The sequence below is a fragment of the Caretta caretta genome, chromosome 13 (assembly GCF_965140235.1).
Source record: "Caretta caretta isolate rCarCar2 chromosome 13, rCarCar1.hap1, whole genome shotgun sequence".
Classification (NCBI taxonomy): Eukaryota; Metazoa; Chordata; order Testudines; family Cheloniidae; genus Caretta; species Caretta caretta.
Window position 1 is genome coordinate 34139170 of NC_134218.1, and position 60138 is coordinate 34199307.

Below are 60138 nucleotides of genomic sequence, written 5' to 3' on the forward strand. Positions count from 1 at the left end.
GTGTGAAAAATCGGGACACGGTTTTTGGTGGGGTGGGGGAATAGTTGAGTATATTAGACAAAGCCCCTAATATCGGAATGGTCCCAAGAATATTGGGATGTCTGGTCAACCGAGAGTGGTGCCATGTGAGCACTGACAAACCAACATGTATGTATGTGTCTTATAAATTCTATCTATCTATCTATCTATCTATCTATCCCCATATACCCCATATACCCCATCTATTTATCTTAACCTATTATGTATTAATCTGTCCATCACCACAAGCTATTGTATATTCATCTATCTAGTTATGTCAACCCTCTCATCACAAGCTATTGTATGTATTGTATGTATTGTAGATAAATCTAGCTAGCTAGCTCGATCATCATTATCTACCGTCTATCTACTTATGTGTCTAATAATCATCACATACTATCTATCTAGGCATCTAGGACCATTTTACCAAATTCATTATTCCATGGCCAGAGCTACATTCACAAAAGGACTTGGCTCCTAGTGGCCATATTACATACCAGAAGCCCAGCATCAGGCCCCACTGGGAGTCACCAAACCCCCACTCAGCTGTCGCTGAATCCTGTAGATGCCTTATCTCAGTCAACACCCATGTTTTGGCAGTAAGAGTTCCCTTGGTGCCTCTGGACATGCACACGGCTGCCCTGCTCTAGGTATACAGATGCCTAAGCCCCACAGCAATGCACGAACTGCGGGAAGACAGGTGTTCCTCCACATAGCTCACCTGTGGGGCCTACCACTGTGGGCTGTAGAGCTGGGGGACTAGATCCCGGGTCTGTGATCTCAGAGGGGAGTGCTGCAGCCATCAGGCTTCTCACCCTTGCTCTCTCTCTCTCTCTCAAAGCCGCCATAACAATTACACTTTCCCACTGCCCAGTGACGAGAGCCCTCTCCTCAGAGATAGCAGATGCCTCTTCAAATCCCTTCTCCCCCTGAGGCAGCCAGGGAACTTGACCTGAGGTCTCCTCCATCCCAAGTGAGTACGCTGACTACTGGGCTAACAGTTCTGAGGGAAGCCATCTTCCTCCTTCTCGCACCATGGCTCAGGCTCCACAGGTAAGGTAGGAAGAGGAACGCCTGTCTTTCCCGAGTAGGGAATCACTCTGGGTCTTAGGGCCCTGGACACTGAGATGGCGGCTGCAGTGCACATGCCCTGAGGCAGAAACATAGACACCCAGGGAAATTTCACTAAAACAACTTTGGTGCTGAGGGAGTTTAGGCACTACAGGGTTCTCTGGCAGCTGAGCAAGAATTTTGTGACCCCAGGAGTGCCTAAATCTGTGACTCAGGCACCTACAGGGGCAGTTAGGTACTTAAATCGCTTTGTGAATCTAACACTGGGAAACTAACTCCTCCCTGCTGCACTTAGGTTCTAAGTGGTCACAGTGAACAGCCTCTTGGGAAATATGCAAGTCAGAGCCAGGCACAGATTTTCTGTCCTTCATTATCAGGAGCCAAACAGAGATGTGGTTTTAAAACTCCTTGGTGGAGGAGGACACAATCTGCCGGATCTCATTCAAAATCTTCTCCTTGTTGTTGGACACATTCATCTTTGCTCTTTTGAGGAGTTCTTTGACATCATCCTCTGAGTAATGTCTAGTAAAGGTGGTAAACTTGTCTCTGAAGTCCTTTATTTTACCTAGGAAAAAAACAGGTGGGTAATGTCAAATAGAGGGAAACAGTGGTACTGCTTTTACACTTTTACTGCTCCCAGGAGCATAGAATCCAGGTACCTAAAGAGGAAGGGGAACACCATGGCCAACTTCTGAGGTTTTCTTAGAATCACAGAAATGTGGGGCTGAAAGGGACCTTGAAACATCACTAAGTCCAATTTCCTGTGCTGAGGCAGGACCAAGTGAACCTAGAACATCCGTGACATATGTTTATCCAAGCTGTTCCTAAAATCTTCAGATGAGGATTCCACTACGTCCCATGGAAGTCTATTCCAGAGTGAAACTACCCTGAGAGTTAGGAAGTTTTTCTTAGTTTTTTTCCCCCAACAAAAAATAACATGTGACCAGATGACTAGCAACATAAACAATAAAGGGGAAGGGATGAAGATCTGAATAAGTAAAGAACATTTCACAGATTTTCTGACCAATTTAATGAATTCAAATCAGCAAGGCCTGATGCTATTTACCGACGGTACTGAAGGAATTAGCTGAAGAAATCTTGGAGTCACTGGCAATAATAATTATGAACTCATGGATGACAGGAGAGGTCCTGGAAGACTGGAGAAGAGCTCATCTTTAAAAGGGGGGGAAAGGGGAGCCAGGGAACTTGGGAACCTACTAGAACAATGTTTAAAACATTAAATTTGCAAATACCTGGAGAACAAAGAGGTGATCATTAGCAGCCTGCATGGATTGGCATAGAACAAATCATGCTAAACCAGCTTGATTTCCTTCTTTGACAGGGTAACTGATTTGGTTGATAGGGCGAATGAAGTGGACATAATATAGCTGGACATCAGCAAGGATTTTGACACAATCCCACATGACATTCTGATAAGTAAGCTGGAGAAATGCGGACTTGGTAGAACTACCATTAAACAGATATATAATTGGTTAAACAACCTCAAACAAAGAGTAACTATTAATGGAATGATGTCAGATTGGAGGAGGTCTCAGGTGGGGTTCCACAGGGATCTGTGCTGTGTTCAGTCTTGTTTAACATCTTTATTAATGACCTGGATGTAGGAATAGAGAATATACTTATCAAGTTTGCAGATGACACAAAGCTAGAGTGGTTGCCAACACTTTGGAGGATAGAGCTAAAATTCAAAGGGATCTTGATAACTTGGAGCATTGGGCTATAGACAACAAAATGAAATTCAACAAAGACAAATGTAAATTTCTGCACTGAGAGAAGAAAAACCAAATGCACAAATACAGAATAGGGGGTAACTGGCCTGGCAGCAGCGCTGCTGAGAAGGATCTGAAAGTTGTGGTGGATCACAACCTCAATATGAGTCAGCAATGCGATGCTGTTGCAAAGAAAGCAAATGCAATTTTAGGCTGTGTTAACAAAGACATGGTATGGAAGTCACGAGAGGTGATACAGGTGATACAGGGCAACTGTAGTCAGTGCTGGTTAGACCTGAGCTCGAGTACTGTGTCTAATTTTGGTCACTAACGTATGGAAAGGATATACAGAAGTTGGAAAGGCTCCAGAGGTGAGTGACAAAGATGTTCAAAGGGATGAAATGCTAGCCCTATGAGCAAAGGCTGAAGGAACTGGGTATGTTCAGTTTGGAAAAGAGAAGATTAAGTGGGGCATGATAGCTGTCTTCAAATACTTAAAAGACTGCCATAAAAAAGACCGAGAAAGTTTTTCTCTCGTGCCATAGAGGGCAGGATAAGAGGCAATGGGTTCAAACTACAGCAGAGCAGATTTAGATTAAATCTCTGGAAAAAAAATCCAAACTGTAAAAATGGTAGGACAATGGAACAAACTGCTTAGGGAGGTCGTGGAATCTCCTTTACTGGAGGTTTTCAAAAGGAGGCTGGGTAGCCATCTGTCTGGGATGGTTTAGACAGAACAAATCCTGCATCTTGGCTGAGGGTTAGACTAGATGACCCTTGCGGTCCCTTCTAACCTTATCGTTCTATGAATCTAATAGTGAACCTAAATCTCCCATGCTCCATATTAAGCCTATGACTTTTTGTCCTATTTTCAATGGACATTGAGAATCATTGATCTCATCCGCTTTATAAAGCCCTTAACATACTTAAGAGGGAGGGATAGCTCAGTGATTTGAGCATTAGTCTGTTAAACCCAGGGTTGTGAGTTCAATCATTGAGGGGACCATTTAGCGATCTGGGGCAAAAATTCAGGATTGGTCCTGCTTTGAGCAGGGGGTTGGACTAGATGACCTCCTGAGGTCCCTTCCAATCCTGGTATTCTATGAGTCTATATTTGAAGATTGTTACCAGGATTAGGTGAGGATCACAGCTGTTATTTATATTTTCAAAAGTAAGTTTCCAGTCCTTAGGTTTCAGAGTAAAACCTGCAAATGTGACACTGATGCACTTTAAAGGCTTAGAAACCAGCAAACAAATACAAATAACCAAATGCTTATTGTTTTAACAATGTCATGATTTTAAGCCCATCTCATGCTTTTAAGGGAGCTTATCTAGCTAGATAGCTAGATAGCTAGGGTGTATGGGGATAGCCTATCTAGCTATCTATATACACTGATGTGATGGACTGTGTAGCTCAGACAGGCCCTGAAAGGGTTAATGTGTGCCAATTATGTTCCCTGGCTACACCTGGAGGGAGAACCAGACTTAGCTGAAGGTGAGTCCCAGCTGGGGAGGGAGCTGGGTGGGCTCCATGAAGGCAGGAGTTTCAGAGAAGGAGGAGGCTGCAAGGAGGACCTCTCTCTGGGTTAGGGAGTGGAGAGACATGGAAGAGAGTTGGCTTCGGGGATGGTCTCCTGAGTATCGAAATCTGGCAAGAAGCAGTGAGAGAAAGCATCCATTGGAACAGAGCAGGCTGCAGTACTAAGCCCTGATAAAAGGGCAGGAACTGGAGAACCAGGGAAAGAGCTCTGGGAATTGCTCAGCAGAGGAACAAAGCAGCAGGGATGGATGAGAGGCCAAGCCTGAGGAGAGTAGTAATTGGCTTGAGTTTATCCTTTTAGCTCGGGATTTGTGTTAGGGGGTTCCAGGGGAGAGCCCTGGCCCTGAAAGAAGGCTGAACCTACAGAGGTTGTGGAGGGAGAAGGCCTGTAAAAGGAGTGGACCTTCACTGTTGTTTATAGGGCCCCTGGACTGGAACCCGGTGGAGTGCGAGGGCCAGGGTTCCCTTACCAGCTACAGGAGAAAGTGGCATGAAGTCCTTAAGAAGGGGACAAGGATGACTGGAAGCCATGGGGCAAGGTGGTACAACATCCCTAGGACCTAGAGTTGGTGCCAGAGACCTGCTATAAGGATACTGGACTTTTATTTGTGGGAAACTGGTACACCAGAATGGGTGGATTTACATTGTGATCTGGCCTGAGGGCTGAGTCCTGGGAAAAGGCGGTCCACCAGAGAACAGCGGAACTCAGGGGCTGGGTTACGGAGAGTCATGGCGCCTAATTTTAGACCCCTGGAAAATCACTGGGATTCACAAAGGCTGAGTTAGGTGCCCAGGCTCCCTGTGCAATGAAAGAAGAGAGACAGGCTCCTGGGAAAGTGATCCACAAACACCAGTATGCTAGGCTGGGAACCACCTACGCTAGCCCGTGGGAGATGCCCAGGAGAGGGATGTGTGCTAACCGCTGAGGGAGTTCAGCACCCAAGTCCAGGCTAGAGGGAGGTGCCTGTCTCTGCTTGGGGTTCTCATCTGTGATGACAGACACTCTATAGCCTGGTGGTTACAGCACTTACACGGGCTGTGGGGGGCCCGGCCTCCATTCCCCCTGTTCCGCTGACTCTCCAATTCTTTATCCAAAGTAGAACAGATACAATAGGAGATACTGAGGGAGTCCCACATCAGCATATCCCCTTGCCCAGTGGTTTTGGCCTTTGCCTAAGAGACGGCACATCCCTCTTCAAATCCCTTCTCCTCCCTCAGGCTGAGGGGGAACTTGACCTGCCCCCCCATCCCAGGTGAGTGCCATAACCTCTGGGCTAAAAGTTATGAGGGAGGGCCTCCCTCCCTGCATTTGTCTGAGCGCACGTGTGGGGCCTGATCCTGCAGGCCATGCCTCAGCATGACTGCCACAGCCAAGTGAGGCAGAGAAACACCTCTCTTCATGTATCTGGAAGCCTAGGATGGGGCAGCAGTGGACATGCCCAGAGACGGAAACTCAGGCACCGAGAGAACTTTTCTGAAAATCATAGGCCCTGAGCAAGTGTAGATTCCTATAGAGTCTGGTGGCAGCTGAGCAAGGGTTTTGTGATTCCCAGTGAGGCCTGGTTCTAACATTTAGGTGGCTAAACTGGCAATGAGGCACCGAAGTCTGTTTGCGAATCTAGCCCATAGAGTTTTAGAAGAGTGGTGCACAATTAAGTTACCTGGACAATTTATGGTGTTGAAGAGTGGGAAGTGCATGACAGTGGGAACATCCTTTCCTCTGAAGATGTAGCAATCGGAGGGGTGATCTGGGTCCTTAATCTCTTCTGGATCTATCTCGGGAAATGGGATGTGATTTGTCTTACAATAAATGGCAGTTTTCTTGATGGTCTGGGAAAGAGGGAAAAGTAATTTTAAAAGAAATAAATAAAAAATGACCATCCCATTAATAAAATGTGATGTCACTAATATGGCCAGGCTAGAGAGTTAAAAATATCCCTCACCTACAGTATACAAACATTCCAAGGAGCCTCTAAAGAACTGACTAATCGAGGGCCTCCATGGAAACCAGACATGATCCTGTTGCCTTATCTGTGTAGCAGGAATCTTTGCATAACAATGCATATACTGTGGCTGAGGTTTTCAAAAGCTCCTAAGGGATGTGGATGCCCATAAAAATTAATCCCTTAGGTCCCTTAACCTCAGCCCAACGTAATAAACAGAAATCAAAACCCAGACTTTCAGCTCCAAAAGCACAAGTTTGATTTTTGTTTTGTCTTTTACAAATTCATCTATAGAAAAACTTGTCTTTGATGTAAACAAAGTAGCAAAGCGTTACAGTAGCTGCGGCCACTAGAGGGAGACAATATCACCTATGGAGCCCTGGTGATATGGGAGGCTGAGGTTAGCGAGTTTGCAGAGTTCTAACTGACTTACTGGAACTTAGTTCACATTTCTACTGACCCCGTCTTCTCCTGCTAGAGCGCTCTTGGCTCTGTACGTGCTAACAGAAATGAAAAGTGGTCAAACCTAATGACTGTCATTTAGCCTGTCAGATAGGACTGTGATACACACACGGGCACATCTGTGGAGTAAGCAGCTGCCATTTTTACACAGAGTAAAACTGAATTTCAAGTTTTCCTCTTCTTCCATGACATCCACAGGGAAAGAGAGGTCACGACTGGCCACGTGCCCACACCCCAATCCCAAGCGACCTTGCAGGGAATAAGGTAAATATTCCCAGTGGATCCTATACATCCACACATCTCAAATTGTGATCCCCACAGCACCTTCAGGGAATCCAAATTACTGCTGCTAACAACCGTGTAACCTCACTGGGTCATGGGCCAAGTCCTGGGTATTTCTGCAGTGCTTGATCCTGACGGGGGCGTTGGGAGATATCACAATGAATAACAGAAGTTACCTCGAAAGGATCCCTGGCGCTGAAGTCGAAGGAGAGGATCAGTTGCACTTTCCTCTGTGGGCGCAGAACGAGGGGGTAGGCAGAATTTATGGCAATGCCGGCATCAATCAAGTAGATTAATTTGTCGTTGGTCAAACCAGTGGATTGGGCATCATGACCTGCGAAAGTGCACCCAAGTATTGTTTTAGGCTGTGATTTTTCCAGCGGGTCACAATGAGTGAGGAGCCCAAATCCCCCTGAATTCCATGTGCATTTTCAAAGGTGCCTCAACTGGCAGATAAACTCCTAGTGGGATTTCCTAAGGCACCTAAAGCAAGTTAAGCACTGTCAGGAGAAGGGAGATGCAGCTAGCCTAATTATGTGCTAGCTTAACCCCCCACAGTCTAACGAGCACAGCTGGGCCCCAGCTGAGCTGCCTGATTAGCCCAAACACCCAACTGGCTGTGGGGTGGGGCTGTGGGGAGCTGCAAACTTGCTCTTATGACCAGTGACAGGGCTCTGGCTGCTCAAAGAATTCACCCATGGCTGGGAGAGCTCCTGCTCCTGCCCTGTGCCCAGCCTTGGACCCACCTTGTCTTGCGCCAATAACCGTCTCTGATTCCTGGCCTCTGACTCTGCCTTTGACCCTCGGCAGCGGCCACTGGCCTTTGACTCTGGTACCTACCCTCGGCTCCAATTCCTGGCTACTGATGCCTGCTGTCATCACTCAGCATGACTCCTGCTCTAACCAGTAGGCACGACAACCCCCATTCTGGTCACTGACAGGCACCTAATTCCATTTGAAACTAGTGGGAGTTAGATGCCTACCCTGCTTCGGTGCTTCTGCAGTCACCACAAGGGGCCAGACTTGCAAAGGTGGGTTGGTGCCTAAAGATAGAGAGAGAGGCCCAGTGGGTATTCAAAGTGCCCAGGGCCCAGATTGATAAAGGTATTTAGGCACTTCTGACCTCAGTGCCTAACAGATTTAGGAGTCCAATCTCAATGTTTAGGAGAGAAAATCTCATTGGCAGTCCGTAATCCTAAATCAGTTTTGTGTTGCAATGCTGACCACATCAACGCATAAATACCTTTGACAATCTGGGCCTAGATGTCTCAATCCTATTAACCACAGATGTCTATCGGTATCTTTAGACACTAAAACCTTGCCCTGAGCCTCCTTGAAAAACCTCAGCTCTAATTTTGAGAAATTAGCATCTAAACCAGCTCAGTGACACATGGGCATGATCTATAAACACATATTTGAGCCAGCATTTGGTAAGTCTCCGTTTTACGAGAATCCCGGCTGTGTTATAAAGAAGTCCTGACTCAGGGCAAATTCTGAATCATATTAATACCGAGAACATTTACTGTTTGCTTTGACACTAGCTCACAACAGAGTGGGGCAAACACAGCAACAACGCACTGACAATCATCTGTCCAAACAAAAGCCCCACAGTGCCTTCGGGTTTCATGTGGGTTTCCCTTTTATTTACTTTCCATGAACACTCAAAAAGGCAATTGGAGCTGGTCAAAAAAATGAAGAATATCTGCTTCTCCCCCCTCACACCCCAAAAAGCATTGGAATTTCAAAATTGTTTCATTCCACAGGGATGGAAGCTGACTCATTTTCTGTTTTTCATGAACAACAGAGATTTTAATCCAATAATTTCCCCGAAAAAACTGAGTTTTTTCTGTGAAAAAGTTGATTTTAGAAAATGGCCATTTTCCACTCAGAATGAAAATATCACTTGATAAATGTTGACCAGCTGTAAAGAATACCTCTTGCCTTAATGATGATTGGGGATGCCTTGCAATCTGAGTCTCATAAAACCTTGTAAAATACATTGCCACACCAGCTCTCAAACAGTGGTGAGTGGATAATGCAAAACAAACCAAAACAAATATTCAGAAAAGTTTGTTGGAACAAAAAGCAGAAATTCCATTTTTACTGCTGCTTTTATTCTCTCTTGTGCACAAGAATTTTCATAGGTTTGTGATAATTCTCATAGTCCTCAACATCCTCCCTCTGGGGTCTTGAGAAAGTCATTTCTCATTTTTGCACCTCAGATCTCCATCAGTTACATGCGAATAACAGTTCTCTGCCTTGCAGGAAATTCTCAGCTGTCACCAGGCACTCAGGTAATATGGCAATGTGGAGGCCAATAAACAGGTTACTAGATACAGAATTTGTGATAAATTTCATGACACTATCTTTAAAGCTTTGTGGGCTATAAGACAGCTGTCCCCTCCCCCCCCCCCCGCCCCAATCCCTTCCCCACTGCTGCCCCTTCCCCACCCCCACCCTCTGCTGTCCCTAGTGCCCATTATACAGTATAGTCGCCCCTTCAAGCTGGGAATGGGCGACAGGGGATGGATCACTTGATGATTACCTGTTCTGCTCATTACCTCTGAAGCACCTGGCATTGGCCATTTTCAGAAGACAAGATACTGGGCTAGATCTGTCTGACCCAGTGTGGCCATTCTTATGTTCTCACCCCCTGCTGCCCCCTGCGACCCATTACACAGCATAGCTACTTTTTTCCTGTCTCTCACCCTCTGCTGCCTTCTTTTGCCCATTATACAATGTGGCTGCCTTTTTCCCATTGCTTTCTGTTTAAGCTATTCTCTGTCAAAACAGAACCTTGAAAAACAGGGAAATTCATACTGCAGAGGTAGAAACAAAAGTGGAAAGTGCAATTCAAATGGATTTTGCTTACTACTTTTGTACAGAAAGTTGTTGGTGCACCCCCATATCCAGTAGAGGAGACAGGTTATGGTTTTCCTTAACAATTGGCATGAACATCCTATTAGGCAAAAAAAAAAATCAGAATAAAAATCAAAGCTGAAAATAAGTACAAAGAAATAGCTAGAAGTCTATAGACTGAATTCCTTTTTTCTTCTCGGTTGCTAGTAGGTGTGAGTAGGGGCAGAGACAGGTATTTGTTGATCCACAGGCACTCAGGTAGCATAGTGCCCCTTGCAGAGCAATTGCAATAAACACAGAGGTTATTCTGCTTCGGGGCTACTGGACTCAGCCTGTCTGATTGTTTAGCTCCCAGACTGACTGACAGACACTGCGCCGGCAGGATGCAGGGACTCCTACTTGTGCAGCCCCCTCTGACAATGGATGTTTCTTTGCATTTTCACAGGCATAACTGAGGACCAGTTTTGGTGTGACAGGACTTGGAATGGGGATGGGGTTTGAGGAGAGAGTGGTGGGTCAGGAGTGAAAGGGCAGGCCAGAAGACTGCATGAGATCAGGGGGAACCCACAACTCCAGGGTCTTTATACAGAGAAATTTGAAATGTTGGGGTTTGTTCTAAATCAAGAACAAAATGGATTAACTGATGGAAAATATTCTCTTTTAGAAATAACTTTTACTTTGGTTTTACCAGACCTAGAACACCTGACATTGTGCTTCTTACTATGCTTGTAAAAAAATTAAATAAATAAAAAAATTGTACTGTCAACAATCCTGTTGCTCGTTAATAAAAAATTAGTAACTAAATTTACTTTCTCCAAAGGTAAGTTTAGCCTTTGTTTACTCAACGACATCTAAGGCTGCTAGATACTTAACTGCCACACACCTTCTATATGGTATTACTTCAGGATAAGTTCTAAATGGCCTTGTGTTCTCTTAAATTACAGCAAAGTCCCTCAGGGCCAGATTTAAAAAAAATATTTAAGCACCTAGTGGGATTTTGAAATCAGTGGAGGTTAGGTGCCTAGATGCTTTCAAAAATCCCATTCCAGGTTTAAATCTTTTACCCATATGGCCTGAAACTTACAAGCATTCTTATTCAGCATCTCTGTATCTTTTGTGGGATTCCTTATTTCTTAACTATTATTAGTCTTGGAAGGATTAGATTTTGATCAGTAAATGTCAATTTCATAGGACACTCACATGGGAAAAATAATTCCCGTCTATATGATCTATGATAACAGAAATTTACCGAGAGGCAAAGCATGAAAAATGCTGCTTGAGAACTCATCTGAGTTTGATTTAACTATATTTACTTTATATATTTTGACAAGTGATGTTGACAATTTGTATTTTAATGGTTATAAAGCTTGAACTTTTTGAATGTCAGTGTTAGGAGACACATTCCCATAGACTTTCAATAGGATTTTGGTGGCAAAAGGACCCTAGGGCCTTACATAAGAACATATGAATGGCCAGGGGGAATGAACAGAACAGGTCAATTTATTGACTGATCTATCCCCTGTCGTCCAGTCCCAGCTTCTATTAGTCAGAGCTTTAGGGACACCCAGATCATTGGACTGTATTCCTGACCATCTTGGCTAATAGCCATTGATGGACCTAGCCTCCATGAACTGTTCTAATTCTTTTTTTAACCCGATTACACTTTTGGCCTTTACAACCCTGGCAATGAGTTCCACAGATTGACTGTGCATTGTCTGAAGAAATATTTCCTTGTGTTGGTTTTAAACTTATTGCCAATTAATTTCATTGGTTCATGTGCTATGTGAAATGGTAAATAACACTTCCCTATTCATATTCTCCCACACAATTTATGATTTTAATAGATCTCTGTCATATCTCCCCTCAGTCGTCTCTTTTTCAAGAGAAACAGTCCCTTTCTTTTTAATCTTTCTTCATACAGAAGCTGTTCCATCCCCCTAATTATTTCTGTTGCCCTTTTCTGACCCTTTTCCAATTCTAATATACCTTTTCTGAGATGGGGAAACCAGAGCTGCACGCAGTATTGAAGATGTGGGCGTACCATGGATTTATATAGAGGCAATATGATATTTTCTGTCTTATTATCTATCCCTTTCCTAATGATTCCCAACATTCTGTTAGCTTTTTTGACTGCAGCTGCACATTGAGTGGATGTTTTCTGTCAACTATCCACAATGACTCCAAGATCTGTTTCTTGAGTGGTAACAGCTAATTTAGACCAGATCATATAGAGTTGGGATAATGTTTTCCAATGTGCATTACTTTGCATTTATCAACATTGAATTTCATCTGTAATTTTCTTGCCCTGTCACTCGGTTTTATAAGGTCCCTTTGTAACTCTTCCCAGTCTGATTTGGACTTAACTATCTTGAGTAGTTTTGTATCATCTGCAAGTTTTCCTTTCTCCAGATCATTTATGAATATGTTGAACAGCCCTGGTCCCAGCACAGATCCCTGGGGCACCGCACTATTTACCTCTCTCCATTGTGAAAAGTGACCATTTATTCCTAGTCTTTGATTCCTAACCTTTAACCAGATACTGGTTATCATAACTTTTTGTTTTTCCCTCTTAATATGAGGGGGGAAATAGAAGAAAGAGATGACACACTTGATGAATTATGGAGGGAAATAGTTAAATGACAAATTTTCTTCCTTTTAGGGCACATCTGGTTCTTTGCTCCCACATCTGGGGCAATAATTTGGAAAGTCAATGGGCGCGATGGCTTTGAAAAATCCTGTCTAACTGAGAAAAGTTTCTATAAAATTTGCCTCCAAGTTCCTTTTCAAAAATCCAGATGAGTTCAGCGAACACCACCATTCTTTCTTCGCAGCTCTTCAAATCCCTGGTCTCACTCACTTCACAGCACTTCAGGTAGGAATTGTTGCAGTTCTCCTCTGCATAAATAATGGACAAAATGAGGTTAGATTTGGGACAACAATGGAAGGCTCATTAGATATGTTTAGGGTTTCAGGGACGTTCAATGGGGGCTAAGGCAGTTTTGGTGCCCAGGTCCATTGAAAAGCAATAGTATTTGGGGTCCTAATTCCCTCAGGCCCTTTTGAAAACTTCAGCCTGTGTGTATTGGAACAGCCCTGGGGATTTGTGAAAATATTGGGAAATACATGGATGTTGTCATGGAAATGAGCACGCCACAATTCATTCACAGCAATTCATGAGAGCTGGCATTACCGAAGGCACCAAAGGACGTAGACTTTGGACCCCATTTGGAAATCCAATTCTAAATGATTAGACACAGGGAGAGGCGGTAAATTTAGTCCTGCTGGTCCACTTGCCTTTCAGGAATTCCTTCAGATGCCTGAAGATTCCCTCGCAGTCTTCCCCAGCTGAGGCATGAACATGAAACTCCTGGAGGAGGAGGGGGACACCCTGACAGTGTTCACTAGTGTAATCAGTACCTGGGGAGGAAAGAGAACATAATGTGCCCAGAAGGCAGCTGTCTATCCTGTGAGGCCCTGGGGGTGAAGAGACAAAAGACTCATGTTCCCAGTGCCCAAAATCTCCTGAGAGCAGGGATGCAACAGCCAGTGTAGGGTCAGACACCTGGCTGCTGAATCTGTCTCTACCTGGTGTCCTAGAATGTCAGGCCCCATGTCAGTAGAAGGAGGAGTGCAATGGTTAGAACTTACCTCCCAGTGGCACCTGGCTTACGGTGTGAGCTACCTGGGGCTGATGAGGGTTTCTCACAATTTTATTTTATTTATTTATTTATTTAATGAAAAATGGATGTTCAACCAAATTGGCAACTGGTTTGTGGTTTGAGCTGCTTAGTGCTCACTAAGCTCTGAGGAGGTCATTTGGGCCTTCTGGGACAAATGCACCCACCACTACCAAGCATCATCCTGTCTGGTCCTGGACCTACAGCTCTAAAGAAAAGTTCACCCCCATCTGTCAGGCAGTGGAGGTGGAGAAGTAACTACAGCCACGCTGCCAAACCTGCAGTCACTGGACTCTCCAGAGGTTCAAACAGAAGTGTAGGGGGAAATTCCCCCCATGGTCAAGTGTTAGCTGGTTTGGGGTTTCATGCTGACTAAGCTCTGAGGAGGCAATTTGTGCCGACTGGGATAAGTCCACCTACCAATGACAGGCATAGAAACTGGCAGTCCTTGTAGATCTCCTATAAGAAGCAAACAAACAGCCCATTAGTACTGTAGAAATTCCCATCTCCCTGACTACCACCTCACACACCCTCCAGCCCATCAAAAATTCAGGCATCCTCACCTGTCCACCTGATTAGTTAAGCACCCTGTTTGGCCCCTCCTCTTAGCTCTCCCTTGCATCAAGTTTTAAGGTCAGGCTTGACAAAGCCTTGGCTGGGATGATTTAGTTGGGATTGGTCCTGCTCTGGGCAGGGGGTTGGACTAGATGGCCTCCAGAGGTCTCTTCCAACTCTGTTATTCTATGATTCTATGATTCTAACTTTAAATTTCTCTTCCTCGCCCATAACGCCACTCTGGCCAACTCCTAGAAGAGTTTCAGGATCCCAGTTTCAGAAACCCCATGTGGAGTTGGGTTGCAATAGTGGATGGAGCCCATAAGAAGTCACAACTCAGACTACTCTGCCAGTCCTGCAGTTGCTGGATCTCGCTAGTGAACGGTTATTCCCCATTCATGTTCCAGTGCTCTCTGCTTTAGGGTATAGCTGCTTGGGGCTGGTGCATGCTAAGGAGACACCCAAAGCCCCCTATGGATCAATGGACACCTCTTCTGGACACTTGGTGCATCTAAGGAACTGTCTTCCATTGGATACAGCAAACGGTTTGCAGGGTAGAAGTTAATAAATTGAACTTTGGGATTAGGGGGGCTGGTTATGAGGGCTGGGAAGGAAACCTGTATGTCATGACTTCACAGTAGACCTGGTTTCAAATTTCCTAACAGCATATTATGCATCAGAAATGGCCATATAGTCAAAATTTAAACTTTCCATGGAAACATTGATTTTCACAAACTGGAACATATCAATTTTGGAACATATTGCTTTTGATGACATTTCTTTTTGGTGAAAAGAGAATTGAAACAAAGTGTTTTGATTTAGCCCCCAATATTTATTTTATACAAAATATAAAGTCACATTTTTAAAAAGTCTAAATCACAACAAACCATACCCACTTTATCAAAAGGGAGAGCTTTGATTGACCTGTAAAGATTCTTTTCCAAACATTTTGAAATTGTTTGGTTTCATTCTGATTAGATTTTGAAAAGTCAGAATTTTCCTTCTGCAGAAGATTCAACCAGCTGGACTTCACAGGGACACCTTTTAAATGCCTTCTGCTTCCAGACCTCCCACTGTGGGGAGATCAGAAAAACACTTGGGCTCTTTTCCTAGCTCCCCTCTGATTCCCTGTCTGGCCTTGGGGTAGTCATTTAGGGCCAGATTTTTAGAAGTATCTAGGCACCTAATGATATTTTCAGAAGTACTTAACTGCCTCAAAATCATTGATTTCAAAGGTAGATAATCACCTAGATGCTTTAGAAAATCTCATTTGGTGCCTAAATATCTTTAAAAAACTGGACTCTAGGCTGAGATTTACTACAAATACTAAGGGAGTTAGGTACCCATAGAAGTCAGTGGCATTTGGGCACCTAACTCTCTTGATCTTCTTTGAAAATCTCAGCCAAATGACTTAAGATGAAGACTTTCAAAGGCACCAATGGGAATTGGACACTTGGCCAGGATTTTTAAGGTATTGATTTGCCTAAATTTGAAAATAGGTGCCTAGTGTGATTTAAAATGTTTTTAACTTGCATTAAAATTCATTCTTGTTGGCAGTATTGTTATATCCAGGATATGAGAGAGACAAGGTGGGTGAGGTAGTATCTGAAGGAGAGTAGGTCTCTTTCATTACAATTCATAACTTCTCAGGCCAGAAGTGTCATTGTGATAGTCTATTTTGACCTCCCGTATAACATAGGCCATAAAAGAACTTCTGGACACATCTGGGATTTGCTCCCCATGTAGCTAGTTATAGATATTTATAATAATATGACAAGATTCAATGGCTGGACATAGAAGCTAGACAAATTCACAGTGGAAATAAGGAAAACATTTTTTTTTTTAACAATGAGAGTAATTAACCACTGGAAAAACTTAGAAAGGGTCATGGTGGATTTTACATCTCTGGCAATTTTTAAATCAAGAGTGGATGTTTTTTTTTCTAAAAAGAACGGCTCTAGTAATTATTTGGGGGAAGGTCTTTGGTGTTTGTTTTACTGGAGGTTTGATTTAGTTGGGGATTGGTCCTGCTTTGAGGGTTGGACTAGATAACCTCCTGAAGTCCCTTCTAACCCTGATATTCTATGAGGTCGTACTACATGGTCTCAATGGTCCCTTTCTTGCCTTGTAATCTATTACTCTCTTGTGGATAGTTATTTCTGCCCTTTTTGGTTTAGCATATATCTCACTGGGAGTGGTTTAAGCTAATGTGAGAAAGCCATGCTTACATTTGAACAAGAGTGTCCACATGAGGGTTATTCTGGTATACCTATACCTGGATAACTGGTAAAATTCCCCATGTAGCAAAGGTCACATATGAGCTTTCAGGGTGATTTTGTTCTGGGCAAGCGTTTGTCAAACAGAGACTATCAGTGTTAACATTCATTGAGACCCATGAAAATCACATATGTCATTAATGGAAATGGCCTGATTCCCCTCTGGCTCAATCTATGCTTATAGGGCATGCCTGTGTTCTTCTCGGGAGTGAAAAAACACACACACGTGGCTATGCCAACTCCACTCCGCCCCCCAAAAACTCAGTATAGCTATGAAGATGGAAGAGTGCTTCTGTCAATATAGCTAATGTTGTTAGGGGAACTAGTGGTTATATACCACCAGAAAAACTCCTTCTGTCAGTGCAGTCATAGCCTCTCCCAGTGGTACAGATCAGAAATAGCTCTCTTCATGTCAATGGAGTCATGTCAAGATAAACCCAGGGCGAGTTTAAAAAAAAACAAAAAAACACGGCCCATGGTTCCAGGAATTTAATAACCCACCTGCTTCACCTACTGCACAGCAATGTTCTCTTAGTTTTCGGAATATTTCCTTAAGAAAGTCTCAGCAATGGAAAACAGAACACAAGCATTATGAGTGAGATCTCACAGCTAAGGACACTAACCATATAATCTAGGAAATCACATTTGGGTCACGAAATTTAAAAATTAGTCATTGTTTTCTTTAAGGTTTAGGTGCTCTTCGATCTAGGCATCAGGGACCTGATTTTGATATGATTTGCACTGGTGTAACTCAGAAGGAGAGTGGGTAAGAAAACTGAATTTCTAACCTGTGGAATTTGTTTTCATCTCAAATTGGTTCAAAAAAGTCAAAACATCAAAATATCTTGGAGAAATGAAATTGTAAAATATTTCCATTTAGAATTGCCAAAATGACCTTACTAAAATGTTTTCTTTCAACAGTGAATCATTATATGGGAAAAGAAAATGGTATAAATATATAATATAAAATATAATGTGATATTTTTAGCTACTTAGCTAAAAAATAAATAAAAGTTGAAACCAAATGAAAAGATAAAGTTGAATAAAACGATAAAGTCAAAACAAAATACTCCATTTTGGTTTTTGTAGCATTTTGAAAATTTTCCATCAAATATTATATCAGAATTGACACATTCCCACATTTTTTTTTTGATTGGCGGAAAACTGTTTAGACAAAATGTTTGATGTGGCTCTATTCAGAAGTAACTCCACTGACTTCACTGGCATTATTCCTGATTTATGGTAGTGTAAATGAAGACAATTTCTCACTGTGGGGTTAAACCAGTGTAAAACAAACCTGAAACTACAATCAAGGCTTAGAATTTATCATTATCTAGGTTTTATAATCTAGACATTGTCTGATAACTATTGTTTTCAAATCACCACCACAAATCTTGAGGCCAGTCTTTGAGTGTTTGCTTCCCTTTAAAATCATCAGTAACCAATCATCTAGTTTTGGATTTCCTCGACACCTCCATACAATGAGTTGGATGTCACTTACACTGGTATGAAGTGGAGGTAATTCCACCACTGACTAATCATTTGCTCCTGATTTATGCAGGTGTAAGTGAGGCCAGAATTTGCCCCAAAGGCTAAATCTTTGCAAAATGAGATTGAAGTTTGAAATCAGGATTTAATCTAAACTGAGAGTTTCAAAAATGCCTAAAGGAGTTGAATTTCATAATGTCATGGATTTGTAGAGTTTGAGACCAAGAGGCCACTAAATTTCACATAGATGTCACTGGCTGAGCCCAGTGACCTCAGTTAAACTAAGTCACTGTTCAGGAGACTGAACTGTTGGTGTGTCACAGGTAGAGAACAGGAAAGACTGAAGGGCACCTGAGGCAGAGGTCCTGGCAATGGCAGGGAATGACTAGGTGAGACATGCCCATATAATCTCAGCAAGAGACCTGCACCTCATGTTGCTGAGAAATGTTAAGAAAACCCCATGGTTCCTGCCAATGTAAGCTGGGGGAAAATTCTTTCCTGACCCCAAATCTGGTGATCAGTTGAACCCTGAACATGACTCACCAACCAGTCATCTGGAAAGAGGATTCTCAGTACCACATCAGAACACTGGCCTACCCCAGCTGTATCCCATCTCTAGCGGTTGGAAAATAAAATAAAGTAAAATAAAATAAAATAAATAAAAACAGATTACAATTGTACATCAGGGAAGAAATTCCTTCCTGATTGCTGCCAGTGACTGGCTGAAGCTCTGAAGCATGAGATTAGATTATGCCCAACTCTTATTAACATTAATGGAAATTAGCATCCAAATCCCCTCATCAGTTAAGAAAATCTCAGCCCTAGATATAATAATCTGGAAATTATCTGGAATGCTGGAGATTATGAAAGGCACAAAATGAGAGTTTGGTGCTCGGTCTCCCTCATCCTTGAAAATCCAACCCATCCACAAATGGCAGACATCCACGGGCTACTTTAGGATACTGCTAAAACAGTGACTGTTTGACACATGACAGTGTCACTGTGATAAACAGTAGGGTATTGGAATCATTGCTACAGAATGGTGCCGTAGCTCCTCCATTGGGGATCTGTTCCGATTCCACTGACGACTCGACCCTACCTTCAACACACAGAAATGTCAGTACCTATTAAATATTCCTTGTTTGCGTCCATGCTTCCAAGGGCACTTCCCCATAAACCTGAAAACAAGAAGGAAAAGACCTTATTTACCACAGTGGAGCTAAGGCAGCATCAAGGACTTTCCCTTTAATACGACGTAAGGAGTTGCCTGGGCAGGAGCCCCATTAGCAGAAAAGTCAAGGGGGCACTGGCAGGCCAATCTCTCATGGGTTATGTGCTTTTGCAACTTGGTTCACACATTGATTCATAACTGAAAAGTTTATTGTAAGTAGAGGTGGTCAAAAAATATTCCAATGTAATATTCTTTGCATCAGCAAATAAACTCTTTTGTCAAAATTTGAACTTTCCATGGAAATTTGTTGATTTTTGACAACATTTCATTTTAAAAATAAATGTGAAATGAATCAGGTTGACCTTATAGGAGCAGAAAGTTTCAATTTTTCATTTTGAAATGACCTTTCATTTCCAAATTGATTGGACTGTATAATACAGTGTAAATGAAACTATAACAGACAACATTTGAAGAGTAGAAATAGGAAGGCAACATTTCGATTTTATCAAAATGGAAATCATTTTGTGGGAAAGGTTTAAATTATGTGTTTTATTTTTGATTTGGGATACAAACTAATGTCCAAATTTCCTGCGGAATGGCAATACCAAATTTCAATCAATCCTAATAATGAGTATTGGTATTTGTAATATCATAATGCCTAGGTGACCTAGCCATGAAGAAGGACCCCATTGTGCTAAGTGCTGGACAGACACGAGACAGAAAGACAGTCCCTGCCCAGAGCATTTGATAACTTTTGGAACATTCCTGCCCAGTAGTGAGTTGAGAGCTAGGTGAGGGCAGGGCAGCCTCAGGAGGCAGTGGTTGTCTTCTCAGTGGGTGTGTTAAATTTATTTGTTATGTTTGCAATCCTGCTGGGTTTACTGTTATTCCAGGATCATAGAACTGTAGGGCTGGAAGGAACCTTGAGCTGTCATCTAGTCCATCCTCCCTCACTAAGGCATGACCAAGTAAAGCTAGACCATCCCTGACAGATGTTTGTCCAACTTCTTTAAAACCTTCAGTGCTGGGGGCTCCACAAACTCCCTTGGAAGCCTGTTCCAGAGCTTAACTACCCTTAAAGTTACAATGTTTGTTTGTTTGTTTGTTTTCTAAGGATAATTAATCACTGGATTTGTCTTACATTAGGAGATGCATATTGAAGTAATGGCAAAGCTACCCAGAGCCTAGGATGGGCTGTGTTTGATTGGTATAGTACAAATTTGAATTAATTAATTAATGAAGCTGCAATTTTCGAAGGGAATAAGGGAGTTAGACCCCCAGGATGGGATTTTCAAAAGTACCTAACTGATTTAGGAGCACAAATCACCCATTGACTTCAAATGATCCTTATGATCCTAAAGCACTTACGCCCTTTCAGCAAATCACAGCTCCAAAACCCATGGAATTCTCCTGGGAATTGGGTACATAATTACCCTTTATAAATATCTCCCCCCCCCTGCCCCCCGCCACACACACATACACTTACCTAACCCTTTTAGACCCTTTGGAAATTCCCAATCCAAATAAATAAATATAAAATATAAAAGGCCAAGACATGCAAATACCGGATATTAACTAATAGGAAGGTGAAAGTTCCTCTCTAGGATTTTCAAAGGACACTGTAGGAGTTAGGTGCCCAAACCCTACTGGAATTCAATGCAAAAATGGACTTCCTAACTTCCCTAGGCGCCTCAGAAAATCACAGCACTAATGACAGAGCAGTAGCATAGACATAGGAAACCTGACTTCTATTCCTTTACCTCCCATTCCCAACCTTTATGATCTTAGAGAAGCCATTTTCCAATGACTCAGTCTCCTTCTTTGTAAAATGGGTATGTTGATGCTCACCAAACTTTTGAAAACCGTGTTTAGATCGGTGGATAGGATCGCTATCTATACAAAAGCTAACCATGTTTCAGGAGGAGGCAATTGGGTTGAAGAAAGGATGAGATGGAGGCTAAGGGTGAGCAAAGGGGGTTACATGTGAGTGAATGTCATGAGTGAGGTGGAAATCGGGGTGAGGGTACAGAAGGAAGATTGAGTTGTGGGAGGGAAGAAAAGCTGGGTAGATACAAGCAGCTGGGAAGAGAGCTCTGAGACTGGGATGAGACCTACAGGGTTGAGTGACTGGAAACTTGAGTTTCCTTGAGTGACCTCAGTCCCTGGAAAAATCATGGAGCAGGTCCTCAAAGAATCAATCCTGAAGCACTTGCATGAGAGGAAAGTGATCAGGAACAGCCAGCATGGATTCACCAAGGGAAGGTCATGCCTGACTAATCTAATCGCCTTTTATGATGAGATTACTGGTTCTGTGGATGAAGGGAAAGCAGTGGATGTATTGTTTCTTGACTTTAGCAAAGCTTTTGACACGGTCTCCCACAGTATTCTTGTCAGCAAGTTAAGGAAGTATGGGCTGGAAGAATGCATATAAAATGGGTAGAAAGCTGGCTAGATTGTCGGGCTCAACGGGTAGTTATCAATGGCTCCATGTCTAGTTGGCAGCCGGTATCAAGTGGAGTGCCCCAAGGGTCGGTCCTGGGGCCGGTTTTGTTCAATATCTTCATAAATGATCTGGAGGATGGTGTGGATTGCACTCTCAGCAAATTTGCGGATGATACTAAACTGGGAGGAGTGGTAGATACGCTGGAGGGGAGGGATAGGATACAGAAGGACCTAGACAAATTGGAGGATTGGGCCAAAAGAAATCTGATGAGGTTCAATAAGGATAAGTGCAGGGTCCTGCACTTAGGACGGAAGAACCCAATGCACAGCTACAGACTAGGGACCGAATGGCTAGGAAGCAGTTCTGCGGAAAAGGACCTAGGGGTGACAGTGGACGAGAAGCTGGATATGAGTCAGCAGTGTGCCCTTGTTGCCAAGAAGGCCAATGGCATTTTGGGATGTATAAGTAGGGGCATAGCGAGCAGATCGAGGGACGTGATCGTTCCCCTCTATTCGACATTGGTGAGGCCTCATCTAGAGTACTGTGTCCAGTTTTGGGCCCCACACTTCAAGAAGGATGTGGATAAATTGGAGAGAGTCCAGCGAAGGGCAACAAAAATGATTAGGGGTCTGGAACACATGAGTTATGAGGAGAGGCTGAGGGAGCTGGGATTGTTTAGCCTGCAGAAGAGAAGAATGAGGGGGGATTTGATAGCTGCTTTCAACTACCTGAAAGGGGGTTCCAAAGAGGATGGCTCTAGACTGTTCTCAATGGTAGCAGATGACAGAACGAGGAGTAATGGTCTCAAGTTGCAGTGGGGGAGGTTTAGATTGGATATTAGGAAAAACTTTTTCACTAAGAGGGTGGTGAAACACTGGAATGCGTTACCTACGGAGGTGGTAGAATCTCCTTCCTTAGAGGTTTTTAAGGTCAGGCTTGACAAAGCCCTGGCTGGGATGATTTAACTGGGATTTGGTCCTGCTTCGAGCAGGGGGTTGGACTAGATGACCTTCTGGGGTCCCTTCCAACCCTTATATTCTATATTCTATGAAACATTCCAAGCTGGTCTATAATATGATGCATTAGAACAACATGGTGGACCTGCAATATCTATCTATCTATCTATCTATCTATCTATCTCCATACACCCCTCTATCTATCTATCAGCAAGGAATAAATGGGCTCTCCCCTGGCAGCTAGTGATAAGATGGGGGGAAAAGGCTCCAGGACCAGACTGTATTTGCATGAACACACCTAATCTGCAGAGGCATCCTGCCCAAGTGACCAGTTTTGTCTGGCATTGGGTTACAAATCACTTCAGTATTGAATGCAGGGATCATGAAATGTTGTTATCCTTATTATATGAGTAAAGGGCAGCAGAACTGTGCTTACCCTGCCCTTATTGGGGTGGGGGGGTCAAGCCCAAATGAACTGAACTGTACTTGCTAAGCAGTGGGTTCTGATGCCAGATCCCAGTGGGGAGAGAGTGGGGGAGGGGAACAAGTGGTTCTGCCGAGAGGGATGGGCTCTGTCTAAGAGTCATAAGCACCATTTGACCTGCTCCTATCCCCTGTTTAAATGTAGAGCTAATTAGGCTCAGTTGAGAGCTTATTGTTTTGGCAAGTGACCACTAGAGCTAAATCACGGATAATCAGGCCTAAGTGCTCAGCCTTAGAGTTGATGCGGGACAGTGTTCGGGGGAAGAGACGGCCCAGTCTGCACTAGCAGGGGGCTTCCCCCACTAGCGGCTGAAGTCACTGAGAGCTGGGTGGAACCCCAAGAGACTGACTCGCAGAGGCCACAGTGGGGAGGCAGGGGACAGCAGGAGGCGAGGGCACAGGGCCATTGGTGACAGAGCAGACAACAGCGCGGTGCAATGAACTGTGGCATGACGAATGACAGCAGCGACACAGAGTGAACCACAGCAACTGTGAGCCAGTTGCAGTGATAGCATCAGGTGAGTCATTGCTCCACATTCCCCACCCCGGACCCTCCCCGGCTGGGATGTGAGTTCACCTGAACAGACCTCTGAACTCTGGGTCTCCACTGACCAAGGACAGCAGCTGTGAGTGCAGTGGAAGGAGAGGGCAGTGGTGTGTTAAAGGGACATCTGTTTGTTGGACTTTCACATGGCAAGGTGAGAAACGGAGGCCCAGGACACTGCCCAACATACTCTGGAGCGGGAGTTTTGCTCGAAGTCGGATGTGTTCAAATCACGGTGGTGGTGTTTTCCCAAATTAATGCTGGGCTCCTTGCCCCTTTTACTAAAAGTTTTCTCTGCTAGATACAGGCTCAGTGCCGGCGGGAGGGAAAGTTTTGCCTCTTAGAAGCACCCAGCAGTGGTGTGTAATTTGCCCAGATTGCTGGGTGGGGCTGGTTTCTGTGTTATATTGTTAAGAGGGACCCCTGGATATTGAAGCCAGCCCTTGCTGCTGCTGACTCCACCTGGCAGAAGGGTTACATATCTATTGATCAGCTAAGAATAAGGGGCTTCAATGCTTACCTTGCAGGTAGCAGATATTTTTCTCTTCCCTCTTTTCTGTCAGCTTTCCACCTTCGAATTTGCTTCCCAGGTATTTTGTGTCCACAAATGCCTCCAGACCAGGAAAGCCAGCTTCATGGGGGGTGAATTCGAACCAGGTCCCTGTGAAATATAGATAATTTCTTGTTGTCCCTTTCTTGGCTGATGGCAATAATTTCTCAATTCCCATCCCCTCAATTTGTTTGCTCCACCAGTGAATCCCACCTAATTTTTCAGTCTGTTCCTTCCCCCATGGTCATTTTCATGCCATTTTCTATGGTGACCTCCTTCATCTGGTGTTTCCCTCCTAAGCCAGCATCTGCTGTCCTTGGATACCCCAGAATTCCTCTTGTGGTGGTCACAACCCCTATCCACCCACCCTCCACCCATCCATCCCTAACTCAAACCCAAAGGTATAAAGAAAAAATGAGTCAAATTTAAAAGTGATACATTTAACTGTAGAGCTAATTAAAAAGGAAAACCATTTCACAACAACATTTTCTGAAGTTTTCCAAGTTCTTTTCATTTTCAAAACTGATCCTTTTTACAATTCATTGAGAAATCTATCACAAACTTATATGATAGACATTTGTATTGAAAACGTTTTCAAAGTCACTACTGAAACAATTATGGGATTTTTTCATTTATTGACAAACCTGGGTTTTTTTGAAAAATGAAGAACATCAATAACTATTTTGGTAAAGTCATTGATAAAAAAATTGATTGAAAATGAGAGAGAAAGAGAGAGATTTGACAGGTTTATGCAAAACAATTTTTTTTCTTTTACCTGGACTGTTTTCACCTGCTTTATCCATTTGGTTTGCTTCTATTGCTGCATAGATGGGGTAAGGATTTTTCCCATTTCTAGAGGCATCGTCATGTTCAGATAACTTGGTTTTATCATACTGGAAAGGTAAGAATTGATTAGTGCAGAAAGACACAAGTTTGGTCATGTTCCCAGCAATTCGTCCCTGACTAATTAGTTCAGGCTAGGAATTACAAAGACCCTTTTTGTTGAGACCATCATCATCTTTGTCATTGTTCCCTCATTCTAGTGTGCACTGTATGGACAAACAGAGTATTTACTGTCCATGGTGGAGACTTTCAAATGGGACTAAGGGAATTAGGCCCAGATTTTCAAAAATATTTAGGCACTTAAAGATGCAGATTGGCACATAAAGGACTTTTCAAAAGCACCTAAGCAAGGTAAGAGCCTTAGGATATAGCTATCCTGGAGAAGAAAGGTCAGATTACCAGCTCAAGGAGACGGTAAGAATATCGGTGTAGCTGCAGCAGCAGAAGCAGAGGGAGGGGCTAACCCCACTGGGTTCGTACCTAGGGTCTCCATCAGAATTTATGTGGGTGAGTCTCCTCCAGCTGGGAATTACACTTCCAGCTCCAGTGGCGACAGAGCCTGAGATCCATCAAAATGAATAGCAATTAGGGAGGAGTAAAGCCAGGCAAAAAAAAAATTATGAAAAAAATTCATTTTCAGAGCATTGAAATTATTTGTGAATTCACGTCAAATGTGGTGAATTCTTTCATCTGAGAATAAATTGTGAAAAAGTTTAAATTATTTATTTCAGCTACATTGAAGTGAAACATTTCAACTTTTTTGTTTTGAAATGGTATTTCCTCTGAAAATTTAGCTAAATTAAAAAAAAAGTTAAAAAGCAAACCCAAGAGCTTCAAAAATGACCTGAAACCTACCAAAAATAGTTTTGGATTGAATAATCTTTTAGAAAAAAACATCTAATAATTATTTTAAGATGGTCAGCAATGAAGAATCTACTGCAACCCTTGGTAAGTTGTTCCAATAGTTAATTACTCTCACTGTCAAAAATGTACACCTTCTTTCCAGTCTGAATGTCTCTAACGTCAACTTCCAGCCATTGGATCGGGTTAGACCTTTTCTCTAATAGATTGAAGAACCCATTATTAAAAATTAAAGACTGTGATTGAGACTTTGATGCCTTCAATTTTGGGATCAGATGCTCAGTTGAGATTTTCAAAACAACCTAAGGGATTTGGAGGCCACATTCCCACTAGTTTTAATGGAAAAGGGGTATCCAAATCCCTTAAACAGCTTTGAAGGCTTCACTTTAGAAATGTTCAGATACCACAGTGATCTTTGAGAGCTCATGGTAAGAGGCTGAGTTTTATAAAGTTGCCAAAGGGTTTAGATAGCTTTAAAATATTAGCAGGAGTCAATATCCTTCCACTCTTTTGCTCCTGAATCCCAAGTACTGCGGAGACAGACAGAGAGAGAGAGAGAGAGAGAGGAATATATTAAGTAAATCCAGTGATTTTTCAGTGGAACCACTCTGGATTTACACAGCAACCCACCTGCTTCAGTGTTTCACAGACAAAGAAAGAGGCCCAGACATCAGTCAGAGAGAAGAGTTCATCTTCAGCTGCGTGTGTTGCAATATTAAACTCCTCTTGAATACCAATTGAAGGTTTGGAAAGTGTATCACACAGGCGTTCTTCCAAGATCTGCACTTTCTCTGTCCAGTCCTTCTCTTGGTAGAGGAAAGACATGCACCTTTTCATGAACCAGAAAAGATACGGCTGAGACTGAGGGAATAGGATGGGAAATTCCCCCTCCCCGTTTTAATCTTCATACCTTTTATTTTTCATGCAGGGGATTCTAATCATCCTGACATTGTAACAAATGTGTGACTTAACAAGGACTTCATCCATGACTGTCTGTCACCATGGCCACTGGGAAATGTATGGCAATAACAGGGATAGAACTAAGATCTCCTGCAAAAAGCCAAGGCCCCTGCTGCTCTGAGCTATGGAGAAACTCCATTAGTTGCTTCTCTAGGACCTATGATGCATGCTAAGCAATTCTGACTCTTCCCAACAGAGGGCAGTGGTGAGCACACTAATCCGGCTATTATAAGTATGACCAGCCCCCAGGGCCCTTCTTGAGACAATACGGAAACTACATTGGCAATACAGGGTGTATGACATGGGGAGAAGCAATTAAGATTTCACCCAGTAGAGGGAAATGGTAGCACACACACACACTGCCAATTTCCCTAGGCCACCCACGCTCACCCATCTCATTTTCTGACCCCCTCACTCACCCCGATGGGGTGACTCTCAGAATGAGGTGCTATGCAGCAGGCACAGAGACTGATTCTGGGCCTGGGTGATCAGCCAGAAGTGTCCAAAGATTTTCCTTTCCCATCTCTTTCTCCATGGACAACTTCACTCTCCTTCCTTCTTCCCAAGCCCCAGTACTGGAGACTCGTTTGACTCTTCCCTCTGTGTATTCACCACCTCTTGGTAAACCCCAATGAACCGCAAACACTTAACAACCCCCACAGATTGCCCTTTTCTCACTGTTCCCACTGCTGGAAGCCTGTCCTCTGTCACCTTGGTTGCTGTAAACATCACTTCTCTTGTCTCCACTGAGCCTCACTTCTCCAGCTCTTGAGTCTGCCCAGAATGTCCCTTCTAACCATATCATCCAGCACCTTGGGTCCCCAGCATCAGATCTCCATGCCTGGCCAGAAGGCAGATGTCCAGTGAGCAGGCACTGGGTTAAGGCTCAAGACACCTATGTTCTAGCCCCAGTTCTACCACTGACCTGCTGGGTGACCTTGCATGTGTAACTTCACCTCTGTTTCATTTTGCACCCATTTTCTGTCATGTCTACTGAAAGGTGGGATTTCCAAAAGTGACTTAGGAGCACAAATCTCATTGCAAGTCAAGGGGTGAGTCATTTAGGGTGTCTCTGCGCTGCACTCAGAGGTGTGACAGCAGCATGTGTAGACAGACCTGCGCTAGCTTTGATCAAGCTAGCTCGAGTGTCAATTGCAGTGAAGATGCAGCAGCATGGATGTCAACTGCGGGTGAGCTGCATGAGAATGAACTCAGGGTCGAAAACAGGCTGGTACAGCCCATGTTGTAGCACCAGATCTTCACGGCTATTGGTTCCCAAGCTAGCAAGATTAAAGCTAGCTCAGGTATGTCTATGCCTGTTACATCATGCCCCCTGATTGCAGTTTAGGCATACGCCTAGGTGCTTCTGAAAATCTCACTCATAATGCCTTGAAAATGTACAGAGCTAATTAATAATAAGAATGCCCAGTGACCAGTTTTGTGCAGGAAAACTGGTACATTCTCACTTCTGACATGCGCCTACCAAGTGGAACCCGATACCCCACACAGGTACATGACAGCATCCAACAGGCCCTGCTTCTTCAGCTCCACCAAGGTTCCCTCAAGGGCTATCATGGCCCGCAGACCTCCGCCCGATCCTAGGACAGCGATATTGGGCATGTTATCCTGGAGGAGGGAAGAGAGGGAATGACAAATGAACTAGGAATGCTCAGTGGTCTCTGCTATGCAGCTCTTGGTACTGGTCCATTCAAGAAATTCACAGAGAAAGCCTCAAGTTCCAAGACTTGTTTGCCTGATGTTAGGAAGCATTCCTTATCAGGTGCCCAATGACCTGTGTCCCATCCTGAGTCAAGAGCAAATGCATCTTATCCTGCATTTTCAGCCATAATCACACAGGGGTAGTCCAGTATCCCTTAGGGCTCTTTGAACCTCTGGGCCTTTGTGCTTAAAATCCTATGTACCAACATACAGACGAGGACCAGAATTTTCAAAGGGATGCAGTTAAGGGCCTAGAGGGCATTCCAAAAGCTCCTAAGCAATTTAGGTGCCTAACTCCCTTTGATTTCCATTGGACTTGAAATATGGCTCAAACTTACTAGTGCTCTTTACTGTGTTCCATTTTCATGCCCCTTACTCTTCATGATTCACGGGAGTGAGTTTGTTTGAACAAATGTGTGTAATGTAGAAGGACTAGTCTTTGTGTCCAAAAAATAACGTATGAAATACAGCTGCTTAAGAAATTATTTTTATTCCTAGACAAATTTGCTTTCTTTTTTTGAGGGACCAAATTGTTCATCAAAAATTTAAGGGGTGGAGTCTGTCCAAAACATGAAAACCCGCAAAATGATCCCCCCCCCCATCACCTGTCTCCTCCCCAATACATTTTTAGGTTCTCTTTATTTCAAAAACATTTGAATTTTTTTTGTCAAAAATGGACATTTCTGTTTTCACAAAATAGCAATTTTTCATTCAAAATGCGTTCAATGTAAAAAGTCAGCCCAGTGTAGTACTAATGCACTAACAAGATTAGTGACAAGTGAGTCACCAATGGAGACTGAACCTTGAGCACCAAAAAACCCAGGTCACTCTCCCTAGTGCTGAAGGAAGAATATTGTGAGGAGGAAGCAGTGGAGGACTCTTAGGCTGATATTTGCAAAGCCCTCAGAGGGGAGATGTGCTCAAATATGTCAGGTCCACAGGAGCTCGAATCCCTCCAAGGACCATCACTTTTCAATGATGAGTAACGATCCTGGGATGTTCCTCACGTTTCTCCACCATGGCATTTAACAGAGTAACCACAGGGGGTGGGAAGCAGTGGTTGGCTTTTACCCTCTGTGTGGTTCAATCATCAGAGGGGGCTGTGATACATGTAGAAGTATGTTATATAGTCACTATTCATTATTGCCATTAGTAATAAGTCAGACAAGTTATCAATAGCTCACCCAAATCTCTGTCCCTCTAAGGCTATCCATGCTCTACAGTGACAGCTCTAATGTCCCCTTCCCATCTGTTCTCTGCTTCAGGCTCTGTCTGGCTTCAAAACCACAGTGCTGTATACACACACACTGCAAAGGGTCTTTAGTAAGCACTGATTGAATTCACATGAGCATGGAGCCATCTAGAGGTTAGCCCCAGAAAGCCCATTACTGAATTCTAAGCCCGTTACTGCATTACTCCTTTCGCTGAAGGGGTAGGAGCTTCTGCTTTTAGCATTGAAGGCCCCCAAATTTGAGCCCTGCCAAAGGACATAAGGTCTGTATGTCTGTGTCCATGGGTTGCCCCCTGGTGCTTTGGGAATGTTGCGTTGCAAGGGGAACATCTCCATGGGGCTGGATTTTGGAGGTATTTCCTCCCACTGTATGAGGCATCTCAGTCACCATCCACATGGCTAACATGCTAGATTGTTCTCCTTAGCGCTCTGGGGCATGATTGCCGCCCCCAGACACACACCTCATCACAGGCAATGCAGAGACTCTCAAGGCACTTCAGGACTTTTGCCTTTCTGTTACTAGTAGCTTCTTTCTCACCACCCGAGAGCTCCTGTCCATCACCCTGCCAAAAATAAAAGGCCAATAAAATATCTCATCTCTTTAAAGGCTGTGAGGGAGTGGATGTGGGGTATGGGTGCAGCTACCAGAAGTACCTCAGAGATTCACTCTTTATATTTGTATCATGGCTGTACCTAGAAACCTCAGCCAAGTTTGGGGAGGCAGATATTTCAGTTCACTGGAAGTTATGAGAAATTGCGTGGGGGGAGAATCAGTTTGGATTGAATCCAAAAATTGCAAAAAAGCTTTGTCAAATTGAAAGAAATCTACTCTGGGTCAAACAAGACAAGTTTCTGCATGAGAAATTGTCAAGGTTCCTCCCCCACTCTGAACTCTAGGGTACAGATGTGGGGACCTGCATGAAAACCTCCTAAGCTTACTTTTACCAGCTTAGGTTAAAACTTCCCCAAGGTACAAATTAATTTTATCCTTTGTCCTTGGAATATCCACTGCCACCACCAAACTCTAACTGGGTTTACTAGGAAACGTAGTTTGGACACGTCTTTCCCCCCAAAATCCTCCCAACCCTTGCACCCCACTTCCTGGGAAAGGTTTGGTAAAAGTCCTCACCAATTTGCATAGGTGACCACAGACCCAAACCCTTGGATCTGAGAACAATGAAAAAGCATTCAGTTTTCTTACAAGAAGACTTTTAATAGAAATAGAAGTAAATAGAAGTAAAGGAATCACCTCTGTAAAATCAGGATGGTAGATACCTTACAGGGTAATTAGATTCAAAACATAGAGAATCCCTCTAGGCAAAACCTTAAGTTACAAAAAAGACACACCGACAGGAATATTCATTCTATTCAGCACAGCTATTTTCTCAGCCATTTAAAGAAATCATAATCTAACACACACCTAGCTAGATTACTTACTAAAAGTTCTAAGACTCCATTCCTTTTCAATCCCCAGCAAAAGCAGTATACCGACAGACACAGACCCTTTGTTTTTCTCCCTCCTCCCAGCTTTTGAAAGTATCTTGTTTCCTCATTGGTCATTTTGGTCAGGTGCCAGCGAGGTTACCTTTAGGTTCTTTACCCTTTACAGGTGAGAGGATTTTTCCTCTGGCCAGGAGGGATTTTAAAGGGGTTTATCCTTCCCTTTATATTTATGACAGAAATAATTTACCTTTCTCAGCTGAGACCTCTCCATAGCTTCTTCCAGATTTTCCTGGAGAGCTCTTGGTGATGTGGAATGCTTCCTTCAGAGACAAATGGACTCTTTGGGGAGTGCCTAGATGGGAGGACCAAGTCAACCTCTGACAGCCGTTTTCTTCTTTCTATGGCTGTTTCAGAGAAAAGGAACAATTGCAAAGGAGCATAAGGGAGTTAGGAGCCCAAATCCTACTGAATCTCAATCTGGAAATGTAAAAGAAAATAAGCTAACATCGAGCTTGGTTAGTTTAGAGGTTCCACTTTCCAAACATAAATAAGAAGAGACAAAAGTGGTTGGTGTTGTATCAGGTTCAGATTTAAAACAACCCCCTAGTAGTAACATTTCTCTCCTGCTACAAAAGAAAGTGATGATGGCTCAAGTTCCCAAGCCTAATCTTCTGATAAAGTTAGTTATAACCAAATAAATGGAAATAACTGTTCTTTCCCCTTCAAAGATACTTTCCCCTGTATTTATAATGTTTCATTCAGTAATAAATATGTCTGTTTGCCTGGGTTTGGAATTAAAATCTGGTTATGGAATCTTAATTCATTTTTGTTAATTCACAACATATGCTGGCTGGGGTTGACATAGTAGTAGGTGTATTTGCAATGTTATATTACTACACACACAGCTCTTATCACAAGGTGCATACCGGGGTGCATAAAAACAATGCCAGGCACAGCACAGTATAACATACACATTACTGTGGCTCACTATTAAAATGTTTTTTTAAAGCCTCCCTGAGCTGTATAGCTCCCCGCTGAGCTCTTCTTATAGCCCTGGTTTGTGGCTACTCAAAATCAGCAGACAGCTGTTCCACCTCTACCCTCCACCCCAGTGGAAACTTTTACCCTGGGGGGAGTGGGAAGCGAAATCAGACTTCAGCCCTGACCCCATTGCAGTCACAACTCCAAGTCTACCCAAGTGTAAATGAAAGTGGGATTTTGCCCCCTATGTCCCCTAACCATAACTCTTAGCCATAACACTGAACCCTACTGATTTAAATGGAGTTATTCCAGGCAAATAACAAATACACACACAGACACACAATGGGAAATTAGAACAAGCAATGAATGTCAAGTTACTGACAAATAACCAACACATGAAGAATTTTCTTATCTCTGCCACATTCCGGGCCTGCTGAAAGCCCCACTGTTCAAAGCTACAAAACCCGGAAGGGAAGACAGCCGACAGAAAAAACCACCCAGGGAAGCTACAAATCATCGTGGAGGGGGCCGTAAGACTGAGTAACTTTTGAACTGTACTCTCGTGTGGGGGGAGTTTGACTGTGTCTTAACTGCGTCTGTAGGGGCACAGGGGGTGTGGCACGGAGCTGCCCCCCGATCCATCGGTGCCCCCTCCCCCAAAACTACTACAACCATCACGGCCCGCCCGTCGTCCGTCCCTGCTGGCAACTTGCCATCTGCCTCTGGATTTAGCTGCTTGCTCTGATTCTGCCTTCCGGACCAGACACAACAGCCGACCAAATGAGACTCTTTGGACAACCGCGCATGGGTCCACGCCCCCCCCCCCCCCCCGGACTGTTCACCCCACAGTTTGCCCCTATTACCTGACCCCAACTCCTGTTTCCTCCCCCGTCCAGTCCGACCCATTTGGCCCACCCCCCTGCCTGCAGCCCAGCAGGGAGAAGTGGTTAATCTGCTTCCCCCTCCTCCCTCCTCCTTCTGGTGCCTCCCTGTCTCTCCCTGCTCACAATGGCGGGGAATGAGAGGGGCGAGGCCCCTCTAAGAACCTCAGCTGCCCCTCCCCCAGCTACCCCCCTCCCCAACCCCCAAACCCCCCCCACCACTGCTGCCAAAACACCTGCCATCGCCCCCGCTGGGGCATTGGCAGCAGAAGGCACCGGGGTGACTACTGCCGCTGCTACGCCCACCGCCCCCCCAGATTCTAGGAGAGCCCCCCCGGTTAGCCGGAAAGGCCAGGGTGCGAAGAAGGGAAAGGGCCCCGCTACAACCACCAGGCCCTCCATGGCAGGGGCTGCCCCCACTGCTGTGGCCTCGTCATCGACCATGGCGTCCCTCCCCGCTGTTCCCTCCACCAGCTCTGCGAGCGTCCCTCCACCGGTCCCCAGGGCGTGTGCCCGGGCGGTAGCAGCCCACCCCCACCTGCCGCCTCGTCATCTCGCCCACCCACCGCCTCCGCTACCATCAATAGCTGCCGGGGCCCCTTTCCCACAATGACCAGGAAGCACGGCGTCCGTTGCTTCCTGGTGCCCGCCTCGCCCCACGTGGAGACCTACGTGCAGGCGTTGACGAGGGTGGTAGGACCCACGACTATTCTGGCAGCCTCCAAAATATACGGGAAGGTCGTCTTTTTCTTAGCATCGGAGGCTGTCGCCCAGGAGGCGGTGGAGAAGGGCCTGGCGGTGGGGGGGGGTGTTTGTCCCCCTGGAACCGCTAGAGGACCTGGGCGTTCGCCTAGTCCTGACCTCCGTCCCTCCTTTTCTACCCAATGCCGCCCTGTTATCTGCTCTCTCCACCCTGGGGAAACCCATTTCTGTCATCAGCCCTCTCCCGTTGGGCTGCAGGGACCCCACCCTCTGTCATGTCCTTTCGTTCTGCCGGCAAGTGCAGCTTCTACCGCCGCCGGCGGCGCGTGACGGAGAGGCGCTCGAGGGGTCCTTCCTAGTCCCCTATCAGGGAGCCCGATATCGGGTCTACTATTCCACAGGAAAGGCCCGGTGCTACCTCGGCCGATCATCGGGGCATGTCCAAAGAGACTGCCCCTTGGCCCGGTGGGGAGGGGCACCCGAGACCTCCGAGACCCGGCAGGACATCGGCTCCGTCGTTGCCGATGGCCCTGGCCACCCGGCACCTGAAACCTCCTGCTCGATCCACCGCTGATCCCGCCTAGGCCCAAGAGACACCTCCCCTACAACACCCAGACAAGCGAGGGAGCCCCGCCCTTGCTGTTAACAATCCAGCAGAGCCTATGGAAGAGGGTGCAGAAAAGATATTACCGGGCATAGGAGAGGGCCACCCCAAAGGAGAACCCCCCCTCATGCTGCCTCACCGTTACCCCCCCAAGCCCCTGAACCATCATCTCTGCCCCCCGACATGACCCCTGCTAACCAGCCCCCAGACAATGCTATAGAGGACTGGACCCTAGTCCAGGGAAAGTGAGGCAAGCGGAAGGCTCGAGCTCCGCTGCACCCATCTGGTGTGGAGGCCCCCCGGAAGACCAGGAAGGGAGGCACTGATACTGAGCCTTCCGCTATGCCCACGAGTGAGATCCATCTGCCGGTGTCGGGAGGGGAAGACACAATAGCACTGGAAGGTAGGATCTCCCCTCCACGGGAGACCCTCCCCTCCGAGACCCCTGAGGAAGCCCCTTCTGCCCGAATATCAGCCGAACCCCCCAACATGACCTTTCAGCTGCTTGCCTCCCGAAGCCCAGAGGCTCGCCTCTGCCCCTGCCCTCACCCCTGTCCCTGCCCAATCCACCTCCTCCTGCAATGCTATTGCCGCCCCTGGGGTTATTTCTTTCCCGTTTTTTGCGGATTCCCCCCAAGGAGTAGCCTTTGCATTTTCCTGCCACGACCCATTAGGAGCTGCAATTTTCCCTCCGCCATCCCCTTCTACCCGAAGGCTTGAGATGGATCTAATAACTTTAGCCTGTCAGACGCCCCGTCAGTGGTCCGCACCCTGCCTGCCCGCCTCAGCGGACCATGAGGCTGCACCAAGAGCCGCACCAGGGAATAACCCAGAAATCGCAACCCCAACCCCCCATGAGCTGCGAAAAGCGTTGTGGGAGTTTTTAGAAGACATCCGTGGTTCCCGCAACAGGGTACAGCTAGCTCTCCATCTATGGGGGGACTTTGATCAAATCCTCCAGGCCACAAGGCCCCTTATAAAGGAGGGTAGAGGGAAAGGAAGGCGCGGTGCCGCGGCCTACGGGCGGGCCCGCAGCTTCCGTGACAACTTACTCACTTACGGGATGGGTCACGGATTGTTGCGCAACCCGCTGGGGGCCGCGAACACCCCCGCCAACAAGGAACCCCCAGGCTCCCAGCCCTCCGCATGACGCCTCTCATTATTGCAACTTTGAACACCAGGGGCTGTAGGATGGCTCTCTGCAGGTCCCAGGTGCTCTCTTACCTTCGGGAAGGGAGGTACTCTGTAGTTTTCCTGCAAGAGACCCATACGGATCCGACCGCCGAGGACAGCTGGTGTCTGGAGTGGAGGGACGGGGTCTACTTTAGCCACTTCACGATTCGACAAGCTGGAGTGGCGAACCTGTTCTCCCCCAACCTACGGCCCGAGGTGCTAGGGGTCACTGAGGCCATGCTGGGCCACCTGCTGCATCTCCGAGTCCGTATGGAGGGGCTCGTGGTCAACCTCGTTAACATCTATGCCCCGACAACGAGCCCGAAGCGGCCGCAATTCTATCAGCGGGTGTCCGACTTCCTCAGCACCCTAGATTCTCACGAGTGCCTAGTCCTGGGAGGGAACTTTAAAATCACCCTCAAAGAACAGGACCGCTCAGGGGCCGAGCTGAGCCCGGCCACTGCGAACATTCTCCGAGAAATAGTCAAACATCACTCCCTAGTGGGCGTCTGGCGTGACCACCACCTAGATGACACTTCCACGTTCACCTTTGTCCGGGTGGAGGCCCATCGGTCACACCACTCTCGGTTGGACCGTATTTATTTATCCCATTTCCATCTTTCACAAGCCCACTCCTCCAACATTTGGCCGGCCCCATTTTCCGACCATCATCTAGCCACCATAACAGCCTCCCTCCATGCAGAGAGGCCGGGGCCGGCCTATTGGCACTTTAACAACAGCCTGTTGGAGGATGAGGGCTTTGTGACGTCCTTCCGGGAGTTTTGGCTGGCCTGGCGAGAGCAGCGGCGTGCCTTTCCCTCGGCACGGCGATGGTGGGATCTAGGGAAGGTGCGCGCCAGGCTCTTCTGCCGTGACTACACTCACTCGGGGCACCAGCCGACGGCGAAATGCGGCGATAGAGCAGTTGGAACGGGAGGTCTTAGAGATGGAGAGGCATCTGGCCACCAGCCCCGAGGACCCGTTCCTCTGCGGAGCGTGCTGAGAGAAGCGGAAGGAGCTCCGGGCCCTCGAGGACCATTGGGCCCAAGGTGCCTTTGTTCGATCCCGCATCCGCCTCCTTCGGGAGATGGATCGCGGCTCCCGTTTCTTCTATGCCCTGGAGAAAGCAAGGGGGGCCAAGAAACACGTCACCTGTCTTCTAGCAGAAGACGGCACCCCCCTCACGGATCCGGTGGAGATGTGTGGGAGGGCCTGCGACTTCTACACAAGCCTTTTCTCCCCGGATCCGACCGATCCTGGCGCTTGCAGGGTGCTCTGGGAAGAAGTCCCCATGGTCAGCGTGGGCGACCAAGACCGACTAGAGCTGTCTCTCACCCTGGCCGAGTTCTCGGAAGCCCTCCATCGCATGCCCACCAATAAATCTCCGGACATGGATGGGCTGGCCGTGGAGTTCTACCGCACATTCTGGGACATCCTTGGCCCAGACCTCGCCACTGTCTGGGCCGAGTCTTTGCAGGGCGGGGTCCTCCCTCTTTCGTGCAGGCGAGCGGTGCTCGCCTTGTTGCCGAAGAAGGGGGACCTCCGCGATTTACGAAACTGGCATCTCATCTCGCTCCTTAGCACGGACTACAAAATCGTAGCGAAAGCAATCTCGCTGCGGCTAGGGTCCGTGATGGCGGACGTGATCCACCCAGACCAAACCTATACTGTCCCGGACCGCAGCATTTTTGACAACTTATTTCTAGTCCGAGACCTTTTGGAACTCGGGCGTAGAGATGGTCTGTCATTCGCCCTCCTGTCTCTTGATCAGGAGAAGGCATTCGATAGAGTGGACCATGGGTACCTCCTGGGCACTCTGCAGGCATTTGGATTCGGACCTCAGTTTGTGAGTTTTCTCCAGGTGCTGTGCGCTTCCGCGTAGTGTCTGGTTAGGCTCAACTGGACCGTGACCGAACCGGTCAGCTTCGGGCAAGGAGTACAGCAAGGGTGCCCCCTCTCGGACCAGCTGTACGCTCTGGCGATCAAGCCCTTCCTCTGTCTCCTCCGAAGGAGGTTGACAGGGTTGGTACTACGGGAGCCGGAGCTGCGGCTGGTCCTGTCGGCGTACGCCGATGATGTGCTCCTCGTGGTCCAGGACCCAGGCGACTTGGCGCGGGTGGAGGCTTGCCAGGCCATCTATTCATCAGCCTCCTCCGCCCGGGTCAACTGGGTCAAGAGCTCTGGCTTGGCGGTGGGGGACTGGCGGCAGGTGAGCTACCTCCCACCCGCGCTTCAGACCATCCGGTGGAGCGCGGGTCCACTGCTCTACCTAGGCGTTTACCTTTCTGCCACGCACCCTTCTCTGCCAGAGAACTGGCAAAATTTAGAAGGCGGGGTGATAGAGCGGCTCCAGAAATGGACGAGGCTACTCCGATGTCTCTCCCTCCGAGGGAGAGCACTGGTGCTTAACCAACTAGTCCTGTCCACGCTCTGGTACCGGCTCAACACCCTGGCCCTGGCCCCGCGTTTCCTGACCAACCTCCGGACATCGATTCTAGAGTTCTTTCGGTCAGGAATGCACTGGGCCCCTGTTGGGGTTCTTCATCTACCCCTGAAGGAAGGAGGGCAGGGCCTGAAGTGTCTGCACACTCAGGTCCGTGTCTTCTGCCTCCAGGCCCTGCAGAGGCTCCTTTATAGTGCAGGTAGTTTGAAGTGGAGCATACTGGCGCACGCCTTGCTGCACCGCTTCCAAGGGCTCTGATACGACCGGCAGCTCTTTTATCTCTGTCCGAGAGGTTTTCCGCGAGACCTCTCCGGGCTGCCGGTCTTCTACCAGGACCGTCTCCAGACCTGGAAACTGTTTTCAATGACCAGGTCCGTGGCGGCCACCGTGGGAGCAGATCTCCTCACGGAGCCCCTGCTACACAACCCCCAGCTCCGTGTGCAGGTGGTGGAGTCCCGCTCGGTGCGCCAGAGTTTGGTCCTGGCAGAAGTCACGAGAGTCGGAGACCTCCTGGACTACGACTGGGGAGACTGGCTGGATCCCCTGACGCTCGCTCGGCGCATGGGGCTCTCCAGACCTCGCACCCCCCGGCGCGTACTTCAGGAGGTGAAGGCCGCCTTGATGCCCACTGCTCAGGATTACCTCAACCAAGCCCTGCACAAGGGCCCGCCGGACCTTTCAATTGGGCCCCTACCCCATAGATCCCAACAAACCCCTCACCCTTTCACTGCGAGCCGTCTGCATGAACTGCAGCCAGTAAGCTTCCAAATTTCGCCACGGAAACATCTATACACACTCACGCTTCACACCCTTCATGCCCACACCCTGGTGTCCCGCCCTGATACAAAGTGGCGGGACCTCCTGCCACCTTTGGAGGGTGAGCAGCCCCGGTGGGCCAGCCTGTATTCCACCTTGTTCCCGAGGCCTGTCGGGGACATTAGTTGGCGGCTCCTTCACGGAGCTGTGAGCACGGGCGTGTTTTTGACGTGGTTCACCCCCATCCCAGATACTTGCCCTTTTTGCAATGTGAGGGAAACCCTGGCGCACATATATGTAGAGTGTGCCAGTCTGCAGCCACTTTTCCGGCTCCTCACGAATATTTTATTATGCTTTTGGCTACACTTTTCCCCTCACCTTTTTATCTACACATTCCCCATCCTTGGCCCCACAAAGTCACGGGATCTCCTGGTTAACCTCCTCCTAGCCCTAGCTAAAACAGCCATCTATAAAACCAGAGAGGGGAGGCTGGCCAATGAAGCGTCCTGCGACTGTAGGGCCGTTTTCCGATCCTCAGTACATTCACGTATCCGGGCGGAGTTCCTCTGGGCGGCGTCCACCGACTCCCTTGACACTTTCGAGGAGCAGTGGCCGCTGTCCAGGGTTCTCTGCTCGGTGACCCCGTCCAGTTCCCTCCGTCTGACCCTTTGATTGAGGGGAAGAGCGAGAGACCCCAGCCCCAGCCGTTGCCGCTGTGGATACCATCATTACTGTCACTTAGGAGGGGTCCTATCACATGTGGGTGTACTTCCCCCCCACCCCCAAACCGCCCACCCCACAGCCGTGCCCATCTTGTCGGGCACTCTCAGGAGAGGAATAATCGGTGACACTGGGTGTGGCACTAGGTAACTCGAGGGGGTGGAAGACCATGAGTGTCGAGGAAGCCCCCCCGCTCTGGGCCCAGACTAGCCTGAACACTTCTCCCTCCTGAAGGCTGCTGTGTTATACCTTGTGTTTGCTTTTGTTTTGTTGCATAGTTTTGCTTTATCCTTTTTGGTGATTCTTTGTAAGTGTTACACAAATAAAACTCTTTTCTGCTTCAAAAAAAAAATACACTCTCCTGCTGCCCTCTGGCCATGCTGTATCACACTAGGCACAGAGATGTGGGATGGCTAATGCAACATCACTCACGGTGCGTCTACACTGCAGAGTCCACCATGGTTCTGACACTTGTTTATCAACAAACCTGTTGCCATGCACAGGGGCATGTTAATGTAGATGGAATATGTGGGCTCAGCCAGTCAGAGGTGCTAACACAATCCTCTCACTGTCCAACAAGCGGGGACTGGGGAGACCCAGATAACAAGAGGCTGAGTGTCAGACTTGATGGCTACCAGCAGAGATGGAGGCGGGGGGTGAACCAAGGGCTGGGCTAGCAGGGGTCAGAGGTTCAGAAGGGTCAGGGCAGTGTCAGAGCTGGGGATGGGGAAAGCTCAGGACTGGGCGAGCCAGGAGTGAGTGGCACCGGCAGAGCTGTTTGAAGCCAACACTTTTCCTTTTCCTTTTCCTCCCAGTTCTGAGGAATTCTTGTGACTGGCTTTGTTTACTGACTGTATACCCCTGGCTCCCTGCCCAGTTGGGCTCCATTTCAGCCACAGTCTGCAGGGGAGGAGTAGCTGGAGGAAACATTGACAAATAACCTCTGGAAGCCCCGACAGCAAAGGAGGGAGAGAGGCCAGATGAGCAGGGGAAAAGCCATCCCGCTGAGCTGGTTAATGGCCCGGGAGAGGGCAGGATGAGGTCTAGGGGCTTGGGAGGTGGAAAGGCATAAGGGGCTGAGGCTGATGGAGAACCAGGGGACAGGGCAGGGAGTGAGCCCCAGGGTCTGGGGAGAAGGGAAGAGGGAGACCTCGGGAGCCAGGGTGGGAATTAGAGGGAAGGATGAAGTGCTCCCAGAGGTCTGGAATTAAGGGGATTTATGCTGTGGGACAGCCCCAGGGGTTTCTGCTACGCCTCACTTGAAAGTTCACCAGACTCTCCTGACACGACACACACCCCCAAAGCCTCACAGAGCCACTGGTGACAGCTAGACAGGAAAAGTCCTTGAACCAATTCCCCATCCCATGAGCACAATTGCCAATTATCATGCGGTAAATAAGCACCCTGACTTTCACAGTAAGCCAAAAATCAAGCTAACCCCATTTCAAAACAAGGCTAAAACAAGGTAAAACAACCCCAACACTCTGTGTGACTAGATCCCCCCGGCGTGCAGTCTGGGACTGTGGTGGGCCAGCTGTGCACCCCTAACTCTCTCCCCCCTTACTCCTGCTTGCCGGGAGCCAATCAAAAGGAAAAAAAGAAGAAGAAGCAACAGCTACTACAAGCTACAAGCCAAAAAAGCAACAAGCAACAAGGCAAAAACAGGACAACGGCCTCCCATGTCTTATATCAAACACTCCTGGTAATCCACCCCAGAAGATATTAGCGTTTCTCATGGCTGCATCACTTTACTGACTCATTCGCTTTGTGATCCACAATAACCCCAGATCCTTTTCAGCTATGCCACCACCTCGCTAGTTATATCCCATTTTGCAGTTGTGCTTTTGATCTTTCCTTCCTAAGGGCATGTCTACACTGGCACCTCACAGTGCTGCAACTGTCTCGCTCAGAGGTGTGAAAAAACACCCCTCTGAGCTCTGAAAGTTTCAGCGCTGTAACATGCCAGTGTAGACAGTGCACCAGCACTGGGCTACGCCCCTCAAGGAGGTGGGTTTTTTAGAGCGTTGGACTCTTGTTTAGAACTCTCTCCCAGTGCTATGCCACGACTACACAAGCCATGTAAAAGCGCTGCTGCGGCAGTTCTTTGAAGTTGCTAATGAAGATGTGAAGCACTTTGCACTTGTCTTTACGGAATTTCACCTTCCTGAATTCAGACCAATTCTCCTATTGATCAAGGTTGTTTTGAATTCTCACCCTGTCCTCCAAAGCACTTCTGTGACATTATCTAATTAAACTATACTCATGAAAATCATTATTGCTACCACTGTTATAGAATTGCAACAAATCTCACACAAAGTATGACACATGGCCAGAAAGGGTTCAGCAGCTTGCAGGCTGATTGGGTCAGAGTCAACCATTAGAGAGAGGTGAGAACAGTAAATGGTAATTAAGGTCCATTCCTTGCTAGATAGGCTAGAACTTTGAAATGCAAGCCTGTCGTGCTAGAGAATTGAAGGTGATACTAATTGTATGTGTTAATATTAGCTTCTTAAATGTTAGCCATGTACACAGACAGTTCCTGTCTGTCACTATAGCTATTGATTTAGAGATCAAAAGTAATATTTAGATGAATCTTGGGTGAAATACTGTCATTGTCTATATGTCTTTTTAAAGTTTGTGATAAACTGCTTCATAGGCTCCAACGGGTTCTCAACCCCCCTGCCCCCACCCCGACTATGCCCCCGTCCCGCCCCATCCTGCCCCTGCCCCGCCCCATTCCAACCCCTTCCCCAAAGTCCCCGCCCCAACTCCGCCCCCTACAGCACATCCCCACAAACATACACTCATCCCTTCTGCATTTGCAGTAACGCATTTTATTGCAGGAAATAGGATGGGAATCCACCACAGCAAGAGGTACCATGGCTCAGCCTGAGACAATCATTTCCCCACATCACCCTTAGGAACGCAGAAAGACACTAGGGGCAGCAGAGGGCGGGGGTCGGGGAAGGGGCGGCTATCCTGTATAATGGGCACTAGGGGGCAGCAGAGGGTGGGTCTGGGAAAGGGGCGGCTATACTGTGTAATGGCACTGGGGGCAACAGCATATGAGAGTCGGGGAAGGGGCAGCTATGCTGTATAAACACACTATATGTATGAAGAAATACTTCTTTTTTTTGTTTGAAACCTGCTGCCTATTAATTTCATTTGGTGACCCCTTTGTTCTTGTGTTTGGAGAAGGAGTAAATAACACTTCCTTATTTACTTTCCCCTCACCATTCATGACTGTAGAGACCTCTATCATATTGCCCCATAGTCACCTCTTTTCCAAGCTGAGCAGTCCCAGTTTTATTAATCTCTCCTCAAACAGAAGCTGTTCCATACCCCTAATCATTTTTGTTGCCCTTCTCTTACCTTTTTCAATCACTGTGGGAGAGAGATAGGCATCAACATACTCATTTAACGTGTGGGGAAACTCAGGGTGGGTGACTTGAACCATGGTCACACAGCCAGGACCCCACCGCAGGAAAGCTGATAACGTTACAATAGCTACATCCAACCCACTAGAGCCCTTCCCAGGGCTGGGAATAGAAGCCAGGAATCCTGACACACACATACACCCCCTCCCGCTTTAACCACTAGACCATAATTTGGAATTAGCAATGACAATTTCCTTTATCTCTTTACGTAGGAATTTATATGCTCCCCCATCCCATGACCATAGTATCTTAGCAGCATCAATACCTTTAATGTATGTGTCTTCATGGAATATCAGGGTTGGAAGGGACCTCAGGAGGTCATCTAGTCCAGCCCCCTGCTCAAAGCAGGACCAATCCCCAACTAAATCATCCCAGCCACGGCCTTGTCAAGCCTGACCTTCCCAGCACCCCTGTTCACAACCAGCCCTAAAGGACTTGCCCCAGGTCCCACAGGTCTCTGGCAGAACTGGAAACTGAACCAGGCTGTCTTAAGTCCCAACCACAGGACCGTCCTACCTCATCAAACTATTCCCTGAGCTCAGTGTGGGGCAGAACACTTGCTCCTATTGCTACCTGTGTGTTGCCTCGTGCTCTCAGTGCAATCTCTGAAAAAAAACCACATAGAAATCAGAAATGTCAGGCTAGAAGGGACCTCAGGAATGGCCATCGAATTTACCCCCCTGCACTGAGGCAGGAGTAAGCACCCCTAGATCATCCCTGACAAGTGTTTGTCTAACCTGCTCTTAAAAATCCTCCAGGGGTGGGGATTCCAAAACCTCTTTGGTAACCTTCTAATAAAGCACCCTATGGTAAAACTACAACAAATCTAAACTCAGTGAGGCTGGCTTTTGAACCTCCCTCACTCCTCGTGCATGGAACTCCCATTAAAGCAAGGACCTGTACATCAGACAGAAAACAGCTCCTCCGCTTGAGATTTCCAAAGGCAGTTAGAGGAGTTAGACAGCCACTTCTCCTTGAGAACCAACCCAAAGGGACACGCCAATCTAACTATTTTTTCCTCCGAGGAAATGTCTCTGAGCTTCCGCTGTTAACAAGGACAAGTGCAGAGTCCTACACTTAGGACGGAAGAATCCCAAGCACCGCTAGAGGCTGGGGATCGACTGGCTAAGTGGCCGTTCTGCAGAAAAGGACCTGGGGATTACAGTGGATGAGAAACTGGATATTAGTCAACAGTGTCCCCTTGTTGCCAAGAAGGCTAACAGCATATTGAGCTGCATTAGAAGGAGCATAGCCAGCAGTTCGAGGGAAGTGATTATTCCCCTCTATTCAGCACTGGTGAGGCCACATCTGGAGTACTGTGTCCAGTTTTGGGGCCCCCACAACAGAAAGGATGTGGACAAATTGGAAAGAGTCCAGTGGAGGGTGACGAAAATGATTAGAGAGCTGGGGCACATGACTTATGAGGAGAGGCCGAGGAAACTGGACTTATTTAGTCTGCAGAAGAGAAGAGTCGGGGGGATTTGATAGGCGCCTTCAACTACCTGAAGGGGGGTTCCAAAGAATCATAGAATCATAGAATATAAGGGTTGGAAGGGACCCCAGAAGGTCATCTAGTCCAAACCCCTGCTCGAAGCAGGACCAATTCCCAATTAAATCATCCCAGCCAGGGCTTTGTCAAGCCTGACCTTAAAAACCTCTAAGGAAGGAGATTCTACCACCTCCCTAGGTAACGCATTCCAGTGTTTCACCACCCTCTTAGTGAAAAAGTTTTTCCTAATATCCAATCTAAACCTCCCCCACTGCAGCTTGAGACCATTACTCCTCGTTCTGTCATCTGCTACCATTGAGAACAGTCTAGAGCCATCCTCTTTGGAACCCCCTTTCAGGTAGTTGAAAGCAGCTATCAAATCCCCCCTCATTCTTCTCTTCTGCAGGCTAAACAATCCCAGCTCCCTCAGCCTCTCCTCATAACTCATGTGTTCCAGACCCCTAATCATTTTTGTTGCCCTTCGCTGGACTCTCTCCAATTTATCCACATCCTTCTTGAAGTGTGGGGCCCAAAACTGGACACAGTACTCCAGATGAGGCCTCACCAATGTCGAATAGAGAGGAACGATCACGTCCCTCGATCTGCTCGCTATGCCTCTACTTATACATCCCAAAATGCCATTGGCCTTCTTGGCAACAAGGGCACACTGCTGACTCATATCCAGCTTCTCGTCCACTGTCACCCCTAGGTCCTTTTCCGCAGAACTGCTGCCTAGCCATTCGGTCCCTAGTCTGTAGCTGTGCATTGGGTTCTTCCGTCCTAAGTGCAGGACCCTGCACTTATCCTTATTGAACCTCATCAGATTTCTTTTGGCCCAATCCTCCAATTTGTCTAGGTCCTTCTGTATCCTATCCCTCCCCTCCAGCGTATCTACCACTCCTCCCAGTTTAGTATCATCCGCAAATTTGCTGAGAGTGCAATCCACACCATCCTCCAGATCATTTATGAAGATATTGAACAAAACCGGCCCCAGGACCGACCCTTGGGGCACTCCACTTGATACCGGCTGCCAACTAGACATGGAGCCATTGATAACTACCTGTTGAGCCCGACAATCTAGCCAGCTTTCTACCCACCTTATAGTGCATTCTTCCAGCCCATACTTCCTTAACTTGCTGACAAGAATACTGTGGGAGACCGTGTCAAAAGCTTTGCTAAAGTCAAGAAACAATACATCCACTGCTTTCCCTTCATCCACAGAACCAGTAATCTCATCATAAAAGGCGATTAGATTAGTCAGGCATGACCTTCCCTTGGTGAATCCATGCTGGCTGTTCCTGATCACTTTCCTCTCATGCAAGTGCTTCAGGATTGAGGATGGAGAGAGGATGGAGAGAGGATGGAGCCAGGCTGTTCTCAGTGGTGGCAGACAACACAACAAGGAGTAATGGTCTCAGATTGCAGTGGGGGAGGTCTAGGTTGGATATTAGAAAAAAACTATTTCCCTGGGAGGATGGTGAAGCACTCTAATGGCTTACCTAAGGAGGTAGTGGAATCTCTGTCTGTAGAGGTTTTTAAGGCCCAGCTTGACAAAGCCCTGGCTGGGATGATTTAGTTGGGGTTGGTCCTGCTTTAAGGAGGGGGTTGAACTAGATGACCTCCTGAGGTCTTTTCCAACCGTAATCTTCTATGATTCTAGGATGAGCCCTCCAGGGCAGGGGAAGAGAGCTGAAACACTCTGGTTCTATCCACAAACAAGTCCTTAGCCAGCCAGGAGAACGGTGCCTTTTTCAGAGTTAGACCCCAGAATCTGAGCTGGCTTGGCTTCTAAACAAACATGATTAGGGAAGAGCTAGCAGTAGAAAGGGACTGCGCTCACCCCATTTAATGTGAAACTTCTTCGGCATGGCATGGGGTGAAAAGCAGGGCAGAATTTTTGGCGCTACCTTTGACTAGCAGGGACAATCCTTTGTGCTGGAATTGGCCTGAGACCAGAAGCTTGCATTTAGCTTCTTTCCTACTTTCAGCCAGGAATCACTCATAGCTGAGATATAGAGTAGGTGGATTTTTATATCAATACAAGGGACACATGATATTTCTTCTTTCCCTTCTGCTACCATTTCATCTTCCATCTCCTTTTCTTTTTCTTCCTTTGATGATGATGAAGCTCTGGGGTTCAATGCAAATAGGTCACTGGTGAGACTGTTAAAGGGATATTGTGTACATTGGTGGTCTCCACACCTCAAAAAGGGCATTGAAAACTTGGAGATTGTTCAGGAAAGAGCCACCAAAAATATCTGAAGTCTGGAAAACCTGTCTTGCAGTTAGCCACTAAGTAAACTTAACCTGTTCAGCTTATCCTCGAGAAGGGTAAGAGGTGACTTGCTCATGGGTTCCATGCAATGGCAGTTTCTCATAGTAGAGGGCTGTTTAGCAGACAAAGATCCAATGGCTGTAAGTTGAAGCTAGATTCATTCAGGGTAGAAATAAGGCGCAAGTTTTAAACAGGGAGGGTGTCAAGGTTCCTCCCCCACTCTGAACTCTAGGGTACAGATGTGGGGACCTGCATGAAAAAAACCCCTAAGCTTATCTTTACCAGCTTAGGTCAAAACTTCCCCAAGGTACAAAATATTACACCCGTTATCCTTGGAATGGCCGCTACCACCACCAAACTAATACTGGTTACTGGGGAAGAGCTGTTTGGACGCGTCTTTCCCCCCAAAATACTTCCCCAAAACCTTGCACCCCACTTCCTGGACAAGGTTTGGTAAAAAGCCTCACCAATTTGCCTAGGTGACTACAGACCCAGACCCTTGGATCTTAAGAACAATGAACAATCCTCCCAACACTTGCACCCCCCCCCTCTCCTGGGAAATGTTGGATAAAAAGCCTCACCAATTTGCATAGGTGACCACAGACCCAAACCCTTGGATCTGAGAACAATGAAAAAGCATTCAGTTTTTTAAAAGAAGACTTTTAATAAAAAATAGCAGTAAATAGAAATAAAGAAATCCCCCCTGTAAAATCAGGATGGTAGATATCTTACAGGGTAATTAGATTCAAAACATAGAGAACCCCTCTAGGCAAAACCTTAAGTTACAAAAAAGATACACAGACAGAAATAGTTATTCTATTCAGCACAATTCTTTTCTCAGCCATTTAAAGAAATCATAATCTAACACATACCTAGCTAGATTACTTACTAAAAGTTCTAAGACTCCATTCCTGTTCTGTCTCTGGCAAGAGCAGCACACAGAGAGACCCAAACCCTTTGTTCCTCTCCCTCCTCCCAGCTTTTGAAAGTATCTTGTCTCCTCATTGGTCATTTTGGTCAGGTGCCAGCGAGGTTACCTTTAGCTTCTTAACCCTTTACAGGTGAGAGGAGCTTTCCCCTGGCCAGGAGGGATTTCAAAGGGGTTTACCCTTCCCTTTATATTTATGACACGCCCCCCAAATCTCAGCTAGGGTGAAACACTGGCTGGGATTTCTTCCTGGAGCTCTAGGAAAAACAGAGTTAATAAGACACATGCATCTCTAAATATACTACCAAGTACATAAAGACTAACAATATTTTCCACATCTCAAGGACGATTTTAACCAGTTGATTCTGGGAAACTTTCACGGGAGAGTGCATCAGCCACTTTGTTAGAAGCTCCTGAGATGTGTTGGATGTCGAAACCAAAATCTTGGAGAGCTAAACTCTACCGAAGAAGTTTTTTTGTTAGTTTCTTTGACGGTGTGAAGCCACTTTAGTGCAGCATGGTCGGTTTGCAGGTGGAAACGCCGTCCCCAAACATATGGGCGTAGCTTTTCCAGAGCGTAGACAATGGCATAACATTCTTTTTCAGTGACTGACCAGTTGCTTTCCCTCTCAGACAGTTTTTTGCTGAGAAACACTACAGGGTGGAATTCTTGATCAGGTCCTTTCTGCATTAAAACTGCTCCCACACCACGCTCGGATGCATCTGTGGTTACTAGGAACGGTTTGTCAAAGTCTGGGGCCCTTAGTACAGGGTCAGACATGAGTGTCGCTTTAAGCTTGTTAAAGGCCTTCTGACACTTTCCGGTCCACTGAACAGCATTTGGCTGTTTCTTTTTGGTTAGGTCTGTCAGTGGGGCAGCGATTTGGCTGTAGTGCGGTACAAATCGTCTGTAATAACCGGCCAAGCCTAAGAAGGATTGAACCTGTTTCTTTGACTTTGGGACAGGCCACTTTTGGATAGCATCCACTTTGGCCTGTAGGGGGCTGATAGTTCCTTGACCCACCTGGTGTCCAAGGTAAGTCACTCTGTTTAGGCCTATTTGACACTTCTTAGCCTTAACAGTTAGTCCTGCCTCCCTTATGCGCTCAAGGACTTTTTGTAGATGTTCCAGGTGGTCTGCCCAGGAATCCGAAAATATGGCCACGTCGTCAAGGTAGGCGACTGCATATTCTCCTAATCCCGCTAGGAGACCATCTACAAGTCTTTGGAAAGTGGCGGGTGCATTTCGCAGCCCGAAAGGGAGTACATTAAATTCATACAGCCCGAGATGTGTGATGAAGGCTGACCTTTCCTTGGCAGATTCATCTAGCGGTACCTGCCAGTACCCCTTGGTTAAGTCCAAGGTAGAGATGAACTGGGCCCGTCCCAGTTTCTCTAATAGTTCATCTGTGCGTGGCATGGGATAGTTGTCTGGGCGAGTTACAGCATTTAGCTTACGGTAGTCCACGCAAAAACGTATTTCCCCATCTGGTTTGGGAACTAGAACCACTGGAGATGCCCATGCACTTTCAGAGGGGCGGATTACCCCCATCTGTAACATATCCTGGATCTCCCGTTCTATAGCAGTTTTAGCTTGAGGAGACACCCGGTAAGGTTGGACCCTAATTGGGTGAGCATTACCTGTGTCAATGGAGTGGTATGCCCGTTCAGTCAGTCCTGGGGTGGCTGAGAACGTTGGCGCGTAGCTAGTGCACAGCTCCTGGATCTGCTGTCGCTGCATACGCCCAAGGGTCATGGAAAGGTTCACCTCTTCCACACCACCAGCACATTTCCCTTCGTAGTAAACACCTTCAGGCCACTCAGCGTCGTCTCCTCCCTGGGCTGTAAACTGACAAACCTTTAATTCTCTGGAATAAAAGGGCTTTAGAGAATTAATATGGTACACCTTAGGCTTCCGGTTGGAGGTGGGGAATGCTATGAGATAATTAACAGCTCCCAGGCGCTCCTGGACCGTGAATGGCCCTTCCCACGATGCTTCCATTTTATGGGCCTGGAGCGCCCTTAAGACCATGACCTGGTCTCCTACTTTGAAGGAACGCTCTCTGGCATGTTTATCATACCAGGCTTTTTGCTCTTTTTGAGCATCCTGTAAGTTTTCTCTAGCAAGGGCTAAAGAGGTTCGGAGGCTGTTTTGTAGGTTGGTTACAAAGTCCAGAATGTTAGTTCCTGGAGAAGGTGTAAATCCCTCCCATTGCTGCTTCACCAACTGCAATGGCCCCTTAACCTCACGGCCATATACAAGTTCAAATGGGGAAAACCCTAAACTGGGATGTGGTACAGCTCTGTAGGCAAAGAGCAACTGCTGCAACACTAGGTCCCAATCATTGGAGTGCTCATTTACAAATTTACGTATCATGGCCCCCAAAGTTCCATTAAACTTCTCTACCATGCCATTTGTTTGATGGTGGTAAGGAGTGGCAACCAAGTGATTTACCCCATGAGCTTCCCAAAGGTTTTTCATAGTTCCTGCCAGGAAATTAGTCCCTGCATCTGTGAGGATGTCGGAGGGCCAACCTACCCTGGCAAAAATGTCTGCTAGTGCCTGGCACACACTTATAGCCCTGGTGTTGCTCAGAGCTACTGCTTCCGGCCATCGGGTGGCAAAATCCATGGAAGTCAGTATGTACTGCTTTCCTCTGGGTGTCTTTTTCGGAAAAGGACCCAGAATATCCACAGCTACTCGCTGAAATGGAACTTCAATGATGGGGAGTGGCTGGAGAGGGGCTTTGACCTGGTCTTGGGGTTTTCCCACTCTTTGGCACACCTCACAAGACTGGACATAGGTAGAAACATCCTTGCCCATTCCCTCCCAGTGGAATGACCCCCCCAAACGGTCTTTGGTCCTGTTCACCCCAGCATGGCCACTAGGGTGATCATGGGCTAAGCTCAAGAGCTTGGCCCGGTATTTAGTTGGAACTACCAACTGTCTCTGAGGATGCCAGTCTTCCTGGTGTCCACCAGAAAGAGTTTCCTTGTATAAAAGTCCTCTTTCTACAACAAACCTGGATCGATTAGAAGAGCTGAGAGGCGGTGGGTTGCTCCGTGCCGCCGTCCAAGCTCTCTGGAGGCTTTCATCTGCTTCCTGTTCGGTCTGGAACTGTTCCCTTGGTGCTGGAGACATCAGTTCCTCATGGGATTGTGGACCTAGGCTTGGTCCCTCTGGAAGCGATATAGGGGATGGAGCTGTTTCTGTTGACTGTGAACCGCTCTCCGCTGGTGCACTATGTTGGGATTCAGGCTCCGGCTGAGCCTCTTGGGTCGGGTTATCGGCTGCTGCCAGTTCAGGTTCGGTGGGGCCCTCTGGTGTTGAGGTTGCAAGTACTGGATTCAGTGCTGACACGGGGTCTGGTGTTGGTTGTTCGGCTGGTTCCGGTTCTGGGACTGGTTCCGTCTGGGTCTCTGGGACTGGATCCACTACTGCTGTTGCAGACATTGGCCTGGGGTCCAGGTCCATCACCTCTGACTGGGTCCTGATAGAAGTTTCCGGAACAGAGCTAGGCCTCACGGCTTGTTTAGCCTGGCTGCGGGTGACCATTCCCACCCTCTTGGCCTGCTTCACATGATTGGCCAAGTCTTCCCCCAACAGCATGGGGATGGGATAATCATCATAGACTGCAAAAGTCCACATTCCTGACCAGCCCTTGTACTGGACAGGCAACTTGGCTGTAGGCAAATTGAAAGAGTTGGACTTGAAGGGTTGAATCGTCACTTGGATCTCTGGGTTGATTAAATTGGGGTCCACTAAGGAAGCATGGATAGCTGACACTTGTGCTCCGGTGTCCCTCCACGCGGTGACCTTCTTCCCACCCACACTCACAGTTTCCCTCCGCTCCAAGGGTATCTGGGAGGTATCTGGGCCTGTGGACCTCTGGTGTGATTCCGGTGCAATGAACTGTAATCTGTTGGGGTTCTTGGGGCAGTTGGCCTTTACATGCCCCAGCTCGTTACACTTAAAACATCGTCCAGCTGACGGGTCACTGGGGCGAGGAGGGTTGCTGGAGAACGGGGTGGTGGGACGATAAGGGGTCTGGAGGGTTCTTTGGGAGGTAGGTGGGGCTTTGGGCGGCCCCCGGTAATAAGGGGTGGTCTGGGGTGGTCCCTTCTGGTCTCCGCTCCAACTGCGACCAGTTTTCTTCTTCTCTGCCACCTCCACCCATCTGGCTCCAATCTCTCCTGCCTCAATTACAGTTTTGGGTTTCCCATCTAGGATGTATCTTTCTATTTCCTCAGGAACACCCTCTAAGAATTGTTCCATTTGCATTAGGAAGGGCAAATTTACTGGAGATTCAACACTTGCTCCTGATATCCAGGCATCCCAATGTTTCACAATGTGGTAGGCATGTCGGGTAAATGACATGTCTGGTTTCCACCTTAGGGCTCTGAACCTCCGACGAGACTGCTCGGGTGTTATCCCCATTCTGACTCTCGCCTTGGATTTAAACAGTTCATACTTGTTCATGTGTTCTTTAGGCATTTCAGCTGCCACCTCAGCTAAGGGTCCACTGAGCTGCGGCCTCAGCTCTACCATGTATTGGTCAGCCGAGATGTTGTACCCAAGGCAGGCCCTTTCGAAGTTTTCTAAGAAGGCCTCAGTATCATCACCTGCCTTGTAGGTGGGGAACTTTCTGGGATGGGAAGTGGTACCTGGAGAAGGATTGCTAGGGTTTGTTGGTATATTCTGCTGGGCCTTTATCCTCTCCATCTCCTCCACATGCTTCCTCTCTTTTTCCCTCTCCTCCTCCACATGCTTCCTTGCCTCCATTTCTTGTTCCTTCTTCAGCTGCATGAGTTCTATCTGTCTTTCATGTTCCCTTTGTCTTTCCTCAGCCTGAAATTTGGCTAATTCCAGCTGTAGTCGAGCTGAGGATTTGGTCATTCTAACCTCTCTGTTTTTAACTAACTTTACACCCGAGGTTTAGAAATAAACAAACAAAACTTGGCTGTAAAATTTTGCTGTGCTGGAATAGAATACCTATTCTCTGATAGTGATTGTCAGCCTACAGAAAAAGACAATTCCCTTGTCTCTGCTCTGGGCCCAAATTAAAGCAAAAAACCTCCAACTGCTTGGAAACCTGCTTACCCAGCCCAAAGAAAAAGCAAATGGGTAGAACACACACCCCCTATTTACTTTTAGGAAGAAAAGAAAAAAGAAAAACAATGGGTTGGAAGACTGTGAATTTCCCTGCAGGAGTTAAGTACCCTGCCTCCAGGCAAAAAAACCTGCAATTCACAAGATAATCCCCTTTTGTCTCTGCTTGGCCACAAAGCAGAGAGAAACCAAGCTGCTTTCAGTTTCAAAGCTGCTTTCTGGACTTTCTTTCCAAAGAAAAAAAAATTTCCTTTTTAAAATCTGTATTTCTAGTTCAAAAAATCTCAACTGGATCTCAGATGATTTCAGGTTAATCCCACCACTGTGCCACCATGTCAAGGTTCCTCCCCCACTCTGAACTCTAGGGTACAGATGTGGGGACCTGCATGAAAAAACCCCCTAAGCTTATCTTTACCAGCTTAGGTCAAAACTTCCCCAAGGTACAAAATATTACACCCGTTATCCTTGGAATGGCCGCTACCACCACCAAACTAATACTGGTTACTGGGGAAGAGCTGTTTGGACGCGTCTTTCCCCCCAAAATACTTCCCCAAAACCTTGCACCCCACTTCCTGGACAAGGTTTGGTAAAAAGCCTCACCAATTTGCCTAGGTGACTACAGACCCAGACCCTTGGATCTTAAGAACAATGAACAATCCTCCCAACACTTGCACCCCCCCCCCTGTCCTGGGAAATGTTGGATAAAAAGCCTCACCAATTTGCATAGGTGACCACAGACCCAAACCCTTGGATCTGAGAACAATGAAAAAGCATTCAGTTTTTTAAAAGAAGACTTTTAATAAAAAATAGCAGTAAATAGAAATAAAGAAATCCCCCCTGTAAAATCAGGATGGTAGATATCTTACAGGGTAATTAGATTCAAAACATAGAGAACCCCTCTAGGCAAAACCTTAAGTTACAAAAAAGATACACAGACAGAAATAGTTATTCTATTCAGCACAATTCTTTTCTCAGCCATTTAAAGAAATCATAATCTAACACATACCTAGCTAGATTACTTACTAAAAGTTCTAAGACTCCATTCCTGTTCTGTCTCTGGCAAGAGCAGCACACAGAGAGACCCAAACCCTTTGTTCCTCTCCCTCCTCCCAGCTTTTGAAAGTATCTTGTCTCCTCATTGGTCATTTTGGTCAGGTGCCAGCGAGGTTACCTTTAGCTTCTTAACCCTTTACAGGTGAGAGGAGCTTTCCCCTGGCCAGGAGGGATTTCAAAGGGGTTTACCCTTCCCTTTATATTTATGACAGAGGGTAACTAAACATTGGAACAATTCATCTAGGGGTGTGGCAAATTCTCCTTCTCTTGGGGCCTTTAACTCAAGATTTGACATCTTTCTAAAAGATATTTTCTAGCACCTCGCACAGTGGGGCCCTGTTCCATGACTAGGGTTCCTACAGGCTACGATAAATAATAATAGCTCAGTTCGAGTTATTGGGGATGCAACTCTCTGGCCTATGTTTTCAGACTGAGTGGTCCCAGCAGTACCATCTGGTGTTGAAATCCATGAGAAGTCTTCAAACCAGCCCTGCTGCCCCTTAGAGCATGCTGCAAAGAGGATCTATGTGATAGAAAGTTTGGGGAAGGCTGAGGAGAGGGGGGTCATGATGGGAAATTTTGTGTTTGTGGACTGGGTTCATTTATTTTACCGCAAGGATGTGTCTCTACTGCTGGGCAGTTCCTCTGATATGGATTGAGTTCAGTGTCAGGGCATCTAAGTCCAGATTTTCTAAGGTATTTAGGCACCTAGTGAGATTTTCAAAAACATCAAGGTTTCTCAATACCATTGATTTCAATGGGTTTTAGGAACCTAACTAAAAAATTGGGTCTTAGATCTTATTTATGGGTATTTCTCTCCTTTTGCGCCCCCTCTCCCCCCACATTCAAAATTGAAATAAATAAATACACAAACATTAGACCTGCTCGGAAATACTGTTTCATCTGAGCAAAAATGTTTTGTCTGTTAATTGGAATGGAACATTCTGATATGGTCAATACAGAATGTTTCAATTCTCCTTGTCGGAATTACTTTTCATTTCAGGTTTTGTGTCTGATGTGACATGAGATGATATGGTTGAAATCAGACGAAACATTTGAATTTCATCCAAACAAAGCATTTCATCTGACCCAAAATGACAATTTTTTTCAAAATTTTGTTTCATGGAAATTTCAACTTCTTTCTGTTCTGTGGCATTTTGGAATGGAAACATTTGCAAAATGCAGAATGCAGAATTTCCCATGACACTGATTCCTGTACAGTACTCATAAATGTAATTAACACCCCAGATACCACAGAGAATGTCCCAAACACTAAGTCCATTCCACTTTGGCTGTAATGCTAGGGTGGGTGGAAATAGCGGATTTGGAAGTGCACCAGTGACACACGGAGCCAATCAAACTGACACTGCCTTGTGCTTATTAATTTGCTATGAGTAATGAATTGTTAATGAATGGAAAGGAAAGCAGCAGAATACGGACCCTGGACTTCAGAAAAGCAGACTTTGACTCCCTCAGGGAACTGATGGGCATGATCCCCTGGGAGAATAACATGAGGGGGAAAGGAGTCCAGGAGAGCTGGCTTTATTTTAAAGAATCCTTATTGAGGTTACAGGGACAAACCATCCCAATGTGTAGAAAGAATAGTAAATATGGCAGGCAACCAGGTTGGCTTAACAGTGAAATCCTTGCTGATCTTGAACACAAAAAAGAAGCTTACAAGAAGTGGAAGATTAGACAAATGACCAGGGAAGAGTATAAAAATATTGCTCGGGCATGCAGGAGTGAAATCAGGAAGGCCAAATCACACCTGGAGTTGCAGCTAGCAAGAGACGTTAAGAGCAACAAGAAGGGTTTCTTCAGGTATGTTGGCAAGAAGAAGAAAGCCAAGGAAAGTGTGGGCCCCTTACTGAATGAGGGAGGCAACCTCATGTAAGTGACAGAGGATGTGGAAAAAGCTAATGTACTCAATGCTTTTTTTGCCTCTGTCTTCACGAACAAGGTCAGCTCCCAGACTGCACTGGGCAGCACAGCATGGGGAGGAGGTGACCAGCCCTCTGTGGAGAAAGAAGTGGTTCGGGACTATTTAAAAAAGCTGGACGTGCACAAGTCCATGGGGCCGGATGCGTTGCATCCAAGAATGCTAAAGGAGTTGGCAGATGTGATTGCGGAGCCATTGTCCATTATCTTTGAAAACTCATGGCGATCGGGGGAAGTCCCGGACGACTAGAAAAAGGCTAATGTAGTGCCCATCTTTAAAAAAGGGAAGAAGGAGGATCCTGGGAACTACAGGCCAGTCAGCCTCACCTCAGTCCTTGGAAAAATCGTGGAGCAGGTCCTCAAGGAATCAATTCTGAAGCACTTAGAGGAGAGGAAAATGATCAGGAACAGTCAGCATGGATTCACCAAGGGCAAGTCATGCCTGACTAATCTAATTGCCTTCTATGATGAGATAACTGCTTCTGTGGATGAAGGGAAAGCAGTGGACATGTTGTTCCTTGACTTTAGCAAAGCTTTTGACACTGTCTCCCACAGTATTCTTGTCAGCAAGTTAAAGAAGTATAGGCTGGATGAATGCACTATAAGGTGGGTAGAAAGTTGGCTAGATTGTCGGGCTCAATGGGTAGTGATCAATGGATCCATGTCCAGTTGGCAGCCAGTATCAAGTGGAGTGCCCCAAGGGTCGGTCCTGGGGCTGGTTTTGTTCAATATCTTCATAAATGATCTGGAGGATGGTGTGGATTGCACCCTCAGCAAGTTTGCAGACAACACTAAACTGGGAGGAGTGGTAGATACGCTGGAGGGAAGGGATAGTATACAGAGAGACCTAGACAAATTGGAGGATTGGGCCAAAAGAAATCTGATGAGGTTCAACAAGGACAAGTGCAGAGTCCTGCACTTAGGACAGAAGAATCCAATGCACCGCTACAGACTAGGGACCGAATGGCTCGGCAGCAGTTCTGCAGAAAAGGACGTAGGCGTTACAATGGACGAGAAGCTGGATATGAGTCAACAGTGTGCCCTTGTTGCCAAGAAGGCCAATGGCATTTTGGGATGTATAAGTAGGGGCATAGCGAGCAGATCGAGGGACGTGATCATCCCCCTCTATTCGACATTGGTGAGGCCTCATCTGGAGTACTGTGTCCAGTTTTGGGCCCCATACTACAAGAAGGATGTGGAAAAATTGGAGAGAGTCCAGCGGAGGGCAACAAAAATGATTAGGGGACTGGAACACATGACTTATGAGGAGAGGCTGAGGGAACTGGGATTGTTTAGTCTACAGAAGAGAAGAATGAGGGGGGATTTGATAGCTGCTTTCAACTACCTGAAAGGGGGTTCCAAAGAGGATGGATCTAGACTATTCTCAGTGGTAGCGGATGACAGGACAAGGAGTAATGGTCTCAAGTTGCAGTGGGGGAGATTTAGGTTGGATATTAGGAAAACCTTTTTCACTAGGAGGGTGGTGAAACACTGGAATGCGTTACCTAGGGAGGTGGTGGAATCTCCTTCCTTAGAAGTTTTTAAGGTCAGGCTTGACAAAGCCCTAGCTGGGATGATTTAATTGGGGATTGGTCCTGCTTTGAGCAGGGGGTTGGACTAGATGACCTCCTGAGGTCCCTTCCAACCCTGATATTCTATGATTCTATGATTCTATGAATTCTTACTTTGGTGTATCATAGAATCATAGAAGTGTACAGTGGCCATATCTTGGGGGATGGGCTTTTTGTAATATCATTTGGGACTCCTCCAAGACACAGGCAGCTGTCTAAATGCCTCTGAAAAATACTAGGTATTACACAGAACACCTTCGTAACAAATGCCAAGATTCATCAGCGCGATCAACAAACCCTTTGTCTCCCAAGTTAGCCAGAAAGCAGAAGGGAATCTGAAAGAAAGCCAGAGTGGCTGCCTGGGGCGGTGTGCTGTTGGGTAGCAGGAGGGATATGCACCAGGGTGTGGCACAAAGAATCCTGCTGTCAAGCATACTCAGGGAGGGGAAACTTTATGGGCCTTAACGAGGACAGGCAAAGAGCTGCCCGGGTAGACAAAGATGGCCAAGCACTGCACCTGCCCGAAGGAATGATGCGGATTCACACTTCCCAGAAAATTGTGCGTTTGGGATGTTAGATGGTGACAGATCTCTGCTGATGGGAACAATGCATAAACAGAATGAAAGCAAGAAAGCTCTTCAGTGTACTGCATCTTCTCTGTCCTTTGTGTTCCTCGCTGTTGGCCATTTCCTTATTCTCAATTAAAATTACAGCAGTCTGAAGAACTAAATGTTGCTAAAGATTTTCTCCATCTGTTCTGTTTGCTGCTTCGCTAAACTGTGGCTAGTAGCTGGAGAATCTTGATCTTGATCTTTGAACGCTTGCTCATTTCCATCCAAACTGGGAGCAAATGTCCAGCCACTAGAAGGTACAACAATTTCCCCAGCATTCAGTCCCGCCGAGTTCATTCCAAAGTCACAGAACAAGGGCAGAGAAGATGCAGTTCTTCTGGGTCCTTGTGCTGGTTCATCTGGTCCCACGGCTTAAGGGATTGTAAAGCTTTTCATCCTTTAAACTGATTGTTGCTGGATGCAATCTATCCCCAGTGACCAGCAAGTGAAAATTATTAGCATCAGTTGTGTGGTTGTTAGCAGGTGTAAAATGATTTGGTTGGTCTTAGTAAAATGTTCCGAATACCTTGTAGGGAAAAAACTATTAAGCCGTGAATTGGCCAAAAACAAAGCACCATGATATGATTTGCAGAACCGGTTCTGACAGTTAGAACTACAGTTGTGCAAATAATAGATTTTTGGTTAAATGAAGGAAATTCCAAAACAAAAAGTCATCTCAACCCAAAACCAAAAATCTCTCATTTTGGAAATGTCAGAATGAAACATTTTCACTTTATCCAAGTTTTTCTTTTCTTTTCTTTCCTTCTTCTTTTCTTTTTAAGATGAACTGTTCAGTGAAACAGACAAGAATTTACAAAATGCTTCTGTGATGTGTAGCTGCATTTTTCTCCCTCTCCCATTTTTCACCCATCTCTATTAGGAATGAGCAAATTGGGAGGGCAATGTAGAAAACTTTGCACTGCCTTTGCCCCATTCAAACCCAAATATACGATTTCAGCCTCTCACGAACCTGTCTTTAAAACATGTATTTCTATACTTTAATTGAAATCTGGCTATCCTCCGAGACAGGTTGTACTCTCAGCTACACAGGTTATAATACGATCCAATGAGATAGAAAGGTCTGATTTTAAGACCAATAGGGGCCATTACGGCCTGTATTATGCAAGTCAGACGAGGTGATCCAATCTAGCCTTCTGGCCTTAGAATCTAGGAATTAAAATCACTGAGTCAGAGCTCCTCCATAATGCAAGACAGAGAATTTCTCCTAGGTATTCTTGAATTGATCGCAGTAACTATTGCTAGTAACAGGTTTCAGAGGAACAGCCGTGTTAGTCTGTATTTGCAAAAAGAAAAGGAGTACTTGTGGCACCTTAGAGACTAACCAATTTATTTGAGCATGAGCTTTCGTGAGCTACAGCTCACTTCATCAGATGTATACCGTGGAAACTGCAGCAGACTTTATATATACACAGAGAATATGAAACAATACCTCCTCCCACCCCACTGTCCTGCTGGTAATAGATAAGCTATTACCAGCAGGACAGTGGGGTGGGAGGAGGTATTGTTTCATATTCTCTGTGTATATATAAAGTCTCCTGCAGTTTCCACGGTATACATCTGATGAAGTGAGCTGTAGCTCACGAAGGCTCATGCTCAAATAAATTGGTCAGTCTCTAAGGTGCCACAAGTACTCCTTTTCTTATTGCTAGTAAGAATATTTTCCATCAAAACATTTTTTTCCGTGGAAATGGCTTTATCATGGATTGTGAATTTTCCCAGTAGAATCCCTGTTTTTATAGAACATACTCAGGATTGTGTAGAAAATGTGAAAAACTAAAATCATGTTTCTCTTTTTGGCAACTGAAAAGTGAAAAATATCCAGATTTCGGACTTCCCATTTTTATATGTTTTATTGGGGAGGGGGGAAATAGCTTCCCAGCCAACTCTACTAATAGGTTGTGATTGAACTAGATCATAATGTTGAAGGCCCTACAACATGAATCCATGGTATGGCTTCCATTTTCTGGATATCCAAACCCCATTAATTTTGATGGGAATTGAGCATCCACCCTCCTTAGCTGGCTTGCAAGCCCTTGACCTAAATCTTCAGTCTCAGTTGGATGTATTTTTGCATTTATCAGAAAGCTAAATAAATGACTTTCATGCCTTGTTTTCTCTGATGCGGGTCCTTCATTCACTTCCTCTGCCACTGAAATACGCCAAGCCATTGGACAAGGGAAATCAGACCTCAGTGACAGAGTTCATCTTCATGGGATTCTCCCGGCTGGTGGGTTTGGAGAGTCTTCTTCTAGGTCCTTTCTCCTGGGTCTGTCTCCCTAACTGAGCTGGCCTCTTGCCTATGGAGCAAGCAACCTGCAGGCTGTCATCTGATCCCTGGCC

The 60138-nt window shown here is 46.4% G+C and overlaps 1 protein-coding gene across 1 annotated transcript; it reads right to left on the reverse strand.

The window, feature by feature from the left end:
* Positions 1 to 1487: 1487 nt before the first annotated feature.
* Positions 1488 to 31376, reverse strand: LOC125622500 (cytosolic phospholipase A2 gamma-like). The gene is made up of 16 exons (XM_075119007.1): positions 31353 to 31376; positions 30124 to 30225; positions 28196 to 28338; positions 26383 to 26581; positions 24824 to 24941; positions 24019 to 24159; positions 19026 to 19079; positions 16915 to 16974; positions 14003 to 14041; positions 13200 to 13322; positions 12675 to 12800; positions 10774 to 10791; positions 9922 to 10005; positions 7223 to 7380; positions 6021 to 6189; positions 1488 to 1654 (listed from the first exon to the last, which is right to left on the reverse strand). The coding sequence occupies exons 1-16, from the start codon at positions 31374 to 31376 to the stop codon at positions 1488 to 1490; spliced, it is 1725 nt and encodes a 574-aa protein (XP_074975108.1).
* Between the last annotated feature and the right edge of the window lie 28762 nt (positions 31377 to 60138).

What these genes read in the sequence shown, in the direction of transcription:
- LOC125622500 (XM_075119007.1), bottom strand. Translation starts at nt 31,376, where the DNA reads ATGGAGAGGTCTCAGCTGAGAAAG. An exon ending in AGAGGTCTCAGCTGAGAAAG is followed by an intron (nt 30,226 to 31,352) that starts GTAAATTATTTC and finishes TATTTTTGGCAG; the next exon opens with GGTGATGGACAGGAGCTCTC. An exon ending in TCTGCATTGCCTGTGATGAG is followed by an intron (nt 28,339 to 30,123) that starts GTGTGTGTCTGG and finishes TCCCTCCTCCAG; the next exon opens with GATAACATGCCCAATATCGC.